The sequence below is a fragment of the Amblyomma maculatum genome, chromosome 2 (genome assembly GCF_055883805.1).
Source record: "Amblyomma maculatum isolate TAMU_Amacu chromosome 2, ASM5588380v1, whole genome shotgun sequence".
Taxonomy (NCBI): Eukaryota; Metazoa; Arthropoda; class Arachnida; order Ixodida; family Ixodidae; genus Amblyomma; species Amblyomma maculatum.
In genome coordinates this window covers 183,080,318-183,152,027 of record NC_139345.1, presented here as the reverse complement: position 1 = coordinate 183,152,027, position 71,710 = coordinate 183,080,318, and the positions used below count along the sequence as shown (strand labels likewise).

The 71,710-nt window shown below is 49.2% G+C and overlaps 6 non-coding genes and 1 pseudogene across 6 annotated transcripts; all 7 read left to right on the top strand.

Moving 5' to 3' along the window:
• The first annotated feature begins 23,519 nt into the window (after nt 1–23,519).
• On the top strand, nt 23,520–23,601 carry TRNAL-AAG (transfer RNA leucine (anticodon AAG)). Its single transcript has one exon. It is a non-coding gene; the product is annotated as a tRNA-Leu (tRNA).
• Nucleotides 23,602–23,885: 284 nt separating this feature from the next.
• Nucleotides 23,886–25,079, top strand: LOC146200572 (uncharacterized; annotated as a pseudogene).
• A 1,207-nt stretch (nt 25,080–26,286) lies between these two features.
• TRNAL-AAG (transfer RNA leucine (anticodon AAG)) lies at nt 26,287–26,368 on the top strand. Its single transcript has one exon. It is a non-coding gene; the product is annotated as a tRNA-Leu (tRNA).
• A 1,340-nt stretch (nt 26,369–27,708) lies between these two features.
• Nucleotides 27,709–27,790, top strand: TRNAL-AAG (transfer RNA leucine (anticodon AAG)). The gene has a single exon. It is a non-coding gene; the product is annotated as a tRNA-Leu (tRNA).
• A 14,163-nt stretch (nt 27,791–41,953) lies between these two features.
• Nucleotides 41,954–42,035, top strand: TRNAL-AAG (transfer RNA leucine (anticodon AAG)). Its single transcript has one exon. It is a non-coding gene; the product is annotated as a tRNA-Leu (tRNA).
• A 9,545-nt stretch (nt 42,036–51,580) lies between these two features.
• TRNAL-AAG (transfer RNA leucine (anticodon AAG)) lies at nt 51,581–51,662 on the top strand. Its single transcript has one exon. It is a non-coding gene; the product is annotated as a tRNA-Leu (tRNA).
• Nucleotides 51,663–59,037: 7,375 nt separating this feature from the next.
• Nucleotides 59,038–59,119, top strand: TRNAL-AAG (transfer RNA leucine (anticodon AAG)). The gene has a single exon. It is a non-coding gene; the product is annotated as a tRNA-Leu (tRNA).
• Nucleotides 59,120–71,710: the final 12,591 nt, after the last annotated feature.

Genomic DNA, 71,710 nt, shown 5'->3' with positions numbered 1-71,710 from the left:
AGTGAATTGTTCTGACGTAGAGGATGTGACGTCACGCTACCGAAAGTAGAGCCGAAAAGAGCATATGAAGGGGATTGGCGCGCAATTTGAATGTACCAAAGAATAAAATTGGTAAGCAAGAAGTTAATTAAGCAACTAGAAACAACTAGAAGCAACCAGAAGCAACTAACAGCAGCATCCGTGCTTTCGCGTTACTCGAGTGCAGATTCTGCATTGCTCTTTAATTTATTTCCAACATGTTAGGCGGTGTTCCCCCTTTCCTGCGTCTCAAATTTCAAACCTTTAAAACCGAAACTGAAGCGATGTAACCGGTCTTGAGAAAGACCGGACCACGGTTGAAACGTCGACGATGGATAACTGAAGTGTTACGTATCACCGCTATATATATATATATATATATATATATATATATATATATATATTGTTACGCCGCGTAGCGGCGCAGTGGGAAGCAGCAGAAGCAGAGGAAGCGAGGCGCGCGCAGACTGATCCGGGTTTTCTGAGCCGTGTGCGTTCGTCCTTCACACGAAGTTCACCTGTATTAAAACCATTTCATCCGTTACATTTGGTGGAGGTGCTGGGTAAAAGCGTACCTCTCAATGGCTACCACCCGCACGACGCAGACTCATGAACAGCGACCTGAAGAGACGGCGACCTTTCCCCAACAGCGAGAGCCGCGTACGTTCCACGGTGAGCCCGCAGATGACTTTGAAGAATGGCTCCGACATTACGAAAGATGCAGTAAGTACAACCGCTGGAACACAATCGCAGCTCTGTACAATGTTGTTTTCTTTCTCGCTGGCACGGCGCTGACTTGGTTCGACAACCACGAAGAAATGCTGACGACCTGGGACCAATTCGTTGAAGAAATTACGAAGTCCTTTGGTGATACCCTTGCGAAGAAGGAACGCGCTGAGCATCAGCTTTCACAGAGAGCCCAGGCTATTGGCAAATTCCTCTGCATCCATCCGACCGTGAGAAGACTGCTTTTGTAACACCAGATGGTTTATACGAATTTAATTTCCTTTGGATTATGCAACGCTCCCGCGACGTTCGAGTGATTTATGGACACTATCCTTCGTGGCCTCAAATGGGAAATATGCATGTGTTATCTTGATGATGTTATCATTTTTCGAAAGACCTTTCAAGAGCACAATGAGAGGCTCCACAAACTTCTTGAATGCATTGGCAAAGCGGGCCTCATTTTGAATTCGAAGAAGTGCCATTTTGGAGAGCGACAAACTTTAGTTCTTGGGTTCCTCGTCAATGAGGATGGTATCAGACCGGATCCGCAGAAGATTGCTGCAGTACGTGCCTTCGAAACTCCACGCAACTTGAAAAGTCTTCGGAGCTTTCTTGGCCTCTCTTCTTATTTTCGTCGCTTCATTGCTGGTTTTGCGCAACTTGCCCACCCCCTTACTTCTCTACTGCACAAGGATTCGCAATATGTGTGGACCCCAGAGGGCGAATCCTCTTTCAATCTGCTCAAGTCTTCTATAACTTCAGCACCCCTGCTGCGCCACTTCGACCCTTCTGCTGTGACGGAGGTTCACATTGACGCCAGTGGCGTCGGTCTTGGGGCGGTGCTTGTGCAGCTGCATAGTGGAGCTGAGCACGTTGTTGCATATGCCAGCCGCACGTTGACAAAATGTGAACGGAACTACACAGGTACCTTATAGGAGTGCCTCGCAGTTGTGTTCGCTGTGCACAAGTTCCGACCTACCTATATGGACACTACTTCACCATAGTTACTGACCACCATTCGCTATGCTGGCTCATAGGACTTCGCGATCCATCTGGTCGTCTGGCGCGCTGGTCATTACGCCTGCAAGAATACAACTTTGGGGTCGCGTACAAGAGTGGACGACATCACAGTGATGCAGACTGCTTGTCACGGCACCCATTGCCGACTTCCGTTAACGACGAAGACGGCTTCGACGGGTGTTTAGCCACAATCGCGTCGACGTTTCCTAGTATGGCGACCTTTAGGCGAGAACAACGCTACGACCGGTCACTACAGCCTCTTATACAAGAGGCAGAAGGAAGAGCAGAGTCAACGCAGTTTACAATTGAAGACGGTGTTTTGTTCAAGAAGAACTACTCAGTTGACGGTGCTGCCCTCCTCTTGGTCGTCCCAAAAAGTCTCCGTGCACAAGTTTTGCATGCCATGCACGATGACATTACCTCTGGACATCTAGGCTTCTGTCGTACCCTGCACCGAATTCGCCAGCGTTTTTATTGGCCACAAATTTATAAGACCACTAAGCAATACGTTGCGACATGTGAAAATGTCAACGCCTTAAGGCACGCACCACCACGCTGGCCGGACCTTTACAACCCGTCAAGACACCTACCTCAACTTTTGAAAAGATTGGAATTGACCTGCTCGGTCCTTTTCCAAAGACTGTAGAGGGCTGCCGCTGGGTTATCGTCTGCGTTGACTATCTTACCAGATACGCGGAGACCGCTGCTCTCGCTACCGTAGAGGCGGCTGATGTTTCGTCGTTTCTTTTGCATTCCGTTATTCTTCGCCATGGCGCACCCCGTGTTATTATAAGTGATCGTGGTCGGCAATTTACTGCTGATGTCGTGGAAGAAATGCTCCGACTTTGAGGTTCACACTACCGACACTCGACACCGTATTATCCGCCGACCAACGGTCTCACCGAGCGCACCAACCGCACCTTGACAACAATGCTCTCCATGTGCGTCTCGTCTGACCATCGCAACTGGGATGCAGTGCTACCGTATGTGACGTACACCTATAACACTGCAAATCATGAAGTTACCGGCTTTTCTCCTTTCTATTTATGCAAGAACTCCCCAAGTTTTCTTAGACACCATCTTCCCATTTTCCCCCAACGACGATGAGTCTGCTTCCCAGATACTATGCCGTGCCGAAGAAGCCCGTCGTATAGCCCGCTTACGCACACTGGCTTCTCAAAGCCGCTCGAAAGAACACTACGATCTGCATCATCGTACAGTTGCTTACTCCCCTGGAGACTACGTCTGGCTTTGGACGCCTATTCGCAAGGGAGGATTATAAGAGAAGTTTCTCTGCAAGTACGATGGCCCCTTCGTCGTGTTGGACCAACTGAAGGACGTGAATTACGTCATCGCCAAAGTCACGACGGATAACCGCCTTTCCCGCAAGACACAAGTTGTTCACGTGGCTCACCTGAAGCACTGCCATCTTCGATCTGCCTAATTGTCTCGAGGCCAAGAATCGTTTGCCCGGGGGGAATTGTTACGCCGCGTAGCGGCGCACTGAGAAGCAGCAGAGGAAGCGAGGCGCGCGTAGACTGATACGGATTTTCTGAGCCGCGTGCATTCGTACTTCATACGAAGTTCACCTGTATTAAAACCATTTCATCCGTTACAATATATATATTGGTGTGTTGTTTTTCCTTCCGCTTTGCATTTAATGTTCTTTATCCCGATAATCACCATAAGACTAATTCTTGTCAATACCAGCAATAATATACTTAAAAAATAAATAAAAAAACAATCCCGAACGTTTAACTTGCTCTCGTAGACTGTTCGCTCTTTTAAATTCTCTCTCGCTCTCTCTCTGCACACACACACACACACACACACACACACACACACACACACACACACACACACACACACACACACACACACACACACACACACACACACACACACACACACACACACACACACACACACACACACACACACACACACACACACACACACACACACACACACACACACACACACACACACACACACACACACACACACACACACACACACACACACACACACACACACATATATATATATATATATATATATATATATATATATATATATATATATATATATATATATATATATATATATATATATATATATATATATATATATATAGGGAGGGGGTGAAGCTCGAATGGGTCCGGTAGGTCATAAACTTGAAGTAGGTGACACACGGTGAAAAAACAACACTTTAATCCGACGTTTCGGCCGGGGTCCGGCCTCTGTCAAGGAATGTCAAAGGCCGGACCCCGGCCGAAACGTCGGATTAAAGTGTTGTTTTTTCACCGTGTGTCACCTACTTCAAGTTTATATATATATATGCAAACATTCAGTGTGGTACAGACTCGAGGTAATACACAGTAAAAACGTGTCTGCGGGCTAATTGGTGACACAGTTCTCTTACCTGTTGGAGCTGCATAATTGATGAACTATGCTGCGCCAGCAGTCCATAGAAAGAGAATACAGCTCGCAATATTGAACCTTTTCATCTGGTTATGCCACAAGAGGTCCCGATGCCTTAACTCTGTTGACTTTTAATGCCAAAGCCATTGTTTTCAAATATTCTTTCTTGCCTCGCGCTATAGTGGATTGGAATAAATTAGGTAACCACATGTAGTCCATGAAAGTGACATCGATAAATTTTTATTTTTGACTGAGGTGTGAACTTTCGAATAATGCTTTACAATAACTCTCTCTAAACTGTGATCGGTTTGTCCCTATTTGTATCATTTAAGTTTGTTTATTTCGCACAAGTTGTATAACTGAGTAGGGTAGAAAGGTACGCCAGTTGGTGAGACACTGAAATATTAAAAACTGCTACAGACACAGGACAGAGGGAGGCGACTACACAGGACGGTACTTGCAACTGAAATCTTATTTAAAACATTTATTTACCTTCAAGTGCAGCGGATATAAAAGGCAGCCTATCCAAATTTTCTTTTAATTGCGGTAGGGGAATCGGTTGGAAAGAAGCTCCGCAAGACGAAACAAAAGTCCCCTTCCTAGGAACAGGTGAGCAAAAAAAATAAATAAATAAAATAACTGGAAATAATTACTTATAAACACAGGATTTCACATAACCTTAAAAAGATCTCAGGTAAATAGGGCAATAATGTTGCTTATTTCTGTGTCTTGTAAACGTTCTAGATTGTGAAATCTGGTGGAAAAGAGTGACTGAAAAGTACGCACGTTCGGCAAGGATCAGAACGAGCGTGTTACTTGCGCAACAAGGGTCATCTAGAAGATTTCAATCAGTTGTGGATGTTTTTATATTGGACAAACTGGGAGGTGCTTAAATGATTGTCCTTAGAGAGCACGCTCTTTTCTCGGTGGAGCTGGGGGGTTCCAATCTTCCTGTTCATTGTCGACGTGGCCGGGTTTGTTTCCCTGCGTTCAGCCTGGCTAAGATCATCAGAAAAGGAAGGGGCAGCTTGAAAGAGATTTTGTAGTAGCAGTTTCTGTCATACGCGCACAACAGCATGAATGCTTTAGCTCGCCTTCCATTTCCCTCCTCCAAAAAGATTGGATTACCTTGCGATGTGACCTATGGGTACTTTGTTTACTCTCTTTTTATTTGCTTTCGGCTCCTTTTTGCAGTAGTTTCAATGCCTTCCTTCCATGTGCTGCGTAATCTTTCAGGTTTTTAACACCTTGGTAACTTTTGCCACCTGTAGCTTGTATCCTATGTGACGCGCCTTCTGATGGCTTTCACTTTCTCGTGGTTTTCTTTTGGTTCGCCAAAGGTCTTGTTTCGATTTTTCGTTCGTCATCTTTTCTTCCCTTATTGTAAGATCACGTGTTCAACTTGGTTATAAAAGCCATTATGTTTTATATAAAATTTCAGTTCGAAGCACCGCCTTGTGTCGTCGCCTCCCTCGGTTCTGTGTCCGCTGCTGTTCTTAATATTCCAAAAGCTGTATACTATATAGTTATGATTGCTTGACTCCGTAATTTTGTTATGGTTTTAGTATCAAGTTTTTCCCGCGTATCAGCCTGAACGTCTTGCGTCTATATTTTCGTTTTGTTCTCCTGTCTCTTGAATGTCTGTGTTCTTGTCTTTTATACCCGGCAACAGCCTCTCTGTTGGGGTTAGCGTTATTGTAAATATTGAATTATTTGAAAATAAATAAATAAATAAAATGGCGCGAGGCTTGGGAAGGTTTTAGAAAAGCGCGTTCAAATTAAAGCTACTGAGTGCTCAAGGCAAATAAAATATGAAGGAAAGAGCAAATAGGACTGCGTGAGCTGTTAGCCAACCTAGCAGAGAGCAAATTCCAGGCACTCTCCTGAATGACGTAAAAGGAATAAAAGTCAAGTTGTACCGTTTAGAAGCCTGCAAATATAAGGGTGAAGCGATAAGAGCGCGCTCTGAGATGTTGCAGGATGGCGGAGTGCCCGCGAGAAGGGCACTCACAGATGAAAAGCAGCACGCGCGGAAGAATGAAATCGAGGCTATCGAGTACACGGGAAAGTTACGTCAAGAACAGAGAGAAATAGAAAAAGCCTTTGTAGAGCATTATCGATCGCTGTTTGGGTACAAATCACCAATTGAAGAGGGCCTTAAAAATGATATATTTGCCCCTTATCACACCACTTGAAAATGCAGTGCTTGAAAGGCTACGCAATAAAATAAGTGTTCAGGAAATACTCACTGCTATAGACGCAATGAACGCTGGCAAATCACCAGGGCCTCATGGCGTGAATGCTGCTTTATGCATATTTTTCACGAATGCGTTGGCTCTGACGCTTCGAGATTGTTTATCGAATTTTTTGCTCTGAGTTATTTTCAACTTTCGTTGAGCAGTCTTTATACCGTTTCAATACCGAAAGTTGGATGCCGCGAGAATCTTCTTCGAGTAGGAAGATACAGGCCAATCTCGGTAACTAACGCGAATTATAAAGCGTCCTGAAGGTGCTAGAAAAAAGAATACAAAGCCTTAATAAAGCTATTTTAAAGCCTCGCCAAACTTCTTTAATAAAACGCGGTAGTATAATAATATTCACGTAGCCCAGCGTTTTAGAGTGCTGCGATCTTTTATTGTTAAGTTGCAATGATTGAAAGTAACTTTGGAAACGCATTCCATAGGATTTCGCATGATACATTGCACTGGTTGTTGTAGTATGCGGCCTGGGCTAAATTAGCGTTAATTGTGTTAAAATAAAATTGGTTCACAGGAAGGGAAAGGCGGAGTAACTGTCACACTTGCTCTGTGGACACTCGAACCGCGCCGTAAGGGAAGGGAGGAAGGTGGGAATGAAAGTGGAAAGAGAGAAAGAGGAGCCGTAGTGGAGGGCTACGGAGTAATTTCGACCACCTGGGGATCTTTAACGTGCGCTGACATCGCACAGCACACGGACGCCACTTCGTTTCGCCTCAAAGATATCGTAAATTACTACCAATCTAGCCACAGCCTTTACCTCCGCCCATGTAAAGGCCTTTCAAAGGCGGATGAGCGGCTCTTACTCCGCCTCTATACAAACACACTGCTGTGCCCGGCAGCTCTAAAACACTTCGACCCTGCTTTCTCTGGCAGCTGCCCGCACTGTGGGGTGGTGTCTTCGGACATCTACCACACGGTGTGGGCCTGCGCCTCAAATCCGGCTATCCCCCTCACCCCAACCCAACCCGGGAGGACTGGGAGGCGACCCTGCTCGGCTGCTCCGACCTGAAGGCCCAACGGGCCTTAGTCGGGCGAGCCCGAGCGGCGGCAGACGCCACTGGGGTCCCGAACTAGGGACCTCCACCTAGTGTTTGTGAGGGTTGGCCCCTTCAGGGTCAGCTCACGCATAACCTTCTGTATTTGTCCTAAATAAATGTTTTCTACCACCACCATCGAAACGCAGCCGCTGCGGTCGGGTTCGAACCCGGGAGCTCCGACACATTCACATTTGGTTTGGATTGACTTGTGGGGTTTCATGTTTCTTGTCTCAGGGTTTCATGTCTACGACTGTTAAAGTAGACGACGTAGGCCCAGTTTTGTCTCCCACTTGCAGCTTCGCGCTTTTGTCGCTGGTAGATGTGCAGGGCTGCATTTCCTTGGCACTGAGGACACTGTGAAGAACTGAAGGTAGCGTGGCCGAGGGGCAGAAAGACGAAGACGCTGTTCCAAGCGGTTGCGTTTCTCGATGTTCTCCCCGTTTCAATCGGCCTCTGGCCGAGGTACTGCTCAGACTAATGCCAGCAGTAATGAATACCGGATTGTGTTGCCCCGTCTCCCAACTGGTAAGCTGGTCGCTGACTCCGTTTTCTTGCATGCGGACCATGCCGGACGCCCGTACCGGGCACAAGACTTCAGAGACTCCCTTCGGAATGCTGTGAACCTCAAGGAAATTAGTTCAATTGACCGATTTCAAGTGTCTCATGTATGGATGGTGACCTGCAAATCGACACAATCGAAAGAGAAATTGGTGGCTTGCGGTGATCTCGTCGTTAAGGGCCGCCGTTGTGTCGTAGTGGACCCAGAACCAAAAGTGGTGAAATTGAAGCTTCTGTGGCTTCCCGAACGCTTGGAAGATGCCTTCATGCGTGAGGCACAACAGGCCTACGGGAAGGGGACTTCGATTTCGACGGAAAATTGGAAAGTGGCGGAAATGGAAGATTTGAGAACGCTGAACCGGGATGTTGTTGTGTCTCTCGCTGAAGGAGTCGGCGTTGGCGACGTCCCACATGTACTGACTATTTGTGGTATACAGAGCCTTGTTTTAATACCAGGCAGGCCACCGCTCTGCCGCCGATGCAACCGTGTTGGCCACCTTCGTAGGCACTGCCGTACGCCGCGTTGTGACGACTGCCGACGCTTCGGTCACACCGCAGAAGAGTGCGTCGTTACCTATGCGGACAAGCTGCGGTATCGTGTGCGGCCACCAGACGACGCTCTATAAGAGCATATTATGGGCGCCACAGAAGTGCTTGACGCGGCTGGTGTCCTCTTAGCTGCTACTGTGGGCACGGCTACCACAGCTAATACAACAGTTGTTCCTCAAGGTGACTCCAAGGAATGTGAGATGCTGCTTCGATATGAGACGCCGAATCCGGCACATGATAGGCAGCCTGCCACCTGTTCTAATCCTGCCAAAGATACCGCCTCGGTTACTCCAGCCACTGAGGTCAACGCCGAGGAAGAGCTTGCAGGTCAGGCCACTTAATCTGCAGCTAAGGCCGTCCTTCCTGTTGAAGAGCATCTTCATAAGCGCCGGGGAAAATGCGCATCTGACTCGAGTGAAGATGATCTTGTAAGCGTGAAGCATCGCCGCCGCCGGCACACGTCGAAACACAAGGGGAAGGGCCAACGTTCGCGTTTTCGCAGTCGTGGTGGAGGTCCGGAGGCGATGTCGTCGTCTCCGGAGAGACAAATGCAAGCCTAATTAGCACTTGTGGGGTCATCATGGCGACCCTTGAGGAGCTAGTGTTTGCAACGCTGAATGTGAGAGGCCTTAGGTCTCATCAGAAGCAGGTGCAACTTCGTCGACTTTTCAGCAGCAGGCGGCTTGATTTTATCGCCGTCCAGGAAACAAAGATTGAGAGTGAGCAGGATACAGAGAGGGCACTAGGACGCTTTTTGTCTGATTACAGTGTTATTGTTGTAAGGTGTTTATTGGACCACCAAGACCGTAGGCGACGTCCGCAGACCAAAGCGACGGGGGTAGCGTTCGAACCAACAGTGCACAGCCAACAAGGCTCCGGCTCCACTTCGTCTACCTCTTCGGGTTGGCGTGCGAGCTGATGGCGATCGGGATTACTACAATATCCCCCGGCGGAAAAGGAGCCTTCCTGGCGACTCATGGTGAGGAAAGGGTAGGGGGATCATATACGGCTTGAGGCGGTCGACATGTAAAGTTTCTCGGCCGCGGCGGCGATGATCTGGAGATGGGTTCAAGGGCTCTACTACGTAATTGACGGGAGCAGATTGTTCGAGAATGCGGTAAGGTCGATGATAGCGCGATAGGAGTTTGGATGAGAGGCCGGGTGCAGAGGAAGGCACCTAGAGCCAAACGAGGGCTCCTGAGGGATATGAAGGCGCTGGATTTGTAGGGTCCCGGTTATGCTTTTGTTCAGCCTGGTTCTCCGTTGTGAAGGAGCGCGCCGATTGTCGGCATTCTTCGGCAAATGTGTGCGCTTCAGACAGTAGAGTGGTCTCTGAAGCGTCTGGGTGGTAGGGCAGGAATGTATTCATGGTGGACGTGGGTTCACGACCATATAAAAGAAAGAAGGGGGAGAATCCAGTCGTAGTCTGCGTAGCCGTATTGTAGGCGTACGTTACGAAAGGCAGTACTTGGTCCCAATTAGAGTGAGCGCTATCAACGTACATGGCTAGCATGTCACTAAGAGTGCGATTAAATCGCTCAGTCATGTCGTTCGTTTGGGGATGATACGCTGTGGTGCTCCGGTGAATGATCTGGCACTGTTTGAGGAGGGCTTCGACAGTGTCGGAAAGAAACGCACGTCCGCGGTCACTGATCAATTCTTTCGGTGCGCCGTGACGAACAACGAGGCAATGAAGAATGAACGAAGCAACATCTCGTGCGGTGGCAGACTGCAAGGCCGATGTTTCCACGTAACGGGTTAGGTGGTCAGCGGCTACGATGACTCAGTGGTTGTTAGCCGAAGTGGTCGGAAGCGGGCCATACAGATCGATACCGACACGGTCAATAAGGCGGCTGGGGCAAGGCAATGGTTGCAACGGAGCGGCTGGCTGAGGGGGCGGATTCTTGCGACGTTGGCAGGCGGTACATGATCGGATGTATTGACGAATGAAGCGGTACATGCCGCGCCAGTAATATCTCATACACAGTCGAGAATAGGTTTTCATGGCACCTGCATGGCCACATTGGGGATCTGCGTGGAAAGAGGCGCAGATTTCAGCACGGAGATGTCGCGGAATCATGAGAAGCCGCTTTCGCCCTGTAGGATGGTAATTGCGGCGGTATAAAAGTCCATCACGAGTGGCGAAGTGGTGGGCCTGACGACGAAGTGCACGTGACGGAGACAGCTCTGCGGGCGTAGACAGGAATGTTAAGAGGGAGGATATCCATGGATCCTTCTGCTGCTCGCATTTCATGTTGGTAATGTTGAGCGGCGACATATCGTAGGCACAAACGAAGCCAGCCGTCGAGTTGTTAGGAAGCGGGGAACGGGAAAGGGCATCAACGTCGGTGTGCTTGCGTCCAGATCGATAGATGGCTTGGATATCGTACTCCTGAAGACGTAACGCCCAGCAGGCGAGGCGGCCGGAGGGGTCTTTGAGGGAGGATAGCCAACAGAGCGCGTGGTGGTCGGTAACAACGTAGAATGGGCGACCGTAAATATAAGGACGAAACTTGGTAATAGCCCATATGATGGCCAGACACTCCTTTTCGGTCACAGAATAGTTCGATTCCGCTTCCGTGAGGGTACGACTAGCGTACGCGACGACATACTCGGAATATCCAGGTTTTCGTTGAGCAAGAACAGCGCCCAGACCTACACCGCTTGCATCAGTGTGTATTTCGGTCGAGCAGGCAGGGTCGAAATGGCGGAGTATATGGGGAGAGACCAGTGGACGGCGTAGTGTACTGAACGCAGCATCACAGGCTGGTGACCAAGAGGAGAGGTTCGGGCCTCAGGCGAGAAGTTGCGTTAAAGGGGCGATGATACTGGTGAAGTTGCGGATAAAACGGTGGAAATACGAACATAGACCGACAAAACTGCGAAGTTCTTTCAAGGTTGTGGGCTTGGGGAAGTCTGCGACGGCACGAAGTTTGGTAGGATCCGGTAGAACGCCATCCTTGAATATGACATGACCAAGTATTGTGACCTTGGTACCGGCAAAGTGACATTTCTTCAAGTTGAGCTGTAGGCCGGCTTCAGTAAGGCACGTAAGGACACGCTGAAGGCGCAGAAGGTGGGAAGGGAAATATTTCGAGAAAACGATCATCTAGATAACAGACACGTTTCCCAGTTGAGCCCACTGAGAATGTCATCCATCATTATCTCGAAGGTGGCGGGGGCGTTGCACAGTCCGAACGGCATCACATTGAATTCATACAAGCCATCGGGAGTGATGAAGGCTGTTTTCGGGCGGTCAGCGGAAGCCATCGGTACTTGCCAATAGCCAGAGCGCAAATCTGGCGACGGAAAGAACTCCGCTCCTTGCAAACAATCTAGCGCGTCGTCAATTTGTGGTAGTGAGTAAACATCTTTGCGGGTTATCTTATTCAGATGCCGGTAGTCAACACAGAAGCGGATCGTGCCATCTTTCTTCGTCACCAACACTACGGGGGAGGCCCGAGGGCTATGAGATGGTCGTATGATGCCCCGTTGAAGCATATCGGCGACATTGACACGAATGACGCGGCGCTCAGTGGGCGACACGCGATATGGTCGCTGCCGCAGGGGAGCATGAGGACCAGTGTCGATTGCATGAGAAACGGTCAAGGCGCGGCCCAAGGAAGGATGGGAAACGTCAAAAGATGCACTGAAGCGCTGAAGGAGGGCGACTATTTGGTCCCGTTGGGCGGACGGAAGGTCGGTCGCGATAGCTCGATGAAGGGCGTCGACAGGAAGCTCATCACTCGTAGCAGCACAAGACGTCAGGGCAGCTACGTGAGGAAAAACTTCAGGTTCGAAGAACATGTAAGTGCGATCAGGGTCCAGCTCTTCAATGTAGCCGAGGCACTCCCCGCGAAGAACAACCGTCGAGCAGGGAAAAGGGTTGGAAGCATAGATGACACAGCTGCCATCAGAAATCGTTAGAACGGCGAAAGGAAGAAGGAGGCGGTTATGGTGGGCGGAGGCGAGCTTGGGCGTAAAGAGAACAGGACTAGGGAGGGCAGATGTCGAAATAAGGGGAACGAGAACAGAAGAAAAGGGAGGAATGTCGGTGTCTGCAGTTACAAGGAGTTTAGCAGGGCGCACAGGCGGGTCACACAGGGAAACATTACACACAGGGGAAAGCTAAACTTCAGCACGGGCACAATCAATCACAGCACTGTGAGTCGACAGAAAGTCGTAGCCGAGGATGATGTCGTGGGAGCAGGCGTAAAGCACCACCCTCTCGACGAGATACGTAATGTCTTTGGTGCAAACTCGTACCGTGCACGCTGCCACAGGGGTGATGCGCTCTGAACTGGCCGTACGAAGCGAAAAGGCAGGAAGCGGCGTCGTGACCTTGCGAAGTTCGCGGCGAAGGGCATCACTAATTACGGAAACGGCAGCACCTGCATTCACCAGCGCAAGAACGGGAAAACCTTCTACGAACACTACAATGACGTTGGCGGGAGAAGGCGGAGGACTTAACGAGTTCGTCAAACGCGCAGTTCTTGCCTCCGGAACTGCGGCATTTAGTTTTCCCCTTGCGTAGGGCCCTGTCGCCGGAGCATCGGCGAAATGGAACGTCGGCGAGGCGAAGGCGAACGGCGTGTCGAGTACTGAGCCCGAGGTGGAGACTATCCAGAAGAGACGTTGCTCAAGGGCGGCTCGGGATCGTAGTGGTACTGACGGATTGCGTTCTCGGGATGAAGCACGCGCTGACGGCAAAGGCGAGCGACGTGACCCGGGAGCCCGCAAGCATAGCAAATTGGGCGAGATTCGGCGGTTCGCCATGGGTTCGTAATACGGCGTCGCGGCCATGAAACGAAGTGGATCATAAAACGTAGGGCCGTTCTGGTAAGACGATGTAGGAAGCGGACCGCGCGTTCCAGCGGTTACTTGAGCGTAAGTGAGTGGGGCTTGCACAGGAGCGATGCGAACACTAGAAGGCAGCGCTTCGGCGACTTTCTCCTCGATAACTTGGCGGATAGCCGGCGAGATGGATGGCGCGTTGGCCGGCGCTAATTGCGAAGTGCAGACGGTCGGCTGAACTGGATGGAGGAGGGACAGCTGGCGTGCAACTTCTTCGCGGATGAAGTCTTGGATATTCTGCATAAATTGAGACTGTTCCGCAGACGACGTAGCCAGTGCCAAGCCAGCAATGCCGGCAGGTGCGGCAGCCCGCCGCGTAGAAGCGCGTTGCTTTCGTAGCTCGTCAAACCTCTGGCACAGGGTTATAATGTCGGATACGGAAGTAGGGTCCCTGGCCGACATCATATAGTACGCATCATCAGTGAGACCTTTTAGAACACGTGTGACTCTTTCGGGCTCGGGCATGGACGGATTGACCCGTTTGCAGAGGTCAACCACGTCCTCAATGTAGCTGGTAAACTTTTCCTCGGGAAGTTGAAGCCGTGCATGGAGGCGTTGGTCGGCGCGGAGTTTGCGTACCGCAGGAAGGCCGAAGACATCCGCGAAGTTCTTGAAGACAGACCACGTCTAAAGACCGGCTTCGTGGTTTCGAAACCACAGGTTTGCCACGTCCGTGAGGTAGAAGAGGACGTTGCTCAGTTTTATGGAATCGTCCCAGCGGTTGTAAGTGCTGACGCGCTCGAAAGAGGCCAGCCAGTCATCAACGTCATGGTCGTCGGTACCACTGAAGAAAGGTGGGTCACGGGGGCGTTGCGCCCCGGGACAGAAGATGGCGGCAGGAGTGGCAGGTATGGGCACCGATGGTTGACTGGGAGCGTCCTGCATGGTTGTGACCGAAGGCGGTAGCGTGCTGTTCCGAAGTTCCAGGGTGAAGTTTGCGAGGAGGACTGGGGCGACGACCGAGACACCTCCACCAAGTCTAAGGTGTTTATTGGAGCACCAAGATCGTAGGCAACGTCCGCAAACCAAAGCGACGGGGGTAGATGTTCGAACCAACAGTGAAGTGCCAACAAGGCTCCTGCTCCACTTCGTCTACCTCTTCGGGTTGGCGCGCGAGCTGTTGGCGATCGGGATTTCTACATTGTGACGCACGCATGACGCATGCTACATTGTGACGCATGGGTTTTCGGCGGGTTGCTTCTTGTATCTGCGAACTCCCTTATTCTGCGTTATCATACTATACTGACTCTGAAGGGCGGCTAATAAGCTGTGATTTTTTGCTCCACGGGAAGCCATGGAGACTTATCAATATTTACGCGTTTAGTAGTGCAGCTGGGCATGTTGATATGTTTGAAGCTATGGCTATTCTCCTAGAGTGTGATAAGAATGTTGTGCTAATGGGAGACTTTAATTGTGTATGTTACCTGAATGATCGTGCTGAACCTAGTGTACACAGAGACAGAAGTGGTGAAGTGTTGCGTGTTATAGATGACTCAGGACTCATTGATACAGGGGCCTCATGTCCTGCAACTACACATAATCACGCATATCCAGGGGAGGTCCCACGCGCGCCTAGTTAGGATGTATGTTTCTTCCAGGCTGTTTTCCCGTGATTTGTTGTGTGAAACTGTACCGGCTTCCTTTTCAGATCATTTTATGGTGGTTGCTCGGCTCGGGAGAACTTACTGTTCAAAATTTAGGCCGCAATGGGAGGTTTGGAAGCTAAATTCTTCACTTTTAAATGATCAGGTGTTTGCCTTTCGGATACGCTCTCAGCTACAAGTGTGTTTGACAGGTGGCATGCCAATATTTGCTGCATGGAAGCTGTTTAAACAGGAGGCGCGAGCGATAACTATTGAAATTGGGTCTGTTAGGTCATTTTACAGGAAATTTCAAGAGAGGACATTGCATAAGAGTTTGTATAACCTCTATGAATTAGAATGTGAGGCACCTGGAGTATATTTAGACGAAATTGCTAGGGTAAAGTGTGACCTACAAAAACAGGACGCTGAAAGATACAAGGGTGTCCGAGTGTGATCTCATACAAATCGTGCTTTGCTCTCTGAAACCCCTACGCGACAAGCTCTACTTGATGAGCACCGTAATGCTATGGCCAAAATAATACCGGGAATGATGTCCAATGACACCCTAGTAACGAAAACGTGTGACATCATCTCTGTGTTTGTGAGCTATTACACGACACTGTTCAGTGACGCTTCTGCTTCTTCTAATTCGGATCTACTAGCTAACTTTAAAGCTCTTATAACGCTTTTATCAGATGAACACTGTGCTCTTATCAATGGTCCTTTCACGTTGGAAGAAATAGAACACGCAATTGACCAATTACCCCTCTCTAAAACACCTGGCCTTGATAGCATATCGTGCGAGTTTTAAAAAAAAACTTTTAAACCTTTGCTGAGCCTCGTCTTGCTGCAGATATTCGCTTTAAGTCTTGATATGGGGGTCATTCCTCAGTCCTTTACTAGGAATCACACAGTCTTAATTCCAAAGAGTACGGATAAAGAAAAATTGCTCTCAGGGGATGGCTACAGGCCAATCACGTTGGCGAATGTAACTACAAAATTTTTGCGAAAATACTATCAAATTGTTTACAGTATGCCATGACGGTTCTCATTGACCCTCATCAGACGTGTGGCTTGAGGGGACGCTCCATACAAAATAACATTGATATTGCACGTACAATTCTCGAATCTTGCTCTGGCTCTCATGAGCAGCTTGCTCTACTCCAGATTGACCTTGCGAAGGCATTTGATCGTGTCCGGCATTCGTTTCTATTTTCTCTTCTCGAGCGTGCAAATGTTGGATCAACTGTACTGAAAGGGGTGCAACTTTGTTACGACTACTGTTACACTCGCTTGATTGTTAACGGTCACCTCTCAGAGCCTGTGCCAATTCGATCATCCGTGAAGCAGGGCTATCCTATATCACCGCTACTCTTTGCCCTCTACCTGGAGCCACTTTGTTTGAGTGTACTGCAAAACCACAGTATCCGTGGTTATGTTGCGTTCAGTAATGAAGTTAAAGTGCTTGCGCATGCCGATGACTTGGCGTTTTTCTGCACAGACAAACCCAGCATTGACAAAATTATAACCACCATTGAGCAGTTTGGCGTTGTATCTGGCGCTCAAATGAATAAGCCTAAAAGTTCGGGTCTGTGCATGGTTCGGTTCATGGGGAGCAATGCCGACTCATTATGCTGGAATTGAATGGTCTCATGTTCCCCCTAAATACCTTGGAGCTCCCCTTCATGCTTTCAAGTTTAGTGGGCGTTACTGGAAAGAGCGGGTCACGGCACTTAAAAGCTATGCTCAGACATTTGTTCCGCACCGCCTATCAATTTTTGGCCGAGCACAGGCATGTAACATGTTTCTGGCTACAAAACTTTATTATGTATTACAGGTACTCCATTGCGCGAGGATTTAAATCCACAGTTTTCACCGAACGTTTGCGACGTTCATATGGTCGTCCAGTTTTGAGCCTATGCGGCGCGATAACTTATTCAGGCCTGTTTCTGCTGGCGGACTAGGTTTGACACATCTCTATGTCAGACAGTAAGTTGCTCGTTTCTTCTTTTTCCGTAATAACTCCCATCCAATTACCAGAGCATCCCTGCAAACTAACCTAGTGAACCTTCTTCTAAACTTAGTGGTTTCTTCCAATTTTACCGATCGGCCTTTATTATTTGGTTTTATGAAAGAAGTTTACGATTCAGTGCGTTTTCTGGCAGTTCGCTTCTCTTATGAGTACTTATTCTCTGTTTCACGGAAAAATTTATACAAAGGTTTGATATGTTGTTCCCGTCTCCCTTATATCGTTCACTCTATTCCAATTTTATAGGGCATGATGTGTTAAAAAGGGTGCGCAAAATGCCGATCTCGCCTTCTACTAAAACGTTTTTCTTTAAACTTCATGCCCAGGCTTTGCCTGTTAAAGTGTGGCTTCAGAAAAAAGATGTTTTCGTTTCTTCTCTTAATTGACGGTTATGTGATACACCTGAAACCATCGAACACTGTTTTATTGCCTGCAATATTATTTCGGGACGTTCTGCAAAGAACATTGAAGAAATAATTTATTTTAAATTCCCACAGTGTGCGTTACTTGATAACCACCGAACATGACCACAAACTCTTTGACATGATTTTCATCCTTGGACTGCACAGCCTGTGAAAAACGCGTATGTTGGACCGGAATGCTGAACCTCCAGTCTCCTCCGTTACTCATTTCGGCTAGATGGTACACCAGCTTAGAGAGCTTACGAAGATAATGACTATCAACCGGACTGGCTGTCATTGTTGATGTGTTGTCTTTCCTTTCCACCGTTTTAGTGAAGTTGTGCTAAGTCGTATTCTAGTAGTGTGGTGTTGTGTTGTATGTTCCAATTGGACTTTTCGCCTACAGGCTGGTTACTCTGTAAATAATGTTTATAACTCCACGCTGAATTCAAAAGCATCTAATAAATACCATGCTGAAGAAAAGAAAAGTAGCGTGGCCGAGCGGTCTAAGGAGGTGGTTTAAGGCAACAGTCTCTTCGGAGGCGTGGGTTCGAATCCCACCGCTGCCAGAAGTTTTGCTTTTTTCTCTCCGGCTGTTAAGTTGTTAAAGTGCATAACCTCACCCCTCTGGTCCTTGGGCTCTATCACTGCATAACATCGTATCAAATAACGCTACTAGAACTGTTAAAGCTGCCGTCGGCACAGTTTTGTCTCCCACTTAAAGCTTCGCGCTTTTGTCGCTGGTAGATGTGCAGGGCTGCATTTCCTTGGCACTGAGGACACTGTGAAGAACTGAAGGTAGCGTGGCCGAGGATTCTGCTTCCGGCCACGCCAGTGAACGGACGCAGGATGCAGGGCTCCTCAGGAGCGGCTTCAGCGGCCATGTCAGGCCGCGGTAACAGGACTACTGAACAGGACAGTACTTACCAGGTCGTTTTGCCTACACTGCCAACAGGTCGGTTTGTTTTGAATACCGTTTTTTTGCACGCCGATATCAGGGCCCGCCCGTACCGGGTGGAAGATTTCCGCGATGCATTAGCACAGCACTCGCTTATCCCCCATGTTATCGCAATGGCGGTGTATCGGGTGAGCCACGTCTTGGCCGTCACTCTCAAGGATACTGAAGCGGTGACCAAGGTTGTGAGTTTAGGTGAGCTTTGTGTGAAAAGCGGTCGCTGCTTGGTGATAGACCCGGCGAACCAGGGCGTGCGGCTGAAACTTCACTGGCTGCTACACAACGTGCCAGACGGGGATGTTCGTGCTGCCTTTACACCATACGGAAAGGTGTCTGAAGTTACCCGGGAGCATGGCGTGTTAAAGGTATGTTAGAAAAGGGCTCTACTACTAGACTCGCCACGCTAAAGCTGAAAGATGGCATAAAGCTTGACGACCTGCCGCATCGGTTGAATGTTAGCGGTGAGCTCGCGCTCGTCATTGTGCCAGGAAGACCCCCGTTGTGCCTACGCTGCCGGAGTACGGGTCACATCCACAAAGAGTGCCGGGTTCCTCGCTGCGAAACCTGTCGACGGTTCGGGCATGAAGACAGCCAGTGTGCTCGTAACTACGCTAGCATTGCCGGACCTAGAACCAGCGAAGACTCGTCCGAGTTAATTATGGACGAGGCGGATGCGGAGGAGGCTGCTGACATTAGAGGTCAGTCAACGAAACAGGACGCGCCTTCCATGACGGTTTTAACAAAGAATAAGGTGATGGTCTCAAATGAAAAGAATGAAACTCGGCATGTCTTGAACGTTCCATCCCAGGACCATGAAATTGCGCCAAAGGAAGCGTCAGAAGACGTAATCAAAGTTTCTGACGCTGAGGACCATCTCAGTACTGAGCCTTCCTGTACTGATGCCATGGAGGTTGGGCCGGAGACAGCCAGCCGCCTTAATTGTCGCGAAACGTCCGCATGAGGAAAGCGTCGAGGAGACTCAGCTGCCAGGCGGTATTTGTGGTGAGCCGCCGCCGAAAACTTCTGGCATCCGAAGAGCCACGTTAAGACCGAAGCCGAACTTCTCGGCCGACACGCGGCAGGCGGGGAAACCGCCTGCGTAGTTTTGTGCTGTCCTGAACAATTTGTGGGTCGGCTGCTTACCGACCAGCGTCAGGAACCTTCTGCAACCAAGCAGGGCACGTGTGAAAAAAAAAAATGAAAGACGGGGCTTGTACTTCGTTTGAATGTAGCCCGACGTTCTGCTGGGAGGATATTACATGCACACATACGCCACTGTTCTTCAGAAGCGGAGGCCACGCAACCATGAAGGTAGGCACCATGCGGGTACGGGCATCTCTTTCTAATACATGACTCTCAAGCTTAATTCGCCGTTACACGTAGCTACTTTGAATGTCAGAGGGCTGGGAGCGAGAAGGCGACAATGCCAGCTCAGTCGCCTCCTTTTGGATAATGATATAGATATAGCAGCTGTGCAGGAGTCAAACATTGAGAGCCAAGAAAGCACTGACCGTATGGTGGCTTCTTTTCAAGCCAACTTTTATGTGTGTGTATGCCATTCTGTTGGTGTATCGGGTGGAGGCCTTTTATTTATACGTAACACGCTGGGAGTAAGCGTAGAGTCCGTTTTTGCCTGTCCAAGTGGTCGGCTTTTGGTTACTGATTTTACCTACTGTGATTTATGCTGGCGAGTTGTGTGTGTGTACCCAGTCGGAAAAAACTGCAGAAAATTTTATGATGTTACGACAGACTTTCTGAGCGGTTTTTGACCGGAAACCTGTTGTGACAACAGAACATTCTGTAGTAACATCAGAAATTTCTGTAGTTACAATAGAAAAGTGCAGCAGAACTACAGCCAACAGAAATATACTACAGAAAAACTACAGAAAACACTACAGAACTACAGAAAAATCTGATAGTTACGACAGAACTACATGATATTTTGTCGTATTTTTGACACAGTTCTGTAGTTTTTTTCGACTGGGTATGTTCCCAATTCAAAATGCGAACGTGAATCGTTTTTTCAGTCTATTGAATTGTGGTTGAAGACTGACAAAATCTTGCTTGTACTTGGTGACTACAACTGTGTGTGCGCAGCTGTGGACCGAGCGGCGAAGTGTAAACCTCGAAGAGACAGAAGCTCCGAGCTGTTGAATACACTTGTGCATGAGTATGGCCTTGAGGATGTTGGTAGTGTGCTCTCCACTGGAAACCAGTTCACGCACTTTCAGCGAGATAGCCATGCTAGATTGGACAGGGTGTATCCCTCGGTTGATCTTATTTCTCTATGTACTGCATATGAGGTCAAGCCTGAGTCTTTCAGTGATCATTGTCTCGTGAGTGCAGTGTTTGGTAGGAAAGGAAAGATATCGCGCTTTAACTGGCACCTATGGAAACTGTATGCCAAGCTTCTCGCCGGTGAAGAGTTCCTTACGGAAGTAAGACCGAGTTTGAAAATCGTCTTGCTATGCGACCAGTAAGTTTTGCAGCGGAATGGGACAGCTTCAAAGAGTGGGTCAAATTGAAATCCATAGAAAAGAGCAGTAAGGTGCGGCATAAAGAGAAAGAAAAAGAAAAAGAACTGAATGAACAACTCGTTTTTTTTTGAGCATGGAAAGTTCTGTGCAAGGGCATTTCGCCAGTAAAATACGAGAGAATAAAAGTGAGCTGGAAACAATCGACAGCGAAAGATACACAGCGGCTGTCATACGTGCAAGGGCTGAAAAACTTTGGGCAAGAGAAGTGCCAAAAAACGAGCGCTAGCAGACGAGAAAAGATATGCCTGCCAGAAACAAATAAGGAGTATAAGGTATGCCGGCATCACTGAAGATGCTAAAGATATTCAGCGTGCTGTAGCAGAGCACTTCGAAGAACTGCTTAGCGCTAAGCATCAGACTGTAGGCGGCTTTCAAACATATATTTTAAGACTGATGCCTGCACTGGATGACGAAAGTAGAGCGCGCCTGGAAAAATCGATAACGTTGCAGGAGATAGAATCTGCAATAGATGACCTGACACCTGGGAAGGCCCCTGGGACGGATGGGCTAAGCGCTTCCTTCTTTAAAACTTTTCAGCAGTATGCGGCTCAGTTTATGCTCTGTGTAATCACTGAAGCTTATGAACGTAATACTGTTCCATTGTCTCTCTCTACATCGCACACTGTTCTACTACCCAAGAAACATGATCCGGAGAAACGACTGTTGGTGGGGTAATATCGACCGATTAACCTCACCAATGTTGACTACAAGGCGTACATGAAGGTATTAGCAAAACGACTGCAAAGCGTAATAAAGAAATTGGTTGGGTCTCATCAAACGTGTGGCATCAAGGGTCGATCCATTGCCACGAATATACATGTCGCAAGAACCGTACTAGAATGTGTTGATGCACTCGGGGGTCAGATAGCCATGAGGCAGTTAGATTTGGCGAAACCCTTTGACCGTGTTTCTCACCAAATTCTTTTTTCCATTTTGGAGCATTCTAACCTAGGTGAAGTCATAGTGGAGGGTGTTAAAATGGCTTATGGGAACTGCGCGACCCGCATTATAGTGAATGGTGAACTGACTGACAGCATCGCAGTACGTTCATCGGTAAGGCAGGGCTGCCCGATCCCACCCCTGCTTTTTGCACTGTATTTAGAGCCACTTTGCTTGGCTATCATTGATAGCGATCGCATTTTAGGGTTGAAGCTGCAATCAGCACACGTGAAAATGCTAGTATAGGCTTATCACATAGCAGGGTTTTGTGCAACCAGAAAGAGCATCTGTAAAGTCACTGGTGTCGTTCAAACATTTTGTGATCTAACCGGATGTAAGATCAGTTGGGAGAAAAGCTCTGCGTTTTGGCACGTTGATTGGGACGGGACATCTGCTTTCTTCTGTAAGCTGCGATGGTTTGCTCTCCCAACGCGTTATCTAGGCGTGCGTTTAGATTGTTATCAAGATCCCAACCTGCACTGGATATAAGAAACGTCCAGAGCGAAAGAAAAAGCGGATGCGTGGCAAGGAAGGCAACTATCAATGTTTTCGCGCGCTTCTATTTGCAATGTTTTTCTTATTTCGAGGCTGTGGTACCTCATAAATGTGTTGTGTATCTCACGAACCTCAATTCAGAAAATGCACCGCGTTTTTGCTGTTTTTATTTGGGCATCCACATGGGAAAAAACCGCCCGGACGAATTTGTTTATTTCTGTTAAAAGGGGCGGGCTTGGCCTTGCACATCTGTTCTTGCGTCAGGTGGTTTCGAGATTTATATTCCTCCGTGATCAAAAAGATATCTTTCTAAGAACTTTGATGCAAGTGCGATTGCAGAGGCTGCTCCCTGAATGGATTGTGTCATGTGAAAATATACCTGATGCTGTGACTGGCTACCTGCGCGAGGTTGTTTTTTCGTGCAAGTTGCTGGAAGTGCGGTTTTCTTTTGATTACCTTTACAGTGTTACCCCCCAAAAGCTGTATAAAGATCTCATTGACGTGATGCTGCCGGTGCCTTTTTACCGGGCATTACACTATGGAGGCCCAGGGCAGGACGTTTTGAAAAGAGTTAAGAAGATGCCCGTGAGGCCATCTGCTAAAACGTTCCTTTTCAAACTTCACTCTAATACGCTCCCTGTTAAAACCTGGCTGAATGATAAAAGTATCTTCGTCCCATTGACAACAAATTGCCTGTTGTGCAAAAAACCGGAAACAGTTGAACACGTTTTCTTACAGTGTTGGGATGCTGTCTTTCTGTGGGACGTCCTCCAAAGGACAATTAAAAAGGAACTTCCATTAACTCCTTACGGTATAAGATTCCTACCAGTGCAGAACGATGATGCACCTTATGATTTAATTATGCTTCTTGGCCGCCATAGTTTGTGGAAAACACGAATGCAGGTGCGTCATGCAGATATAGACACACGATTTGCGCGTGAAAACTTTATTGAAATCTGTGTATATACGCGAAACTTTGAGGAGGCAGCAGGATGCGCCACAATGGCAGTGTCTATTTGATGAGTTGGTGCGCTGGAAAAGATTTTAACCGCGTACGCGCTAGCTCAAGTGTAGTTGACGTTTTCTATCATGTGTATTTTTGTTTTGTGTTTCACGGCAATAAAGAGAAAAAAAAAGGTAGCGTGGCCGAGCGGTCTAAGGCGCTGGTTTAAGGCACCAGTCTCTTCGGAGCCGTGGGTTCGAATCCCACCGCTGCCAGAATTTTTGCTTTTTTTTCTCCGTCTGTTAAGTTGATGAAGTGCATAACCTCGCCCTTCTAGTCATTGGACGCTATCACTGCATAACATCGTTTCAAATCACGCTACTAGAACTGTTAAAGATGACGTCGGCTCAGGTTTGTCTCCCTCTTGAAGCTTCGTTCTTTTGTCGCTGATAGATGTGCAGGGCTGCATTTCCTTGGCACCGATGACACTGAGAACTGAAGGTAGCGTGGCCGAGCGGGAATCCACTTCCGGCCACCGAGCGTGACGGACGTGATTATCATGGGCTCCCAAGGAGCGGACTCAGCGGCCCAGCTTGGCCGTGGTATCAGGAACACGAAAAGGCCTGCCAAGGATTATGAACTGGTTCTACCGCATCTGCCTACAGGTTCGAGTGTTTTGCACACTGTTTTTTTTTTGCACGGCGACATAAAAGCCAGGCCGTACCGGGTGGAGCACTTTCGAGACTCTCTCGCTCGTCTTTCACTGCTGCCGGAAGTGGTTGCCTTCGGGGCATATCAAAAGAATCACGTGTGGGCGGTAACGTTTAAAGGTGAAGAGGCGAAAGCGAAGATTTTGCAAGCCCAAGCTTTTGAAGTGAAGGAACACCGATGCGTGGTCATTGACCCCTGTAATTAAGGCATCAGGTTGAAACTTTTCTGGCTGCTTCACGGCATGCAAGACGATGATGTGCGAGCGTCGTTGGCGGCTTTTGGAAAAGTGACTGAAATTTCAAGAGACAAGTGGAAAGTGCGAGGGTGGGTCGACAAGGCTTCAACGAATCGAACGGTCACGCTGAAGCTTCAACTAGGCGTTACCATTGAAGACCAGCCGCATCAGCTTCGGGTCGCCGAGGACGTCGCACTCGGCCACGTCCCAGGCAGAGCCCCGCTTTGCCTCCGGTGTCGCGGGAAAGGTCATATACGGCGTGAGTGTCGTGTGCCGCGCTGCGGGCTGTGTCGTCGCTACGGCCATGACGAGTCCCAGTGTGTGCGCACGTATGCCAACGTTGCAGGCCCCGTGCCGAGTGAAGTGGCAGCCGAGCACTTGATGGACGCAGTGGACGCCGAGGAAGCGAGCAGTGGAATCACTGAGGAGGCAGAACAGAAAGAACAATCCTCTGCGAAGACCCCTGCCCTTAAAGAACATTGTGAATCAGATTTGATAGTTCTGTTGTCGATTGTTGCTGGGACCGAGACACCCACGAAAGAAAACGGCAATGCCAGTGCTGCAAGCCCAGCTTCGTCTACGCAGCACAGTGAGGAACAGGGAGACACTGAAGCTGAGATGCCAGCTGCTTCTACCTTGCCTGTGAAGCGTGTGCACGAAGACAGTGTCAACGAGGGATCAACGCAAGGAGGAGCGGAAAATGGACAGCCTCCACTCAAGGCGGCCCCCCTTCGCCGGTCGGCCTTCAAGCCAAGGCCAAACGTGCCTCCAGACCGCGGAACTGTGTCACCTGTGCCTCCGCCATAGCGGGGGTACCCTTTTCGGTCGAGACGTCACAAGCCCGGTCCATGATCGGGAGCAGCGCTTGGAACGACGGACAGACTCGCCAAAACGGAAGAATGGTCATCCCATGCAACAGTTCAACGGCAATGCTGTCTTTCTGCAGAAGAGATGTGAGTGAAATGTTTCGCGATTTATAATTTCTTGAGATGGCGACCAATTTATCTACTAGCTTGCGCGTTGCCACGCTAAATGTGAGAGGGCTGTCAACGCGTCGGAGACAACAGCAGCCGAACCGCCTTCTGCTGGAAAATCTAGCAGCAGTTCAAGAGAGCAAAATGGAAAGCGAACAACAAACAGATAAAATGGCTGAAATATGTCGTTCTAGATATAGTGTTTGCGTTTGTCATGCGGTTGGAAGATCGGGGGGATGTGTCATTTTCATTCGAAATTGCATAGAGTGTGTACAGTCTCGTGTGAGAGTGGTCGGCTTTTGATATGTGATTTCAGTTTTTCTGGATTGGACTGGAGAGTGATCTGCCTTTATGCGCCGACTAGAGCGTTTGAGCGCGAAGAGTTTTTTCACTATATGAAATCCTTCCTAATACATGAGAGGCGGGTTCTCCTGCTTGGAGACACACCGTCTTCTCTCCTTCGTTCGCTCCTGCTTGGAGAACAACACACCGTGTCCTTCGTGACAAGAGTGCAGAGTTACTTAACCTCTCTCCTGCTTGGAGACTTCAATTGTGTCTGTAGACCGGAAGATAGAACAACACACCGTGTCCTTCGTGACAAGAGTGCAGAGTTACTTAACGACATTGTTAATGAGCCAGAGCTTGAAGATGCTCGCTGTGTACTGACGCATGAAGGCCAAGCAAAGTTCACGCACTTTCAAGGTGGCTGTCATGCAAGGTTGGACCGAATATATGTTCACATTGATTGGGTGCCCTTGTGCTCGGAATATCAAACACTTCCCATGAGCTTTAGCGACCACCCCTTCGTAATGATTACTGTAGGCATGAAAAGTAAGGCAACAAAGTTCATTTGGGAGCTTTGAAAATTTAATGAAAAACTGCTGCTGGATGAAGAGTTTACCACTAAACTGAAAGAATATATTACGCATATGTTACAAAATGACTCTAATTTTATACAAGCATGGGAGCAGTTTAAGTGCGATATAAAGATAGCTGCTATTGGGCGAGCATGCACTCTCCGACGTAAAGAAAGACGTAGAGGTAGCGTGGCCGAGCGGTCTAAGGCGCTGGTTTAAGGCACCAGTCTCTTCCGAGGCGTGGGTTCGAATCCCACCGCTGCCATAATTTTCGCTTTTTTTTCTCCGTCTGTTAAGTTGATAAAGTGCATAACCTCGCCCTTCTGGTCATTGGACTCATCACTGCACAAAATCGTTTCAAATCACGCTACTAGAACTGTTAAAGATGACGTCGGCTCAGTTTTGTCTCCCACTTGAAGCTGCGCGCTTTTGTCGCTGATAGATGTGCAGGGCTGCATTTTCTTGGCACTGAGGACACTGAGAAGAACTGAAGGATTATTTTGTTGAACAAGTGTATAAACTAAAAGAAATTTTGAAGCAGCAAGACGTTGCGGAGGAGGTCTTGAGTCTGATGGGCGAACTTGTGGTAATGAAAGTCCATTAGACACAGTTGTCAGCCAAGGGGCATGGCAACCACGATCTTTTACTATGTATTTGTACCAATTCATGCAATAAAGAAAAAAAAAAAGAAGCGTGGCCGAGCGGTCTAAGGCGCTGGGTTAAGGCACCAGTCTCTTTGGAGGCGTGGGTTCAAATCTCACCGCTGCCAGTAGTTTTGCTTTTTTCTCTCCGTCTGTTAAGTTGATAAAGTGCATAACCTCGCCGTTCTGGTCATTGGACTCTAGCACTGCATAAAATCGTTTCAAATCACGCTACTAGAACTGTTAAAGATGACGTTGGCTCAGTTTTGTCTCCCACTTGAGAGAGAGAGAGAAAACATTTATTGCTCTAAAAAGCTTCTGGTTTTAGCGGCGGGCCGATGTCTTCATATCTTTGGCCTCTTCACAAGGTCGGCGCCCCAATTCCAGGGCACCGCTGAGTCTTGCTGCTTCGCAGGCATGCCGAACCAGTGCCCTTTGGGCCGCGAGCTCGCTGCTGGTCAGCACACCCTCCCATTGTTCCGCACTCGGGCTATTTAGTTTGTGGAAGGCTCTGTTTCGTTCACATTCCCACGTGATGTGGTATAGTGTGGGGGTTGCCCCACACCACGGACATGTGTTCCTGTATTGTGTAGGGAACAACTTGTTTAGTATGTATAGATTGTGGAAAGTCCCTACTTGCAGTATCCGCCAGCAGACCCCCTCGTGCTGTGTTAATGATGTGTGGGGTGGTGGGTATTTGAATCTCCGCCCTCTGTGGCAGTCTAGTATTTCTGTATACGTTGGTTCCACCGTTATAGGGTCCTCCAGGGCTTCTGACTGCCCTGCTCGGTTCGTGATCTCGCGAACTAGGCTGTCTACCCTCGAGTTACCCTCTATCCCGGTGTGTGCCGGTATCCAGAAAATCCTGTGTCTTAAGGTCTTATTTGGAAGCTTCGCGCTTTTGTCGCTGATAGATGTGCAGGGCTGCATTTTCTTGGCACTGAGGACACTGAGAAGAACTGAAGGTAGCGTGGCCAAGCGGTCGAAGGCGCTGGTTTAAGGCACCAGTCTCTTCGGAGGCGTGGGTTCGAATCCCACCGCTGCCAGAAGTTTAGCTTTTTTCTCTCCGGCTGTTAAGTTGATAAAGTGCATAACCTCACCCCTCTGTGGTCATTGGACTTTATCACTGCATAACATCGTTTCAAATCACCCTACTAGAACTGTTAAAGATGACGTCGGCACAGTTTTGTCTCCCACTTGAAGCTTCGCGCTTTTGTCGCTGATAGATGTGCAGGGCTGCACTTTTTTGGCACTGAGGACACTGCGAAGAATTGAAGGTAGCGTGGCCGAGCGGGATTCTGCTTCCGGCCACGCTAGTGAACGGACGCAGGATGCAGGGCTCCTCAGGAGCGGCTTCAGCGGTCCAGCAGGGCCGCGGTAACAGGAATATGGCCTCGGAAAACGAGTACCAAGTTGTTTTGCCTAGTTTGCCAACAGGACGTTTAGTTTTGAATACAGATTTTCTACACTGTGATGTTGGGGCCCACCCGTACAGGGCGGAAGAATTCCGCGACTCGCTCGCGGAGTTATCGCTCTTGCCGGATGTGATTGCCCTCAGAGCCTACCGGATGAGTCATGTGTGGGCGGTGACTTTCAAGGACGAAGAAGAGGTGAAAAAGATAGTCGGCAAGGGTGAGCTTCCAGTGAAAAAGTGCCGATGTATCATGATTGATCCTAACAACCAGGACGTTTGCATGAAAGTACATTGGCTGCTGCAGATCATTCCCGACGACGACGTACAGTCGAGCGCGATTTGAAGGTTATCGCGCGAGCGTCGACCAGCCTAGCACTTCAGGCACCTGGCGGCCGGTTTTGGAACAGGAAAAATCATGATTTCGCACTCTTCTCTCCTTCGTTCGCTGTTCCATACAACAACCATCACCCCCGCGACAAATTCACCGCCCTTTCTCTCTATTTTAAGCTTTACATTTGTTGATATAAAGTGTCCATTTTCAGATAATACCGAAGAATACGTCGTACGCGCTACGATCCCTGCCTGTTTGCAGAAGCAAGAAAAAAAAAGAAAACTGATAGCCCAGCAGGGAGTGACGGCTGCTGAAGGAACAGCAAAAAGAGTGAGGGAAGCTGGCTTGATGCCTCCCTGGCCTCGGCAGAGAATTCTGGGCCATGGCGCTTTTCACGTTTTCGGTCGACGCTCGCGCGATAACCTTGAAATCACGCTCGACTACGGCTTGCCTTCGCGCCATTCGGGAAGATGACAGACGTCGGCCGAGAGCGTTGGCGTGTGCATGGCCTGGCTGATAAAGGCTCAACTACAAGAGTGGTCACCTTGAAGTTGAAGTCGGGCGTAAAGCTCGACGACCTGCCACACCAGGCGAGCGTCCCCGGCGAGTTGGCCCTCGTGGTCGTGCCAGGTAGGGCTCCACTCTGCCTGCGGTGCCATGGCACGGGCCACATTCGTCGCGAATGTCGCATTCCCAAGTGCAGTGCGTACCGACGATTTGGTCATGAGAGTAGCCAATGCCAGCGGACGTGCCAATGTAACAGGAGCGACAACCAGCGAAGACGCCTCAAACCATGTCATGGACGAGGTGGACATGGAGGAGACAGCACCGGCGGCTAGTGTAACAGCGGAGGTCGCCGAAAAAGCTGCGGTACCATTGTCTCAGCAGGAGCCGCCCGGAGCTGAAGTGGTCGCGGCAGAGCACCAACGACCTCCTTCACAGGGCTCTTCGACCGCTACGAGTGCCGAGTCGAAAACCTCAGTTGATTCTGAGCCGCCTCCCGGCACTTCAGAACCTGAGGTTATTACCACCATTACCACCAGTTCAGTCTGCCCGGCGGCTGGGAAACGACCGCACGACATGACCCTCAGCGTGGAGACGCAGGAGGACGGTGGGGGCGGAGACGAGCCACCGACCAAAGCCACAGGTATTCGGAGGCATACCTTGAAGCAAACCGCCTCCGTAAACGTGTTCTGTATAGCTCAGGTGGTTGGGGGGTTTCCGCAAACGCCATGGCTGTCATCCTAAACGGTTCGTTGTTTTTATTTGTACCAGGTAGCAGGCGCCAAGGTTACTTTGTCGTTTTTGTACGGTCGGGTTAATTTTTTTTTTGTTTTTTTGCTGCCCGTCGACGTGCTTATCACTACAGTATCAGGAGCATACACCCTCGGTCTGTTGTAACGGGCACCATTCTATCGTGTAGCCATGGCGGTTAGTATCGAAAGAGCGCTACGGGTAGCGACGTTAAACATACGGGGCCTCGGAGCAAGAAGACGGCAATGCCAGCTGAGTCGCTTTCTGTTAGATAATGGCTTGCATATACTGGGATTTCAAGAGACAAAAATTGAGAGCCAGGAGCTCACGGACCAAATGGTGTCCAATTTTCAAGCTCATTTTGATGTGTGTATTTCTTACGCGATTGGTGGATCAGCTGGTTGCGCCATATTTACACGGAAAAGCTTTGGCATCACAGTGCTGTCAGTGTTTCCATGTGGCAGCGGGCGCCTCTCTGTGGCTGATGTAGTCTTTGGCGAATTGGAGTGCCGCGTTATCTGTGTGTATGCGCCGAATATTGACATGGAGCGGCGATCCCACTTTGAACGCTTTGAGGCATATATAAACTGTCAGAAAGTGGTTATACTGCTAGGCGACTTTAACTGTGTGTGCAATGTTGACGACCGCGCAAAATGTTTGCGTGTTCCTTGAAAACATTGGTAGCGTTTTTGCCAGCAGTACTCGTCCGCAGTTTACCCACTTCCAGCGAGACAGCCACGCAAGGCTAGACAGATTGTATGTCTCTGCGGAATTGGTGCTCTGGTGTAGTGAGTACGAAGTAAAACCCGTCGCATATAGTGATCACTGCTTGGTAACTGCCACCTTTGGTAAGACGCAGAGCAAACGAACCTTTAGCTGGGACTTGTGGAAAATGAATGCGCAGCTTTTGGATCATGAAGCTTTCGTCGACAAAGTAACGAAAGAACTGAAAAATGTGACTACAGGCGAGCCAGTAAGCCACGCCATTCGTTGGGAAGAGGTTAAGCAGAAAGTAAAAACAAGGGCTATTGAAAGGAGTAGTGTCATCCGACGCGAGCAGAAAGAAGCTGAAACAAAGCTTCGCCATCAACTGAAGTTTTTTGTTACCATGGAGAATGCCGAACCTGGTCTGTATATTAGCGAAATCAAGGAAGTGAAAACTGAACTTGAAAGGATAGATACGGGGATATACAAGGCGGCAGTAGTGAGATCAAGGTCAGATAAGCTTTGGGCGGATGAATTGCCAACCAAACGCGCTCTTTCAGACGAAAAGAGATACGCATGTCAAAAGGAAATCCGCCAGCTAGCTATGGGTGACAACATTACGTCGGACAGAAATGAAATTAAGCAAGGGATTGCCGAGCACTTTAACGTAATTCTAAGTCATCCACAGGACCTTAAAGATGGGTTCCAAAAGAATTCCTCCCATTGATGCCAAAGCTAGACGAAGATGTGAAGACACAAGTAGAACAATCAATTACACCAAGTGAGATAGAATGTGCAATAGATGACCTAGCTGCCGGGAAAGCACCTGGGCCTGATGGCTTAGGGGCCATTTTCTATAAAACATTCTGCTCTGAGCTAGCCCATTTTCTTTCTCATGTCATTAACGAAGCGTATGACCGGAAAAGACTGTCTTTGTCCTTCACAACGTCAGATATTGTCCTAATCCCAAAGAGCGATGATGCTCAGAAACGTTTGCTGCTAGGGTCATATCGTCCAATAACTCTTGTTAATGTGGATTATAAAATATTCACCAAAGTTCTTTCAAGGCGACTGCAAGGCGTTATTAAAATGTTGGTTGGACCATACCAGACTTGTGGCATTAAAGGCCGCAGTATCACGACAAATGTTCACGTGGCTCGAAGCGTGCTCGAGTGTTATGACGCGCTTGGTGGTCACGTCGCGATGATACAGTTTGACCTTGCAAAAGCCTTCGATCGTGTCTCACACAAGGCATTGCAGTGCATACTTGAACACACGAACGTGGGCAGTGTCATTACGGAAGGTGTCAAGATGGCTTACAAAAATTGCACAACGAGAATGATTGTTAACGGCGAGCTCACTGATAGCTTGTGCGTGCTGTTGTCGGTGAGACAGGGATGCCCGCTATCACCACTGCTGGGGCCGAATTAAAGACTGCTCACAATCACACTCACAATCTTCCTATTGGCCAGCGGCAACACGGCGGGAGCGGCCTTTCTTTAAGTCATCGAAGTCTGCTGTTTACGTCATGAAGACACTTGAAGTGATGACGTTGGCTACGGGCGAATTTTGAGCGGGGGTGGTGAGCGACGCGAGCCGCTCACAAAGGAAAAATGGCGGCGATCTATGCGGCGGCCGGCGTTCTCGTGAGGTGGTAGCGGCAGCGCCCTGACGCGATCATTGGCGAAGGACGGTGTACGAAGACTGTTTGACGTGCCGGACGAGATGTTTCGACGCATGTTGCTACTCGGGAAGGATATAGGACAGTGACTGTGCGACGCGATGAACTGAGATGGGTGTGTGCGGCCGAGTGCGCTGTCTGTGCGGCGGCAGATAATGGGTGCACTGCGCTTTTTTCGAGCTGCTAGTGGCTCCAAGCCGCTACTGGGAGCGAGGCGAACAACGGCTTCGCGCAGCCGACAGTTCGAAAACGTTTGCGGCGTGCAGCTAGGGCGGCGACGAAGAAAGGCTTCCTTCGTCACGGCAGCATACCGGGCGTCGTTGGGTTTGTCGACGGCCCATCGGGCGTCTACGAGTAGCCTTGTGATGTCCCTGTTTTCAGATATCAGATGCCAACATGATTTGGGTCATGAACCTCCCTACGTGGGATCTTGGGATGATGCTTTCTTCTAGCGTACTTCTCGGCTGCACACAGGCATGACACAGGCCGAGGCAGGCCTTCTGCGAGACGTCGAATTCACGACAGTGAGCCGCGCTGCTCTTTGCAAGATAAGTTATGATAGGCTCCACACGCCTCACATGTATTGCCGTTCTTGGGCTTTTATAAAAGCTGAAACGTAAGACGCGTCGTACATTGTTGAAATGCCTACGTAAGAAACGAAGATGGGAATGCGTGTGTTTGATGCCTGTATTGAGTAGGAATGGGGCACCATTTGTACCGATATGAAGTGCTAGGTTGTCCTTACAGCAGTGTTGCTTGAAACGTTCAATCATTCGTTGTCTGCACGCCCATTAATGTCGTCAGCAAAACCTGGCAATGAGTTACTTGATGCGACTCTTCCATTGTGTCAGCAAGGCTGTCAAAGTTTATGAGGCTGTTGAGGTCGGCAACGACGAAGAATGTGCTTAACAGCGTGCCATTTTCGGTCATGCTGGTAAAAGGGGCACCTGTTGGAGACATGGCTGCCAGTGCCATGGAATCCCGGTCCGGACAATACACCTCCACAAGATTAATGGTGGATAAATGCATAGACGTGCTGAAGAGCCGCTTCCAATGTGTGCAAAAATACTAGACGCTCCTCTACCAGCCAGAGCGTGTAGCATGTGCTGTGTTGCATAACTTCTTTGGATGTCTTCCTGCCTGCAGACGAGGAGGATGCTGCTGGCTTGGACAGGAAAGGATCACAGCTGTCTACCGGCTACTTGGAAGTGGGGTCGCTATTGCCATGCATACCTCTAGGGAAAAGCCATATAGAATCAATTTTAGCCTGTTCTACAGAACCTGCCACCAGAGCTGGCTGGCACAGCTGCCCATGGTGCTGCAACAGCTGTGGCATCAATCCCAGCACAACTATCGGCTGTGATATACCCCACGTGGCTGACCAACTCATCACAGGCAGCCAAGTGCAGCGCCTTCTCGTTTCATGTCTGTGCCAGAAACTTGTTGTGATAAAGATGAATTTTCTCGAACCATGCGTTCTCGAACCTCATCTGTCAAGTCAAATTTGTCTTCGTACCCCCCCCCCCCCATATAAACTGTTGCTTGCAACCGTGCATGTGGGTGTTTGTGTGTGCGCATGTGTTTGAGTACGTAATTAGTGTTTCACAACGAGTCAGCAATTGTGATGCCTATCGGAATGGGAAAGTCCCACAGAAGTTTTTTAGAAGCACGTGTATCCACTGTGCACCTTTATTTTCCTGCAGCGTTTCACACGCTTGAATATGCAGCAGCGAAACCAACTGCCTGCAATAGCACAGGCAGTTATTTGCACGTGCTGCACAATTGTGCTACACTGAGAAGACGCACACGAATAATGTTTTAGAGCCTGTAAGCTGGCACAGTACTCATCGCAGGTCTGTCTGACACACTTCAGAAACAAGAAATGAAAGTATTGTGCATAAAACACAAAAGAATAGTTGCTTAATGATTACAGGCTTGCATAGTAGTTGTCATAGGTTTGGCCCATTTCAGAAGCAGGAAACAAAGTATGGCACTTAACACGGTGCAGAAACATGACACAAGTAGTGCTATGCTATGTACAATGTTTGCAATGTTTCCATTAGTGAGCTTTTCAGGACTACAGGCCTGCATATACTGTTGGAATGCATAGAACGCATTTGTTTAATGCTAAACAGTGTAAAGCTGTCAAATTGAATGCATAATATTGCGAGTTTTAGTGCTCACAGTGATTGTAGCATAAGCAGAAAATCTCATAGGTATACAAACTTGTGCAAAAACATCACATGCATCAAGCAAATGGTGTGTGGGAAGAAGGTATCGCTCAAAAACGAAGCAACTCAGTCATGAGAACAAAGAAAAAAAATACAGAGCACACTACAATAAAAGCTACATCGAAAGCCCTGTTACGATGGCACTGCAGTGAATGAAGGCTTCGGGTTCAGTCACGGCAGGGGTGGAAGCATTCCCATGATCATGTTCTTTCCTAAACTATCCAGCTACATACAAACAGATGATAATGCAAGGACAGAGCTTCATTTTGGCCTACACTACATGCTTCACAGTCGTTTTGTATTTCCTAAAGAGAAACCGATAGAATCACGGAGCCTGCACGTTGCACTTTCAGCACTTTTCTCATCGATACTAGTAGGCGCCGACCGAAAACACCTTCGCAAGTTGTCTTTGTCCATTTCCGTGTCAAGCGCTCCATGAAATTTTATCGCTGCAGGCCCTGAACTTCGACCCCATTCCATTAGATTTTCAGCATGCTCACGGCACTCGCACGGTACTTCGATTACCGACTACGTTAAAAAAAGCAGCACCTTCTAGGGGAATCAGCTGTTTGCTTGCAGGCCGCCATGTGCACGCCATGACGGCGCCGGCGCACCCTCGCGACAACAAAAGTTACCTAATGGCAAGTACAGCTACAAAACTAAGAACGCTTCTACTTGAGCTCAGTGTTAATCAATACTAAAAATAGTATCTTGCCAAAATAAATCTTTGTTTGTTTTATTTATTGCGTATTAGTTGCGTCGTGTTATAAAAAGTTAGGAGACGGTCCCTGCTCAGTTTTGTGCCACACTGTGGCATCAACGTTTGCCGAGGTTTCGGAACTATTAGGGCGGAGCCACGCTAAAAGTCGCTGGAAATTGGACGATTTCGTACTTCGTCACGATTGACGTCTCAAGGCTGCGTCACGGCTTCGTAATTTTGACGTCGCGCTCACAAACTTGTGAGCGGAGTCCGTAATTCGGCCCCTGTTTGCCGCTTATCTTGAACCACTCTGTTTGCCCATTGAACATAATGCGTGCATTACAGGATATAAGCTGCAAGAAGCAGAGGTTAAAATTCTGGCGTATGCGGATGACATCGCGGTGTTTTGAGCAGACAAAGCGAGTATTACCGAGACAACTAATGTGGTCGAAAAGTTTTGTGATACGACTGGAGCCCAGATAAACTGGGATAAGAGTCGCGGTTTCTGGCACAGTGATTGGGTAGACACACCAGAAACTTTTTGCCGGCTGACTTGGTAAACCCTACCAACACAGTACCTAGGGGTGCCTCTCGGAAATTACCTCCAGCCTGAACCATACTGGGCAGATCAGGCATTGAGAGCAAAGGAAAAGGCCGACGGGTGGCAAGGCAAGCAACTTTCCGTGTTTTCAAGAGCCACTGTCGCAACCTTCGTCTGGTATCAAAAATTTGGTACGTCATGAATGTGTTGTGTGCTGCAAGGGTGAGCATACAAAAGATACACCGGGTTTTTGCTATTTTTATCTGGGCCTCGACTTGGGAGCGGTCCAGTCTAACTAATTTGTTTTCGCCTGTCAAGAAAGGTGGCCTTGGCTTAGCTCACTTGTTTTTGCGACAAATCGTGTCACGCTTTGTTTTTTTACGCGATCAAAATGATAACCTTTCTTCGCACAGTTATGCAACTAAGGCTGGGTAGATTTCTCCCTGGATACATTGTTTCGACTGTTGAAATATATGCGGAGGTATGACTGGGTACCTGCGTGAAGTAGTGTTGGCGTACAGGCTTTTGAACGTACGTTTTTCCCAGCAGTACCTGTCCACTGTTACAAGGAAAAACCTCTATAGAGACCTTGTAGACGCCATGTTGCCTGTACCTTTGTACCGTTCCACACATCGCGGAGGACCCGGACAGGACGTCCTAAAAAGAGTGAAGAAAATGCTTATACTACCATCAGCCAAATCGTTCTTTTTCAAACTCCATACCAACACCCTCCCAGTTAAGAAGTGGCTTCAAGATAAAGGATTCTTCATTCCCTGGAACATCGACTGCCTTTTATGCAAGAAACGGGAAACAATAGAACACGTATTCCTAGACTGCTGGGACCCGATCTTTTTTTGGGATGTCCTTCAAAGAACCTTAAAAAAAACAGTTACTCCTGGATACATACGGCATCCGTTTCTTGCCTGTGAATAACTCAGAGGAAATACCGTATGACGTGATTATGCTCCTGGGCCTCCACGCTGTGTGGAAAACTCGAATGCAGTTTGAACACGCGGATTTGGTTGTTCGCCCGGATCGCGAACACTTCATTGAGGGCATTGTGCGCTTGAGAAATGTGTACAACGCACTGCCTGATCCAACACAATGGGTATCTGCACTTGAAAAACTGATGTCACTCAAAAAATTTTAAAGTCGTGTTAGCCAAAGTGTGGCCAGCATGTTTTATTTCTTGTAACCTCTTGATTTGAACGTCTGAATCGGCAATAAAGAAAAAAAAGCGTGGCCAAGCGGTCGAAGGCGCTGGTTTAAGGCACCAGTCTCTTCCGAGGCGTGGGTTCGAATCCCACCGCTGCCAGAAGTTTTGCTTTTTCTCTCTGCGGCTGTTAAGTTGATAAAGTTCATAACCTCGTCCTTCTGGTCATTGGACTCTATCACTGCATAAAATCGTTTCAAATCACGCTACTAGAACTGTTAAAGATGACGTCGGCTCAGTTTTGTCTCCCACTTGAAGCTGCGCGCTTTTGTCGCTGATAGATGTGCAGGGCTGCATTTCCTTGGCACTGAGGACACTGAGAAGAACTGAAGGATTATTTTGTTGAACAAGTGTATAAACTAAAAGAAATTTTGAAGCAGCAAGACGTTGCGGAGGAGGTCTTGAGTCTGATGGGCGAACTTGTGGTAATAAAAGTCCATTAGACACGGTTGTCAGCCAAGGGGCATGGCAACCACGATCTTTTACTATGTATTTGTACCAATTCATGCAATAAAGAAAAAAAAAAGTAGCGTGGCCGAGCGGTCTAAGGCGCTGGGTTAAGGCACCAGTCTTTTTGGAGGCGTGGGTTCAAATCTCACCGCTGCCAGTAGTTTTGCTTTTTTCTCTCCGTCTGTTAAGTTGATAAAGTGCATAACGTCGCCCTTCTGGTCATTGGACTCTAGCACTGCATAAAATCGTTTCAAATCACGCTACTAGAACTGTTAAAGATGACGTTGGCTCAGTTTTGTCTCCCACTTGAGAGAGAGAGAGAAAACATTTATTGCTCTAAAAAGTTTCTGGTTTTAGCGGCGGGCCGATGTCTTCATATCTTTGGCCTCTTCACAAGGTCGGCGCCCCAATTCCAGGGCACCGCTGAGTCTTGCTGCTTCGCAGGCATGCCGAACCAGTGCCCTTTGGGCCGCGAGCTCGCTGCTGGTCAGCACACCCTCCCATTGTTCCGCACTCGGGCTATTTAGTTTGTGGAAGGCTCTGTTTCGTTCACATTCCCACGTGATGTGGTATAGTGTGGGGGTTGCCCCACACCACGGACATGTGTTCCTGTATTGTGTAGGGAACAACTTGTTTAGTATGTATAGATTGTGGAAAGTCCCTACTTGCAGTATCCGCCAGCAGACCCCCTCGTGCTGTGTTAATGATGCGTGGGGTGGTGGGTATTTGAATCTCCGCCCTCTGTGGCAGTCTAGTATTTCTGTATACGTTGGTTCCACCGTTATGGGGTCCTCCAGGGCTTCTGACTGCCCTGCTCGGTTCGTGATCTCGCGAACTAGGCTGTCTACCCTCGAGTTACCCTCTATCCCGGTGTGTGCCGGTATCCAGAAAATCCTGTGTCTTACGGTCTTTGTGATGATGGTGATTGTAGCGAGCGTGCGGGTGGCTCGAAAGGAAGTGAAGTGTGGCCGCGTGCGGGGCGGGCCAGTGCGCGTGAGTTTGTTCCGGCAAGCGAACGGGTCGGACGCTCCTGGGCGTCGCTGGCGGCGGAGTTCATCGTCCTGGGCCTGGCGTTCAAGGCCGGCTCGCCAGCACCTGTCGGGCACCTGGTCCGAGGTCTGGTACTGCCCAGCGCTTCGCCATCCGGCGAACAGCTTGCGGAGACAGCTCAACCGCTCCAGCGTGCCTGGCCGCCGCACTTGTGCTGTCGCACTGGTGCCGCACTTTGCAGTACCCGGGCGTGACGCGGTACCCCGCGGTACACCGCAGTACCCCGGACTGTGAAGCAGACGCCGGATACAGACGCCGGAGCGTGGCCTGCCGCGCTACCGAGTCCTCGGGCGACTGGAAGTCCCAAACCAGAAGTAGGACGGTTTTGTGTTGGGACATATCCTATTGGGATAAGCTAGGCTGTTCGCATGTCTGTTGTCAGTTACGTTAATTGGTCAAGAAAAGAAAAGCGTCCGTGTGTCTGTGAACCTGCTCTGCTACCTGCCCAGAGCTCCTGAACGGACCTGGGCCCGTATATAACATCACAATTTGGCGAGCCTGCCAGGATCCTAGAAATTAGTAGATTCAAGGAACTAATCATTCAGAGAGAGGGCAGAGAGTCGAGGACGGGTTCACACGCATCGCGACGTTTGAGCAAAGATGGAGCTCGAGGCGTTGGTGCTGATGAGCGAGCAGCTAGGTATGACGCTTAAAGAATTTCTCGGCTGGTACGAAGAACAGCTTAGCATTGACAAAGAGGAATTAGAAGCGGACTGGGCAGAAACGCGAATGGATGGGCGGCTTACGCCTAATGCCGAACCCAAGCATTTGCATGAGGTTACAGAACTCCGTGAAAGAGAACAGTGGTTGAAGGCGACCGAAAAAACACTATTAGAGCTTCGAAAACGCGTGACAGCGGAGGAGAAAAACGCCTCGTTTCATGGTGTTGGACGTTACATAGATAGAGCTACTGAGTTGGATCAGAGCAGCCCTGACAAAGTGACCCTACTGTTTAATGAAGCACATGGGGCATTACAGGCCGCAGCACCTGCTAGTAGTGTAAGATCACATCTAGAGCATGAGTACAAAGCTGTGAAAGACCTTACGAAGCCTTCAGCGCTACATGTGCTCTGTTTTGACATAGATACAGTTGGACACCGTCCTAATATGTTCACCTCTGTTCTTAACGAGGTTAAGAGCTCCATAAGGACATATGTCTGCATGGAAAGGTGCCTTACTGACTGTCACAGTAATACTGAAAACGTAAGCACCTTGATAAAGGATCACAGGGAAGGACTATGCACCCATGAGAAGGTTGAGAATAAAGTCGTTGTGAGCAGAAATGTGAGCATGCGTGAAGATGAGAAAATGCATAACGAGAGTTTAAGAGTCAAGACTGTGGCTGGCCTAGGTTATATAAGGCTGCTACGAAATGTTGAGCGTGAGAAGCTCGCAAATGGACTGTTGAGCAGCACTGGAAATTCTCCGGAACGTCGAGATGGCTATCTTACTTTAGATACAGCTGCAGCGACTCACACGCCTGGTGAGGATCGCCGCCGGAAAGGTGGGCGACCGAGGCATACCAAGAAAAGTACATATTCTGATGTTTCTAGACTATCTGGAGAACAGGCGGAGGCGAAAGACTGGCCGCAGATCTTCCATGTTCCCAAAGCCGTAAAATCAGTGATGGTTCATCTCAAGAAGAATGTTGGTGGCCGGAAAGAACACCCCCTACGAGAAGCAAGCTGTGCGAGAAAGGGCAGAAGTGCGCGAAGAACCTCGACGTGCAAAGCTCATTTCCGCAAGCACATTCGGTTTAAGCCAAGGACGGAAATGAAACCACATGCCATAAAACAGTGGCATCGTACTCACTGCCGGAAAAAAGCAGCTTGTGAAATAACGGAGGATGTTGCGTCTTAGAATTATCGAGAAGTCGAAATCTCTCTACCATGCGCCAATTGTGTTTGTTAAGATGTCAGACAACGCATACGATTGTACAGTAACTTCCGCGAGTTCAATAACGTCCTGAAGTCTGACTGTGGGTTCATTCCGCGCATTGATGCCGTCTTCATCCTTGCAGGACAGAAAACGTTTTTCTCCAAGTTCAATTTTACGAAGGGTACGTCATTGGAAGGTCACTATGGTTGCTGGAAGCAGGAAAAAAAAACGGATTTTTCCAGTATTTCTGGACTGTACCACTTTCGATATTATGCCTTTTGGCATCAAAACACCACCACCACCTAGAAAGGGCTCGCACAAAACAAGACATACTACGACCGCAAGAGTCGGCCGGGGAAGCTACAGCCTGGAGAGAAAGTGCTCATCTTCCTGCTGGCCTATTCAAACAAACTATTCATGTAATGGCGAGGTCCATTTGAAGTTGTGGGCGTGAGAAACGAGGTTAACTACCTCACTGACTTGGGAGGTGCAAAGGAACAATTCCACATCAACATGCTGAAAAAATATGAGAAACTGCGTACCAGTTTCCCCACCGTGGCTGTCGCCGCTGTAGAAGGAAACATGTTAAACACACATCCCATCTGTCGCAAGAAATGTGACTACAGTGACTGTATCCCGCTATTAAGTTTGTGCCACGCAAGGACTACCATTGATGCTTAGGTGTCGCAAACTATGGGAACTTGCTTCCATATGAAGTGCGAAAGAGTATGTCAAGGAAACTGACAATGTGGGCGCTGACTACGTAAGCCGTGTGTGAACTTGAGCCTGCATTCTGCAGCCTTGTATTTCTTGTGTTAGTGTTTAAGTCCTGTGTCTATGTTACATGAGCAGCGTGTGAAAGGTGTGGGAGTGTGTTTCTGGTGTCCGAACAAAAATTAAAAAAAAAGAACTCGTGTGTTGCATTGTGAAGTTTTGTGTGCTTCTGATTTGGGTTTATTATTGTTGTAGTTTGTTCTCTCCCCGCCACGTTGTCCCCCTCCCCGGCGCCCGAACAGTTGCAAGAAACTGTCTTGAAACGGGGGGAGGTTGTGATGATGGTGATTGTGGCGAGCGTGCGGGTGGCTCGAAAGGAAGTGAAGTGTGGCCGCGTGCGGGGCGGGCCAGTGCGCGTGAGTTTGTTCCGGCAAGCGAACGGGTCGGACGCTCCTGGGCGTCGCTGGCGGCGGAGTTCATCGTCCTGGGCCTGGCGTTCAAGGCCGGCTCGCCAGCACCTGTCGGGCACCTGGTCCGAGGTCTGGTACTGCCCAGCGCTTCGCCATCCGGCGAACAGCTTGCGGAGACAGCTCAACCGCTCCAGCGTGCCTGGCCGCCGCACTTGTGCTGTCGCACTGGTGCCGCACTTTGCAGTACCCGGGCGTGACGCGGTACCCCGCGGTACACCGCAGTACCCCGGACTGTGAAGCAGACGCCGGATACAGACGCCGGAGCGTGGCCTGCCGCGCTACCGAGTCCTCGGGCGACTGGAAGTCCCAAACCAGAAGTAGGACGGTTTTGTGTTGGGACATATCCTATTGGGATAAGCTAGGCTGTATGCATGTCTGTTGTCAGTTACGTTAATTGGTCAAGAAAAGAAAAGCGTCCGTGTGTCTGTGAACCTGCTCTGCTACCTGCCCAGAGCTCCTGAACGGACCTGGGCCCATATATAACATCACAGTCTTATTTGGAAGCTTCGCGCTTTTGTCGCTGATAGATGTGCAGGGCTGCATTTCCTTGGCACTGAGGACACTGAGAAGAACTGAAGGTAGCGTGGCCAAGCGGTCGAAGGCGCTGGTTTAAGGCACCAGTCTCTTCGGAGGCGTGGGTTCGAATCCCACCGCTGCCAGAAGTTTAGCTTTTTTCTCTCCGGCTGTTAAGTTGATAAAGTGCATAACCTCACCCCCCTGTGGTCATTGGACTTTATCACTGCATAACATCGTTTCAAATCACCCTACTAGAACTGTTAAAGATGACGTCGGCACAGTTTTGTCTCCCACTTGAAGCTTCGCGCTTTTGTCGCTGATAGATGTGCAGGGCTGCACTTTTTTTGGCACTGAGGACACTGAGAAGAATTGAAGGTAGCGTGGCCGAGCGGGATTCTGCTTCCGGCCACGCTAGTGAACGGACGCAGGATGCAGGGCTCCTCAGGAGCGGCTTCAGCGGTCCAGCAGGGCCGCGGTAACAGGAATATGGCCTCGGAAAACGAGTACCAAGTTGTTTTGCCTAGTTTGCCAACAGGACGTTTAGTTTTGAATACAGATTTTCTACACTGTGATGTTAGGGCCCACCCGTACAGGGCGGAAGAATTCCGCGACTCGCTCGCGGAGTTATCGCTCTTGCCGGATGTGATTGCCCTCAGAGCCTACCGGATGAGTCATGTGTGGGCGGTGACTTTCAAGGACGAAGAAGAGGTGAAAAAGATAGTCGGCAAGGGTGAGCTTCCAGTGAAAAAGTGCCGATGTATCATGATTGATCCTAACAACCAGGACGTTTGCATGAAAGTACATTGGCTGCTGCAGATCATTCCCGACGACGACGTACAGTCGAGCGCGATTTGAAGGTTATCGCGCGAGCGTCGACCAGCCTAGCACTTCAGGCACCTGGCGGCCGGTTTTGGAACAGGAAAAATCATGATTTTGCACTCTTCTCTCCTTCGTTCGCTGTTCCATACAACAACCATCACCCCCGCGACAAATTCACCGCCCTTTCTCTCTATTTTAAGCTTTACATTTGTTGATATAAAGTGTCCATTTTCAGATAATACCGAAGAATACGTCGTACGCGCTACGATCCCTGCCTGTTTGCAGAAGCAAGAAAAAAAAAAGAAAACTGATAGCCCAGCAGGGAGTGACGGCTGCTGAAGGAACAGCAAAAAGAGTGAGGGAAGCTGGCTTGATGCCTCCCTGGCCTCGGCAGAGAATTCTGGGCCATGGCGCTTTTCACGTTTTCGGTCGACGCTCGCGCGATAACCTTCAAATCGCGCTCGACTACGGCTTGCCTTCGCGCCATTCGGGAAGATGACAGACGTCGGCCGAGAGCGTTGGCGTGTGCATGGCCTGGCTGATAAAGGCTCAACTACAAGAGTGGTCACCTTGAAGTTGAAGTCGGGCGTAAAGCTCGACGACCTGCCACACCAGGCGAGCGTCCCCGGCGAGTTGGCCCTCGTAGTCGTGCCAGGTAGGGCTCCACTCTGCCTGCGGTGCCATGGCACGGGCCACATTCGTCGCGAATGTCGCATTCCCAAGTGCAGTGCGTACCGACGATTTGTTCATGAGAGTAGCCAATGCCAGCGGACGTGCCAATGTAACAGGAGCGTTAACCAGCGAAGACGCCTCAAACCTTCTCATGGACGAGGTGGACATGGAGGAGACAGCACCGGCGGCTAGTGTAACAGCGGAGGTCGCCGAAAAAGCTGCGGTACCATTGTCGCAGCAGGAGCCGCCCGGAGCTGAAGTGGTCGCGGCAGAGCACCAACGACCTCCTTCACAGGGCTCTTCGACCGCTACGAGTGCCGAGTCGAAAACCTCAGTTGATTCTGAGCCACCTCCCGGCACTTCAGAACCTGAGGTTATTACCACCATTACCACCAGTTCAGTCTGCCCGGCGGTTGGGAAACAACCGCACGACATGACCCTCAGCGTGGAGACGCAGGAGGACGGTGGGGGCGGAGACGAGCCACCGACCAAAGCCACAGGTATTCGGAGGCATACCTTGAAGCAAACCGCCTCCGTAAACGTGTTCTGTATAGCTCAGGTGGTTGGGGGGTTTCCGCAAACGCCATGGCTGTCATCCTAAACGGTTCGTTGTTTTTATTTGTACCAGGTAGCAGGCGCCAAGGTTACTTTGTCGTTTTTGTACGGTCGGGTTTATTTTTGTTTTGTTTTTTTGCTGCCCGTCGACGTGCTTATCACTACAGTATCAGGAGCATACACCCTCGGTCTGTTGTAACGGGCACCATTCTATCGTGTAGCCATGGCGGTTAGTATCGAAAGAGCGCTACGGGTAGCGACGTTAAACATACGGGGCCTCGGAGCAAGAAGACGGCAATGCCAGCTGAGTCGCTTTCTGTTAGATAATGGCTTGCATATACTGGGATTTCAAGAGACAAAAATTGAGAGCCAGAAGCTCACGGACCAAATGGTGTCCAATTTTCAAGCTCATTTTGATGTGTGTATTTCTTACGCGATTGGTGGATCAGCTGGTTGCGCCATATTTACACGGAAAAGCTTTGGCATCACAGTGCTGTCAGTGTTTCCATGTGGCAGCGGGCGCCTCTCTATGGCTGATGTAGTCTTTGGCGAATTGGAGTGCCGCGTTATCTGTGTGTATGCGCCGAATATTGACATGGAGCGGCGATCCCACTTTGAACGCTTTGAGGCATATATAAACTGTCAGAAAGTGGTTATACTGCTAGGCGACTTAAACTGTGTGTGCAATGTTGACGACCGCGCAAAATGTTTGCGTGTTCCTTGAAAACATTGGTAGCGTTTTTGCCAGCGGTACTCGTCCGCAGTTTACCCACTTCCAGCGAGACAGCCACGCAAGGCTAGACAGATTGTATGTCTCTGCGGAATTGGTGCTCTGGTGTAGTGAGTGCGAAGTAAAACCCGTCGCATATAGTGATCACTGCTTGGTAACTGCCACCTTTGGTAAGACGCAGAGCAAACGAACCTTTAGCTGGGACTTGTGGAAAATGAATGCGCAGCTTTTGGATCATGAAGCTTTCGTCGACAAAGTAACGAAAGAACTGAAAAATGTGACTACAGGCGAGCCAGTAAGCTACGCCATTCGTTGGGAAGAGGTTAAGCAGAAAGTAAAAACAAGGGCTATTGAAAGGAGTAGTGTCATCCGACGCGAGCAGAAAGAAGCTGAAACAAAGCTTCGCCATCAACTGAAGTTTTTTGTTACCATGGAGAATGCCGAACCTGGTCTGTATATTAGCGAAATAAAGGAAGTGAAAACTGAACTTGAAAGGATAGATACGGGGATATACAAGGCGGCAGTAGTGAGATCAAGGTCAGATAAGCTTTGGGCGGATGAATTGCCAACCAAACGCGCTCTTTCAGACGAAAAGAGATACGCATGTCAAAAGGAAATCCGCCAGCTAGCTATAGGTGACAACATTACGTCGGACAGAAATGAAATTAAGCAAGGGATTGCCGAGCACTTTAACGTAATTCTAAGTCATCCACAGGACCTTAAAGATGGGTTCCAAAAGAATTCCTCCCATTGATGCCAAAGCTAGACGAAGATGTGAAGACAACTAGAACAATCAATTACACCAAGTGAGATATAATGTGCAATAGATGACCTAGCTGCCGGGAAAGCACCTGGGCCTGATGGCTTAGGGGCCATTTTCTATAAAACATTCTGCTCTGAGCTAGCCCATTTTCTTTCTCATGTCATTAACGAAGCGTATGACCGGAAAAGACTGCCTTTGTCCTTCACAACGTTAGATATTGTGCTAATCCCAAAGAGCGATGATGCTCAGAAACGTTTGCTGCTAGGGTCATATCGCCCAATAACTCTTGTTAATGTGGATTATAAAATATTCACCAAAGTTCTTTCAAGGCGACTGCAAGGCGTTATTAAAATGTTGGTTGGACCATACCAGACTTGTGGCATTAAAGGCCGCAGTATCACGACAAATGTTCACGTGGCTCGAAGCGTGCTCGAGTGTTATGACGCGCTTGGTGGTCACGTCGCGATGATACAGTTTGACCTTGCAAAAGCCTTCGATCGTGTCTCGCACAAGGCATTGCAGTGCATACTTGAACACACGAACGTGGGCAGTGTCATTACGGAAGGTGTCAAGATGGCTTACAAAAATTGCACAACGCGAATGATTGTTAACGGCGAGCTCACTGATAGCTTGTGCGTGCTGTTGTCGGTGAGACAGGGATGCCCGCTATCACCACTGCTGGGGCCGAATTAAAGACTGCTCACAATCACACTCACAATCTTCCTATTGGCCAGCGGCAACACGGCGGGAGCGGCCTTTCTTTAAGTCATCGAAGTCTGCTGTTTACGTCATGAAGACACTTGAAGTGATGACGTTGGCTACGGGCGAATTTTGAGCGGGGGTGGTGAGCGACGCGAGCCGCTCACAAAGGAAAAATGGCGGCGATCTATGCGGCGGCCGGCGTTCTCGTGAGGTGGTAGCGGCAGCGCCCTGACGCGATCATTGGCGAAGGACGGTGTACGAAGACTGTTTGACGTGCCGGACGAGATGTTTCGACGCATGTTGCTACTCGGGAAGGATATAGGACACTGACTGTGCGACGCGATGAACTGAGATGGGTGTGTGCGGCCGAGTGCGCTGTCTGTGCGGCGGCAGATAATGGGTGCACTGCGCTTTTTTCGAGCTGCTAGAGGCTCCAAGCCGCTACTGGGAGCGAGGCGAACAACGGCTTCGCGCAGCCGACAGTTCGAAAACGTTTGCGGCGTGCAGCTAGGGCGGCGACGAAGAAAGGCTTCCTTCGTCACGGCAGCATACCGGGCGTCGTTGGGTTTGTCGACGGCCCATCGGGCGTCTACGAGTAGCCTTGTGATGTCCCTGTTTTCAGATATCAGATGCCAACATGATTTGGGTCATGAACCTCCCTACGTGGGATCTTGGGATGATGCTTTCTTCTAGCGTACTTCTCGGCTGCACACAGGCATGACACAGGCCGAGGCAGGCCTTCTGTGAGACGTCGAATTCACGACAGTGAGCCGCGCTGCTCTTTGCAAGATAAGTTATGATAGGCTCCACACGCCTCACATGTATTGCCGTTCTTGGGCTTTTATAAAAGCTGAAACGTAAGACGCGTCGTACATTGTTGAAATGCCTACGTAAGAAACGAAGATGGGAATGCGTGTGTTTGATGCCTGTATTGAGTAGGAATGGGGCACCATTTGTACCGATATGAAGTGCTAGGTTGTCCTTACAGCAGTGTTGCTGAAACGTTCAATCATTCGTTGTCTGCACGCCCATTAATGTCGTCAGCAAAACCTGGCAATGAGCTACTTGATGCGACTCTTCCATTGTGTCAGCAAGGCTGTCAAAGTTTATGAGGCTGTTGAGGTCGGCAACGACGAATAATGTGCTTAACAGCGTGCCATTTTCGGTCATGCTGGTAAAAGGGGCACCTGTTGGAGACATGGCTGCCACTGCCATGGAATCCCGGTCCGGACAATACACCTCCACAAGATTAATGGTGGATAACTGCATAGACGTGCTGAAGAGCCGCTTCCAATTTTTGCAAAAATACTAGACGCTCCTCTACCAGCCAGAGCGTGTAGCATGTGCTGTGTTGCATAACTTCTTTGGATGTCTTCCTGCCTGCAGACGAGGAGGATGCTGCTGGCTTGGACAGGAAAGGATCACAGCTGTCTACCGGCTACTTGGAAGTGGGGTCGCTATTGCCATGCATACCTCTAGGGAAAAGCCATATAGAATCAATTTTAGCCTGTTCTACAGAACCTGCCACCAGAGCTGGCTGGCACAGCTGCCCATGGTGCTGCAACAGCTGTGGCATCAATCCCAGCACAACTATCGGCTGTGATATACCCCACGTGGCTGACCAACTCATCACAGGCAGCCAAGTGCAGCGCCTTCTCGTTTCATGTCTGTGCCAGAAACCTGTTGTGATAAAGATGAATTTTCTCGAACCATGCGTTCTCGAACCTCATCTGTCAAGTCAAATTTGTCTTCGTACCCCCCCCCCCCCATATAAACTGTTGCTTGCAACCGTGCATGTGGGTGTTTGTGTGTGCGCATGTGTTTGAGTACGTAATTAGTGTTTCACAACGAGTCAGCAATTGTGATGCCTATCGGAATGGGAAAGTCCCACAGAAGTTTTTTAGAAGCACGTGTTTCCACTGTGCACCTTTATTTTCCTGCAGCGTTTCACACGCTTGAATATGCAGCAGCGAAACCAACTGCCTGCAATAGCACAGGCAGTTATTTGCACGTGCTGCACAATTGTGCTACACTGAGAAGACGCACACGAATAATGTTTTAGAGCCTGTAAGCTGGCACAGTACTCATCGCAGGTCTGTCTGACACACTTCAGAAACAAGAAATGAAAGTATTGTGCATAAAACACAAAAGAATAGTTGCTTAATGATTACAGGCTTGCATAGTAGTTGTCATAGGTTTGGCCCATTTCAGAAGCAGGAAACAAAGTATGGCACTTAACACGGTGCAGAAACATGACACAAGTAGTGCTATGCTATGTACAATGTTTGCAATGTTTCCATTAGTGAGCTTTTCAGGACTACAGGCCTGCATATACTGTTGGGATGCATAGAACGCATTTGTTTAATGCTAAACAGTGTAAAGCTGTCAAATTGAATGCATAATATTGCGAGTTTTGGTGCTCACAGTGATTGTAGCATAAGCAGAAAATCTCATAGGTATACAAACTTGTGCAAAAACATCACTTGCATCAAGCAAATGGTGTGTGGGAAGAAGGTATCGCTCAAAAACAAAGCAACTCAGTCATGAGAACAAAGAAAAAAAATACAGAGCACACTACAATAAAAGCTACATCGAAAGCCCTGTTACGATGGCACTGCAGTGAATGAAGGCTTCGGGTTCAGTCACGGCAGGGGTGGAAGCATTCCCATGATCATGTTCTTTCCTAAACTATCCAGCTACATATAAACAGATGATAATGCAAGGACAGAGCTTCATTTTGGCCTACACTACATGCTTCACAGTCTTCTTGTATTTCCTAAAGAGAAACCGATAGAATCACGGAGCCTGCACGTTGCACTTTAAGCACTTTTCTCATCGATACTAGTAGGCGCCGACCGAAAACACCTTCGCAAGTTGTCTTTGTCCATTTCCGTGTCAAGCGCTCCATGAAATTTTATCGCTGCAGGCCCTGAACTTCGACCCCATTCTATTAGATTTTCAGCATGCTCACGGCACTCGCACGGTACTTCGATTACCGACTACGTTAAAAAAAGCAGCACCTTCTAGGGGAATCAGCTGTTTGCTTGCAGGCCGCCATGTGCACGCCATGACTGCGCCGGCGCACCCTCGCGACAACAAAAGTTACCTAATGGCAAGTACAGCTACAAAACTAAGAACGCTTCTACTTGAGCTCAGTGTTAATCAATACTAAAAATAGTATCTTGCCAAAATAAATCTTTGTTTGTTTTATTTATTGCGTATTAGTTGCGTCGTGTTATAAAAAGTTAGGAGACGGTCCCTGCTCAGTTTTGTGCCACACTGTGGCATCAACGTTTGCCGAGGTTTCGGAACTATTAGGGCGGAGCCACGCTAAAAGTCGCTGGAAATTGGACGATTTCGTACTTCGTCACGATTGACGTCTCAAGGCTGCGTCACGGCTTCGTAATTTTGACGTCACGCTCACAAACTTGTGAGCGGAGTCCGTAATTCGGCCCCTGTTTGCCGCTTATCTTGAACCACTCTGTTTGCCCATTGAACATAATGCGTGCATTACAGGATATAAGCTGCAAGAAGCAGAGGTTAAAATTCTGGCGCATGCGGATGACATCGCGGTGTTTTGAGCAGACAAAGCGAGTATTACCGAGACAACTAATGTGGTCGAAAAGTTTTGTGATACGACTGGAGCCCAGATAAACTGGGATAAGAGTCGCGGTTTCTGGCACAGTGATTGGGTAGACACACCAGAAACTTTTTGCCGGCTGACTTGGTAAACCCTACCAACACAGTACCTAGGGGTGCCTCTCGGAAATTACCTCGAGCCTGAACCATACTGGGCAGATCAGGCATTGAGAGCAAAGGAAAAGGCCGACGGGTGGCAAGGCAAGCAACTTTCCGTGTTTTCAAGAGCCACTGTCGCAACCTTCGTCTGGTATCAAAAATTTGGTACGTCATGAATGTGTTGTGTGCTGCAAGGGTGAGCATACAAAAGATACACCGGGTTTTTGCTATTTTTATCTGGGCCTCGACTTGGGAGCGGTCCAGTCTAACTAATTTGTTTTCGCCTGTCAAGAAAGGTGGCCTTGGCTTAGCTCACTTGTTTTTGCGACAAATCGTGTCACGCTTTGTTTTTTTACGCGATCAAAATGATAACCTTTCTTCGCACAGTTATGCAACTAAGGCTGGGTAGATTTCTCCCTGGATACATTGTTTCGACTGTTGAAATATATGCGGAGGTATGACTGGGTACCTGCGTGAAGTAGTGTTGGCGTACAGGCTTTTGAACGTACGTTTTTCCCAGCAGTACCTGTCCACTGTTACAAGGAAAAACCTCTATAGAGACCTTGTAGACGCCATGTTGCCTGTACCTTTGTACCGTTCCACACATCGCGGAGGACCCGGACAGGACGTCCTAAAAAGAGTGAAGAAAATGCTTATACTACCATCAGCCAAATCGTTCTTTTTCAAACTCCATACCAACACCCTCCCAGTTAAGAAGTGGCTTCAAGATAAAGGATTCTTCATTCCCTGGAACATCGACTGCCTTTTATGCAAGAAACGGGAAACAATAGAACACGTATTCCTAGACTGCTAGGACCCGATCTTTTTTTGGGATGTCCTTCAAAGAACCTTAAAAAAACAGTTACTCCTGGATACATACGGCATCCGTTTCTTGCCTGTGAATAACTCAGAGGAAATACCGTATGACGTGATTATGCTCCTGGGCCTCCACGCTGTGTGGAAAACTCGAATGCAGTTTGAACACGCGGATTTGGTTGTTCGCCCGGATCGCGAACACTTCATTGAGGGCATTGTGCGCTTGAGAAATGTGTACAACGCACTGCCTGATCCAACACAATGGGTATCTGCACTTGAAAAACTGATGTCACTCAAAAAATTTTAAAGTCGTGTTAGCCAAAGTGTGGCCAGCATGTTTTATTTCTTGTAACCTCTTGATTTGAACGTCTGAATCGGCAATAAAGAAAAAAAGCGTGGCCAAGCGGTCGAAGGCGCTGGTTTAAGGCACCAGTCTCTTCCGAGACGTGGGTTCGAATCCCACCGCTGCCAGAAGTTTTGCTTTTTCTCTCTGCGGCTGTTAAGTTGATAAAGTTCATAACCTCGCCGTTCTGGTCATTGGACTCTATCACTGCATAACATCGTTTCAAATCACGCTACTAGAACTGTTTAAGATGACGTCAACTCAGTTTTGTCTCCCACTTGAAGCTTCGCGCTTTTGTCGCTGATAGATGTACTGGGCTGCATTTTCTTGGCACTGAGGACACTGCGAAGAATTGAAAGTTGCGTGGCCGAGCAAGTTTCTGAATTTCTTGGCCACGCTACCTTCAAAGATTGGAGCCATTAGTGAAGAGAATTTTAGCATGACGACGCCACAACCCACCTGGCTGATTGTTGTATTAATGAATGCTCATTGTGCAATGTAAGTTTTTTTGTGTATTGTGCCGAAGTCAGGCAATGAAGAAAAAAGAAAAGGCAGCGTGGCCGAGCGGTTTAAGGCGCTGGTTTAAGGCACCAGTCTCTTCGGAGGCGTGGTATCGAATCCCACCGCTGCCAGAAGTTTTCTTTTTTCTCTCCGGCTGTTAAGTTGATAAAGTGCATAACCTCGCCCTTCTGGTCATTGCACTCTATCACTGCATAACATCGTTTCAAATCACGCAATTAGAACTGTTAAAGATGACGTCGGCTCAGTTTTGTCTCCCACTTGAAGCTTCGCGCTTTTGTCGCTGATAGATTTTCATGGCTGCATTTCCTTGGCACTGAGGACACTGCGAAGAACTGAAGGTAGCGTGGCCGAGAAGTGCACTTCCGGCTTCGCTAGCGAGCGGACGTGTGTGAAATGGGCTCCGTCGGAGCGGCCTCAGCGGCCCAGCCGGGCCGCGGTAACAGGTCTCTTGCCGCTGTTTCTTCAGCAGGATGTGATTATCAGGTAGTTTTACCAAGTTTGCCTACAGGGCGTTTTGTTGTGAACACAGTTTTTTCGCACTGTGATATCAGGGCCCGCCCTTACCGGGTGGAAGTTTTCCGCGGTGCGCTCGCGGAGTTATCGCTCCTGCCGGAAGTCATCGCCATCGGAGCCTACAGGATGAACCATGTGTGGGCGGTTACCTTCAAGGATGAAGACGCCGTGAAAAAAAATGTCAGTTCTGGTGAGCTGGTTGTGAAAAAGTGTCGGTGTCTTGTTATCGACCCAGCTAACCAAGATGTACGCATGAAAGTACACTGGCTTTTACACAGTGTACCGGACGAAGGCGTGAAGCTCGCCTTTGCGGCATATGGCAATTTAACCGATGTCGCCCGCGAGCGGTGGCGCGGGCAGGGCATGGTGGACTAAGGGTCTACCACACGGCATGTGACCCTGAATCGGAAGCCGGGTGTAAAGTTTGACGACATCCCCCACCAGGTGAGCGTCGCCGGTGAGCTGGCCCTTGTGGTCATGCCAGGGGGAGCTCCGCTCTGCCCACGCTGCCGCGGCACCGGCCACACTCGCCAAGAGTGCCGTATACCAATGTATGGTGCCTGTCGACGGTTCGGTCACGAGGAAGGCCAGTTCGAGGGGACCTACGCAAAAGTGACAGGGCCCGTGAACGCTCAGGACGCATCCGCCTTGTTCATGGACGAGACGGATATGCAAGAGACATTTTCCGCTGCGACTGAGAACGCTGCGGGTGAGAGGGAGACTGCTCTGGGGGTGCCGCCTCAGGACAAAACCGTGGTTGAGGCGGACGTCACGACACGTGAACCAGCGCCTCACCAGGACGTCGGGCCCAAGTCAGAGGGCGAGGCGAAAGTTTCAGTCGACACTGAGGCTCCTTGCATTCCTCCAGATTCTGAGGGCATGGACATTCTTCCCGGTGCGGCTACCTTGGTGGCCGGAAAACGCCCCCACGACGCCGTTGACAGCGGGACGCTTCAACAGGACCACATCGGAGGAGACGGACCGCCACCTAAAACTCCAGGTTTGAGGCGGTATACCCTGAAGCCGCGGCCGAACATTTCGGTCGATTCAAGGCAGGCGGGGAAACCGCCTCCATAGTTTTTTGTGCAAAGTGTCATTTTGGGCTAAGGGTATTGGGGTGTTAAGTGGAGAAATATGGTTAAGTGGAGAACCGGGTTAAGTGGAGAAATATGGGAGACGCCATCGCCCTGCAGTGGGTATAATCAGGCTGATGATGATGACGATGATTGGGGTGTGGCTCGAGGGCAGACACCATTTTATAAGGAGTTTTTTTTCTTTTCGATATGGCGATTACAATAAGTGAAGCACTGCGTGTAGCAGTTATTAACGTGAGAGGCCTTGGAGGAAGAAGGCGACAGTGTCAGCTCAGTCGCCTTCTTCTAGATAACGACCTACATGTAGTCGCCGTGCAAGAATCGAAAATTGAGAGTCAAGTTGCTACAGACCGAATGGTGTCCGCTTTCCGTACGCATTTTGATGCATGTGTCTGCCATTCTGTAGGTGCCTCTGGTGGCTGTGTACTTTTTCTTCGCAATAATCTTGGTATTATGGTACAGTCGATTTTCTCGTGTCAAAGCGGCCGTCTCCTTGTCGTTGATTTTTTGCACTGCGGCATTAATTTCCGAGTTATTTGTGTGTATGCACCAAACGCAGAGACTGAGCGAAAATTATTTTTTGAAGGATTGGAGTCATATTTAAACAGTGACAAAGTGATAATCCTACTGGGCGATTTCAATTGCGTTTGCCAAGCTTCAGATCACGCCAAAAAGTCAATTGTACGTGATAAAAGTGCTGATGTTTTGAATGAAATCGTCCATGGCCATGATTTAGAAGATATTGGAAGTTTATTTACTAATGGCACCTATACACAATATACCCATTTTCAGGGCAACAGCCATGCTCGATTAGACAGACTGTATGTCGCAGCTGAACTTGTACCACTTTGCACCTTGTACGAAGTTAGACCTGTGGCTTTCAGTGAAGTATAGTGATTGCAACCTTTGGAAGAAAACAAAGCAAGAATCGGTTAATTTGGCATTTATGTAAACTTAATAATTTGATCGATTCACTGGTCACTGACCATGGTCAATTTTAAAACAAATGACGTTCCGGGAGCTCTACGGCTCCCTTGTTCACAATGAACAACCGGCCGGACGTCCCGGACTTTTTGTAGCAGTTGGTACTGTTCATAGAGATTTCGCGTAGATAGGATGCAGTGTGCCATCATTCTTGTTTATTGTTTTAGATGTTGTCTGGATTATTAGTGACTCGAGATTTCGGCGGGCTGATACGTTCTTTTCCGTTGTCATTATTTCTGCTTCATCCCAGTTAATTTCATGGCCAGTCTCTTGCGCATGCTCTGCGATTGCGTTCGTTGTCACTTTTCCTTTACGTACATCGTACTGATGATCTTTCAGGCGTCTCGTGAAATCTTTCGTTTCGCCTACGTAAACTGCTGAACAGTCTGCGCAGGAAATTTTGTAAACCACTCCGGGAAACTTCGCACGTGGGAGCTGATCTTTCACATTTACAAGCTCGTTTCGTATCTTGCTTGTCGGGACATGTGCCACATTGACGCCATGCTTGCGGAACATCCGTGCCAGTGCCTCACTGATTCCTGATACGTAAGGGATAGGGGCTCGTTATGGTTTCGGTGCGTTGGCACTTTCGTCTTCCCTGGCTTCTTCGATGGAGCCAATCTTCTTTGCGTGTTTCGAATGAACGACAGCGGGTAGCAGTTTCTTTTCAAGTCACTTTCGATGGTCTTCATTTCGTGGTTTAGGACTTCATATTCACTGCGTACTTCCCTGGCGCGGTTGATTACAGACGCAACCACGGACCGCTTATGACTGACTGGGTACGCTGAATTAAAATCAAGGTACCTTCAGGAATGCGTAGGTTTCCGGTAGACGCGAAACCTGAGACCAGTCGGGGTACGGGATACCACAGTGTCGAGGAACGGAAGGCAGCCGTCGGTCTCTTCCTCAACAGTAAAGTTGATTATAAGTTAATAAGTTGTTAGAGGACGAGAGCTTTTTAACGAAACAGATCAAGAATTAAATATATTACTTACAGCGAAACCGTTGAGCTTCGCTGCAAAATGGGAGAATTTTAAGCAGGGGTGAAAATGAGAGCGATTGAAAAAAGCACGAAATTAAGATACGCAGAGAAGCAAAAAGAAGCAGAGCTTCGTAAACAGCTCGAATTTCTGACGTGTATAGAAAACGCCCAACCAGGCGCAGGCTTTAATGAGATCAGGGGTGTCAAAGCCCAGCTTGAAAAAATGGACGAAGATAAGTATAGTTTGGCAGTTATTCGGGCGCGGACGGAACAGCTGTGGGCGGGGGAAATACCAACAAAACGTGCGTTATCAGACGAAAAACGATACGCGTGTCGAAAGGAAATACGAGAAATAAGAACTAGCACAGGTATTTCGGCGGACAGTAGTGTAATCAAGAGCGCAAGCTGTGATCATTTCGCAGATATGCTCGGTCAGTCGTGAAAAACTGAACGGGGCTTTATGGTGAATTCATTCCAGTTATGCCGAAACTTGAGGAAGAAGTTAAAACACGGCTTGAGCGGCCGATTTCCGTGAACGAAATTGAGGAGGCAATAGATGCCCTGCCAGCAGGTAAAGCCCCTGGCCCTGACGGACTGGGTGCAGCTTTCTACAAAGTGTTCAAACCTTCAATAGCCTAGGCTCTGCTGAAGGTTGTTGACGAAAGCTATGAGAAAAAACGTGTTCCGCTGTCTTTCACAACATCCCACATAGTGCTTATTCCTAAAACCGATGACCCTGATAAGCGCCTGTTGGTGGGGCTTATCGCCCGATAAGCCTCACCAACGTCGACTACAAAATTTTCATGAAGGTGCTAGCGAAAAGATTGCAGGGTGTTATAACAACGCTCGTAGGCGCGCACCAAACATGCGGAATTAAAGGGCGAAGTATCGCCACTAACATACACGTGGCACGATCCATACTATAATGCTGTGACTCATTTGATGACCGAGTGGCGATGATACAACTAGACCTGGCAAAAGCCTTTGACCGCGTTTCTCACGATGTTCTGTTTGCCGTATTAGATCATGCAAATGTCGGCTGAATAATAATGGAGGGCGTGAGAATGGCATACGAAAACTGTACCACACGGATCGTTGTGAATGGAGAACTCACTGAAAGCCTCCAAGTGCGATCTTCTGTGAGGCAGGGTTGTCCATTGTCGGCATTGTTATTCGCAGCCTACCTTGAACCGTTTTGCTTGGCCATATGGAATAATGAATGCATAATGGGCTTCACGCTACAATCAGTGCATGTGAAAATACTGGCTTATGTCGACGACATCGCTGTCTTTTGTTCAAATAGAGAAAGTATTTGCGAGGCGACGAATGTAACAAAAAGTTTGCAGCTGCACAGGTGCCCAGATAAACTGGGAAACAAGCTGTGGTTTCTGGCATGGTAGCTGAGAGGTCACACCCGAACACTATTCTCGGATGCGCTGGTCAACCACTCCAGCATTGTATCTAGGAGTGCCTCTTGATTCTTACCGGGACCCAGATCCGTACTGGCATGACAAAGCATCGATGGCCAAGGAAAAAAGTGATGTGTGGCAAGGAAAGCAGTTATTCATGTTCTCGCGTGCCACTATATGTAATCTGTTCCTTAATGCTAAAGTGTGGTACGTGATGAATGTGCTGAGTGGTTCGAGGACAAACATACAAAAACTTCACCGTGTTTTTGCCGTTTTCATTTGGGCGTCGACCTGGGAAAGGACGAGCCGAACAAATTTGTTTCTTTCCGTGCAAAAAGGAGGGCTTGGTCTGGCGCATTTATTTTTGCGACAAGTTGTCTCGCGTTTCATGTACCTTCGTGACCAAAATGATGTCTTCCTCAGGACAGTAATTCATGTTCGGCTTGGTTGACTCCTTCCTAATTTTCTTGTCAGTTCGTATCTCAATGTAGGTGGTACAGTAAGAGGGTGCTTGCGAGAAGTGGTGCTCGCGTACAAATTGCTGCATGTTCGCTTTTCCATGGAGTATTTGCGGAATGTTAATCGGAAAAAAATGTATGTGGACCTAGTAGACACAATGCTTCCTGTACCGATATACCGGTTGTCGCAATGTCCAGGCCCAGGAGATGATGTACTCAAGAGAGTTAAGAAGATGCCAATATCACCACCAGTCAAATCATTTTTCTTTAAACTCCACACTAGCACATTATCAGTCAAAATATGGATGCACGTTAAAGGACTTTTCGTCCCTTGGTTAACAAACTGTTTCTTGTGTAACAGACCTGAGACTATAGAACACGTGCTTTTGGACTGTTGGGATGCCATTTTGTTCCGGGATGTGTTTTAGAGAACTTTAAAAAAAGAGCTACCTCTAGATGCATATGGTATACGATTTTTACCTTTTCCTAATACAGAGGAGTTTCCCTTTGCCATAATAATGCTCCTGGGCCTCCACAGCTTGTGGCAAACCAGAATGCAGTTTAACAATGCAGATATACAAGTCAATCGTGTACAAGAACATTTCAAACACAGTGTTGTGCGGTACAGGGAAGTGCATATGACACTGCTGGAGCAGCCACAATGAACCCATGTGCTTGAGTTTGGCAAAACTGAAAAAGATTTAACCTGCCGTGTCACGCGAAAGTGTGCTGGCACGTTTTATTATTCATCGTCTTGTTTTGAATGTCCAAGTCGGCAATAAAAAAAAGAAAGTAGCGTGGCCGAGCGGTCTAAGGCGCTGGTTTAAGGCACTAATCTCTTCGGAGGCGTGGGTTCGAATCCCACCGCTGCCAGAAGTTTTGCTTTTTTCTCTCCGGCTGTTAAGTTGATAAAGTGCATAGCCTCGTCCTTCTGGACATTGGACTGCATCACAGCATAACAGCGTTTCAAATCCCGCTATTAGAACTGTTCAAGTAGACGACGTAGTCTCAGTTTTATCTATCACTTACAGCGTTGCGTTATTATCGCTGATAGATGTGCAGGGCTGCATTTCCTTCGCACTGAGGACACTGTGAAGAACTGAAGGTAGCGTGGCCGAGCCGATTCTTTCGCGACGTTACCGACCCCTTTTTGCGCACTGTGTGCAAGTTGGGGGCGTTGCGGGTGTTGCCCAATTTCGTTGTTGCCACGGAAGGCATGCCAGGGCGTCTTTCAATTTTTTTTAAAGAGGTTGTCAGCAGTGTTCAAATTCTGTCAGCTCGCTTCTCGACAGAATCCTTAAGTTCAGTGAAAAAGAAGAACCTGTATAAAGCTGTTTGTGACGACTTCTTCTTTGTTCCTGTGTACAGAGCCTTGTATAGCGGCCGTCTAGGTCAAGACGTACTGAAGCGTGTCAAAAGAATGCCTGTTTCTCCTGGGGCAAAGACGTTTTTCTTTAATTTACATACAGGAACATTGTCGGTACAAACGTTTTTTGAAAGCAAGGCTTTTATCTGCCATGGGGTTCACTTTGCTTAATATGTAAACAGCCAGAGACAATAGACCATGTATTTCTGCACTGCTGGGAGGGCGTCTATTTTTGGGATGTGCTGTAACGAACTGTTAAAAAAGAATTACCATTAGGCTCATACGGGATTATATTGCTGCCAACTGAAAATAATGATGGGATTCCACTTGATACGGTTATGCTAATAGGCGTGCACAGTCTGTGGCGGTCCAGAATGGCTGGTTTTCACTGTGACCCTGACGCCCGCCCTGCAAGGCTCTACTTTCGCGAGAGTATACACGCATTGGTTGAAATGCACAAATTGAAGACCACTGTACCAGACTGGATTTCAAGAGTCGAACCACTATGCGAGCTGAAGGAATTTTAACTTGACAAAGGCAACTCGTCTTAGCCTGCCCGCTTCTGTAGTAACAGTGTCATGCTTGTGGTAACCGCTCTGCTGTGAGCCTTCTGTTTGTAGCGCGTTTTTGTTGGTTTTGTGTTGTGTTGGTGATGACCGGCAATAAAGAAAAAAAAAAAGGTAGCGTGGCCGAGCGGTCTAAGGCGCTGGTTTAAGGCACCAGTCTCCTCGGAGGCGTGGGTTCGAATCCCACCGCTGCCAGAATGTTCGCTTTTCTTCTTTCCGGCTGTTGAGTTCATGAAGTGCATAACCTCGTCCTTCTGGTCATTGGGCTGCATCACTGCATACATCGTTTCTAACAACGCAACTAGAACTGTTCAAGTAGACGACGTAGGCTCAGTTTTGTCTCCCACTTACATCGTTGCGTTATTGTCGCTGAGAGATGCGCAGGGCTGCATTTTCTCGCCACTGAGGACACTGTGAATAACAAAGGTAGCGTTGCCGATATTATATCAATGTCTTGTGTGTGTTTGTTTTGTCTTGGAAAAGTCAGGCAATGAAGAAAAAAAACTGTAGCGTGGCCGAGCGGTGGCATTCTGCTTCCGGCAACGCCAGTGAACGGACGCAGAATGCAGGGCTCCTCAGGAGCGGCTTTAGCGGCCATGTCAGGCCGCAGTAACAGGACTGCTGAACAGGATAATACTTATCAGGTTGTTTTGCCTGCACTGTCAACAGGTCGGTTTGTTTTCAATACGGTTTTTTTTGCACGCCGATATCAGGGCCTGCCCGTACCGGGTGCAAGATTTCCGCGACGCGTTGGCACAGCATTCGCTGATCCCCGATGTTATTTCAATGGGGCGTATCGGATGAGCCACGTCTGGGCTATCACTTTGAAAAAACGGTCGCTGCTTGGTGATTGACCCGGCCAACCAGGACGTGCGACTCAAATTTCACTGGCTGCTACACAACGTGCCAGACGAGGATGTTCGTGCTGCCTTTGCGCCGTACGGAAAGGTGTCTGAAGTTACACGGGAGCGCTGGCGTGTGAAAGGTATGGTAGAAAAGGGCTCTACTACTAACTTGTCACGCTGAAGTTGAAAGTTGGCGTGAAGCTGGACGACCTGCCACATCAGTTGAACGTTAGCGGTGAGCTGGCGCTCTTTGTTGTGCCAGGCAAACCTCCCTTGTGCCTGCGCTGTCAGTGTATGGGACATATCAGCAAAGAGTGTCATGTTCCTCGCTGCGGAATCTGTCGACGTTTAGGGCATGAAGACAGCCAGTGTTCACGTACATACCTACGCAAGCATTGCCGGACCTGGGACCAGCGAAGACTCGTCCGAGTTAATAATGGATGAGGTGGATGCGGAGGAGGCGGCTGACATTAGAGGACAGTCAACGAAACAGGACGCGCCTTCCATGACGGTTTTAACAAAGAATAAGGTGACGGTCTCAAGTGAAAAGAATGAAACTCGGCACGTCTTGAACGTTCCATCACAGGACCATGAAAGCGCGCCAAAGGAAGCGTCAGAAGACGTAATCAAGTTTTCTGACGCTGAGGAGGATCTCAGTACTGAGCCTCTTTACACTGATGCCATGGAAGTTGGGCCAGAGACAGCGGCCTTAATTGCCGCGAAACGTCCGCACGAGGAAAGCTTCGAGGAGACTCAGTTGCCAGGCGATGTTTGTGATGAGCCGCCGCCGAAAACTGCGGGCGTCCGAAGATCAACTTTGAGACCGAAGCCGAACTTCTCAACCGACACGCGGCAAGCGGGGAATCCGCCTCGGTAGTTTTTGTGGAGTCCTGAACGATTTTTGGGTCGGCTGCTTACCGACCAGCGTCAGGAACCTTCTGCAACCAAGCGGGGTGTGTGTGAGAAAAAAAAATGAGACTGTGCTTGGACTTCTTTTGAATGCAGCCAGGCGTTCTGATGGGAGGACATTACATGCATACATACGCGGCTGTTCGTCAGAAGCGGAGGCCACGCAACCATGAAGGTAGGCACCATGCGGGTACGGGCGTCTCTTTCTAATACATGACTCTCAAGCTTAATTCGCCGTTACACGTAGCTACTTTGAATGTCAGAGGGCTGGGAGCGAGAAGGCGACAATGCCAGCTCAGTGGCATCCTTTTGGATAATGATATAGATGTAGCAGCTGTGCAAGAGTCAAAGATTGAGAGCCAAAAAACCACTGACCGTATGGTTGCTTCTTTTCAAACAAACTTTTATGTGTGAGTATGTCATTCGGTTTGTGTATCGGGTGGATGCCTTTTGTTTGTACCTAACACGCTAGAGTTCGTTTTTGCCTGCCCAAGTGGTCGGCTTTTGGTTACTCATTTTACCTACTGTAATTCATGCTGGCGTGTTGTGTGTGTTTATGCTCCCAATTCAGAATGCGAACGTGAATTGTTTTTTGAGTCTATTGAATTGTGGTTGAAGGTCGACAAAATCTTGCTTGTACTTGGTGACTACAACTGTGTGTGCGCAGCTGTGGACCGAGCGGCGAAGTGTAAACCTCGAAGAGACAGAAGCTCCGAGCTGTTGAATACACTTGTGCATGAGTATGGCCTCGAGGATGTTGGTAGTGTGCTCTCCACTGGAAACCAGTTAGATGTTCACGCACTTTCAGCGAGATAGCCATGCTAGATTGGACAGGGTGTATGCCTCGGTTGATCTTGTTTCCCTATGTACTGCATTTGAAGTCAAACCTGTGTCATTCAGTGATCATTGCCTCGTGAGTGCAGTGTTCTGTAGGAAGGGAAAGAAATCGCGCTTTAACTGGTACCTATGGAAACTGAACGCCAAACTTCTCGCCGATGAAGAGTTCCTTACGGAAGGTAAGAGCCAGTTTGAAAATCGTCTGGTTATGCGACCAGTAAGTTTTGCAGCGGAATGGGAAAGCTGCAAAGAGTGGGTCAAATTGAAATCCATAGAAAAGAGCAGTAAGGTGCGGCATAAAGAGAAAGAAAAAGAACTGAATGAACAACTTCAGTTTTTTTTTAGCATGGAAAGTACTGTGCCAGGGCATTTCGTCAGTAAAATACGAGATATTAAAAGTGCGCTGGAAACAATCGACAGCGAAAGATACACAGCGGCTGTCATTCGTGCTAGGGCTGAAAAACTTTGGGCTGGAGAAGTGCCGACAAAACGAGCGCTAGCAGACGAGAAAAGATACGCCTGCCAGCAAGAAATAAGGACTATAAGGTATGCCGCCCATATCACTGAAGATGCTAAAGATATTCAGCGTGCGGTAGCCGAGCACTTCGGGGAACTGCTTTGCGCTAAGCTTGAGACTGTAGGCGGCTTTTAAACAGATTTTCTGAGACTGATGCCTGCACTGGATGACGAAAGTAAAGCGCGCCTAGAAGCACCGATAACGTTGCAGGAGAGAGAATCTTCAATAGATGACCTGACACCTGGGAAAGCCCCTGGGCCGAATGGTCTAAGGGCTGCCTTCTTTAAAACTTTTCAGCAGTATGCGGCTCAGTTTATGCTCGATGTAATCACTGACGCTTATGAACGTAATACAGTTCCATTGTCTTTCTCTACATCGCACATTGTGCTAATACCCAAGACAGATGATCCGAAGAAACGACTGTTGGTGGGGTCATATCGACCGAGTAGCCTCACCAATGTTGACTACAAGGTGTACATGAAGATTTCAGCAAAAAGACTCCAAAGCGTAGTAAAAAAATTGGTTGGGTCTCATCAAACGTGTGGCATCAAGGGTCGATCCATTGCCACGAATATACATGTCGCAAGAACCGTATTAGAATGTGTTGATGCAGTCGGTGGTCAGATAGCCATGATGCAATTAGATTTAGCGAAAGCCTTTGACTGTTTTTCTCACGAAATTCTTTTTTCCATTTTGAGGCATTCTAACCTTGGTGAAGTCATAGTGGAGGGTGTTAAAGTGGGTTATGCGAACTGCACGACCCGTATTATAGTGAATGGTGAACTGACTGACAGCATCGCAGTACGGTCATCAGTAAGGCAGGGCTGCCCGCTCTCACCCCTGCTTTTTGCACTGTATTTGAGCCACTTTGCTTGACTATCATTGATAGAGACCGCATTTTAGGGTTCACGCTGCAATCAGCACACGTGAAAATGCTAGTATAGGCTTATCACATAGCAGGGTTTTGTGCAACCAGAAAGAACATCTGTAAAGTCACTGGTGTCGTTCAAACATTTTGTGATCAAACCGGATGTAAGATCAATTGGGAGAAAAGCTCTGGATTTTGGCACGGTGATTGGGACGTGGTACCTGATTTCTTCTGTAAGCTGCGTTGGTCTGCTCTCCCGACGCGATATCTAGGCGAGCCTTTAGATTGTTATCGAGATCCCAACGTGCACTGGATGGAAGAAACATCCAGAGCGAAAGAAAAAGCAGATGCCTGGCAAGGAAGGCAACTCTCAATGTTTTCGCGCGCTTCTATTTACAATCAACAAGATACTTTGTTGGGCGAGTTGGCACTTATTCATTATTAATATAAACAGCGCGAACACGAAGGCAAGGGACAGGAAACAAGAAAGCCACAGTCCATGCGCTGACTCACAACTAAGCCTAAGCCGTTTACTCCAAGGCCCAGAAAAACAAACATGAAGAAAACGAAACAGTCACGTGAAACAACCCCTGGGTTCACCTGCTGCATAAAAAATTACTTTAAAAAATCACTTAAAAAAGACACCTCTTTGCTTGAAAGAGCAAGAGACGTCTTGCTGACACACTTATTGTCCGTTGAAGAGTTTTGAAAGACAAGTGAAGAGAATGGCAAAGGCCGGTTTCGGGAGTCAGTTATTATTGAGGCCAGTTGCCGGGTACTGAAGAACCTTAAAAGAACGCACAGACTGAAATCCCTGCCCAGCATGGGTGAGAGGAAGAGGAAGGTTGCAGTGGTACCATATGTGCACAGGATTTCGCATGGCCTCAAAAATGTAGGCAAGAGGTATAATGTGGATGTCGCACTGACCGCCACGCTCAAGATGAAGAGGATCTGCCCGGCTGTTCAAAGGGAAAGAGAAGCGAAGAAGCAAGAATGTGGGGTGAAACATAGAAACCCATATGTTGGATGCAAGACAGGCAAGATAGGCTTCCACTCTCTTGTGGAGCCAGTTATATAGGACAAACCGGACGGTGTATTAATAAGAGACTACAGGAACACTGTAACAACTTGGAAATTGGAAAGGACAAAACGTTTCTGGTATCCCATTGCCAGTCATGTGAAATAATGAAGAAGGAGAAGAAGAAGTGCACTCCTAAGTTTGACAGTGTTAAGATTTTGTATCGCCACAAAGAGAAGATAACGAGAGAGATAGTGGAATCGTATTTTATTTCAACGGACAATATGTGCGTCAGCAAGACGTCTCTTGTTCTTTCAAGCAAAGAAGTGTCTTTTTTAAGTGATTTTTAAAGTATTTTTTATGTAGAAGGTGAACCCAGGGGTTGTTTCACGTGACTGTTTCGTTTTCTTCATGTTTGTTTTTCTGGGCCTTGGAGTAAACGGCTTAGGCTTAGTTGTGAGTCAGCGCATGTACTGTGGCTTTCTTGTTTCTTGTCCCTTGTCTTCGTGTTCGCGCTGTTTATATTAATAATGTCTATTTGCAATGTTTTTCTTATTTCGAGGCTGGGGTACCTCGTAAATGTGTGGTGTGTCTCACGAACCTCAATTCAGAAAATGCACCGCGTATTTGCTGTTTTTATTTGGGCATCCACATGAGAAAAAATCGCCCGGACGAATTTGTTTATTTCTGTTAAAAGGGGCGGGCTTGGATTTGCACATTTGTTCTTGAGTCAAGTGGTTTCGCCATTTATACTCCTCCGTGATCAAAAAGATACCTTTCTAAGAACTGTGATGCAAGCGCGGTTGAAGAGGCTGCTCCCTAAATGGATTGTGTCATGTGAAAACATGCCTGATACTGTGACTGGCTACCTGCGTGAGGTTGTTTTTTCGTGCAATTTGCGGAAAGTCCGGTTTTCTTTTGATTACCTTTACAATGGTTCCAGATAAAAACTATATAAAGACCTCATTGACGTGATGCTGCCGGTGCCTTTTTACCGGTCATTACACTGTGGAGGCCCAGGGCAGGACGTTTTGAAAAGAGGTAAGAAGATTCCAGTGAGGACATCTGCTAAAACGTTCCCTTTCAAACTTCACTCTAATACGCTCCCTGTTAAAACCTGGCTGAATGAAAAAGGTATCTACGTCCCATGGACAACAAATTGCCTGTTGTGCAAAAAAAGCGAGAACAATTGAGCACGAGTTCTTAGTTTTGAGATGCCGTCTTTCTATGGGACGTCCTCCAAAGGCAAATAAAAAGAAACTGCCCTTAACTCCTTACGGTATCAGATTCGTACCAGCGCAGAACGATGATGTACCTTATGATTTAATTATGCTTCTTGGCCTCGTTAGTTTGTGGAAAACACGAATGCAGTTGCGTCATGCAGATATAGATATACGATCTGCACGTGAAAACTTCATTGAAAGTGCGGTGTATATACGCGAAACGTTCAGGATGCAGCAGGACCCACCACAATCCCTATTGCAAAAACCAGTGCCACTGGGAGCCAGAGCCCCAGCGCCATACCTGATTGTGGTCCCAGTATGACACTGGACACTGGGCGCACTGGGACGCGGCATACTGGGACGCTCCGCGCTGGCGGCATTGTTCGCCCGAAAAAAAAAAGGCGTGGGATAAAAACTAAAAAGTAAAAAGGAACGAAACAAGTTAGGCACATAACAAAACCTTAAAAAAAAGTAAAAAAAAAGAAAAAAAAAGAGGAAAAAAAATTAGCGCACCAACCGTGCCTCGAACTAAGTCCCTAGGTACATACCAATCACTAGCTCGGCACACTAACCACTCGGCCACGCCGAGAACTGGGGAGGCGCGAGACGCTGAGCACCTACAGACGCTCTCTCGCGGTGCTCCGATGTTTTCTAACAATGTGACATCCTCATCCGTTCACCCACCTCGAATTTTATCCCCATTTCACGCATCTAGCTTCAGAGCATCTTTTGACACCACCTTCGTAGACAGACGCCACCAGTGAGTGCTCTACCACTGTCTTGTTTATCTCTGATCTTCTGCCCCGAAACTTTTCGTTTTCTCGCGTCTCCGGGCGGGGCACGCCTCGCCAGGACGCTCCGTCTGAGCAGCGACCCTCCGCTTCTTCCTCCTCGCTCACTGCCCCTCCCCACTCTCCCCGTCTGGCTGTGTCTGCAACTGCGTCTGGTGCGTCTAGCCAGCGCACCCCGCCGGTGCACCGCCCCATCCACGCTCCCCGCCGCCGTTTCTGCGGCGCCGTTTTCTACGACGGCCGCCGCTGCGGCGCTCCACCGCCAAGAAATCCATCTACCCTGTTCCTCATGATGAGCATACCTGAAGGCCAACCGCTTCCGCGGTCCTCTACCACCATTGCGGCCCTCGCTCAGAACAATCCCGAATGTCAATCTCCAGGCTGGGTCACGGCTTATTACAGCCGCGGCCGCCTGCGCCCGCAGGCCGAGTCAGCTGCTCATGCTCCACTCCCACCCCCTCCTCGCCGCACTCCGAATCTCCCCCCGCTGCCCCGCGACGAGGTAAAGGTTGTGATGCGCCCGCGCGGGGGCCTTGACCTCACCAAATACAAACCATATGAGATTTCGCAGCATCTCAGCGCATCTACAGGCATTCCACTCCCCTCCTTCCAGTCGCGGGTTACGCTGCGTATAGCCCACGACAAAAACATCATAGTGGCGAGCACCGCCTCTCTCAACATCGCGCAGGCCATGGAAAAAATCGAGAACATAATCCTCAACGGCAAATCCTACCCCACATGCAGCTACATCGCCTCCCCCGATAACTCGATCAAGGGCTTTGTCCGAGACGTTCAACCAGGCTCCACCCCTGAGACCCTTATGCGGCATCTCACCGCCCCCCCAGGTTTCAACATCCTGCATGCCCGCCTTATTGGCGCAAGTGATACTGCGCTGGTCACTTTCGAGGGCCGCACTGTACCAACCTACGTGCTGTATCAGGGCGTCATGCAGCCCTGCAGACCCCACCGCGCCCTCCGCCAGATCTGCTCGCGCTGCCTCACCGCCGGTCACCGTGCAGATGTGTGCCCAATGCCGGAAGTGAACTTGTGTACTGTGTGTGCCGCCCATAATCCACCTCAACATCACCTGTGCATCCCACGTTGCACCCAGTGCCATGGAGCCCATCCCACGACGGACCGCTCCTGTCCCCTACGGTTTGCCCGGGCGCTCCCTCCTCCCACCTTCAACCGCCCTTTTCAAGGTAACCCCCCCTATCCTGACTACTCCCAACCCTGGTCCCCAGTGTCGATCCCCGCGAACTCCTCTTCCATCCCAGTCTGGAAACCTTTACCGACAGCCCCGAATGCGCCACCCCCACCCCCTCCTCGCAACCTGATCACGTGGTGTCCATGGACACTTCATCGCCCCCCAGCACCACCAACACCTCCCAATCATCCACCCCGCCTATGCTCACTCCAGTGCCCCTAGTAAGCCTGCCGAAAGCGGCCGCTACTCAGGTCACCCCTCCCATCATCGAGCCCCCTACCACCACCCCCACTCCAACCGAGCAGCTTCTTCTCCAGATTGCCGATCGCCTTGCAGGCCTCGACAGTCGGATAACTACACTTGAAACTCGAGTCCCCACCCCCCAACCTACCCCTCCATCACCGGCCATCACTCGCGACACAATCACCGAGGCAGTTGCGACGGCCATGAGTGAAGTGATGGATCACCTGCGCACCTTCGACCTCCGGCTCAACAGACTCACCGCCAAGGTCCAAGCCGGCCCTAACATTGCCCGGGAGCCCAAACGCCCCAAGCTCCTGCCCAAGGTAACCAAACGTCTGCGTCCCGCATCTCGCTCCATTCCACGCGACTTGGGTCGCTCGTCACCCACCCAAGCTTCCGTTACACACTGCCTGCCATCCCAAATCACACCAGTACCGCGTCCTGTCAATCACACTGAAGATGCCGCGCCCACCAACAACTCGTGAATACTTGCGCGTCTGGCAGTGGAACTGTAACAGCCTTAACCGCCGCCGCCACCAACTTTCTCTGTTCATTAACACATGTTCCCCTCCCCCCCTGGTAATTGCGCTCCAAGAACCAGGCCCCCGTGTCTCTCTCCCTAGCTATCAAACTTTCACCAACCAACGTTTCCCACAACTTGCATTTCTCGTTGCCCGCCACCAAGTTGCTCGAGTCTACACATTTGCGGGTGTCAACGTCCCTCACTTACTACTTGAACTCCTCCCGGCACAACAGGGACAGCCCAGCCTTTTCATTCTAAACGTCTACTCCCCACCGCGTGACAACCATGCCGATTTTAACCTCCTTTTCCAGCTGGCACTACACCGCTCTCACCGTAATCTACTCATTGCTGGAGATTTTAACGCCCAACACCCCGCTTGGGGCTACCGCCTTCGTAACAGGAAAGGCCGCCTACTATATGAGGCTGTCTGTAATCACCGCCTCACCCTCTACAATGAACCCCAATCATTTACCTGCGTAGGTAATAGTGTCAGCCGGGACACAACCCCAGATTTGACCTTCGGCCATTTTCTCCCCCACATAGCTTGGGTCAACCTAGAGGAAAACCTGGGAAGCGGCCACTTCATACTTCAAATTGACGTGTTCGCCCGTCTCCCCCACCGTCGCGTCCGTACACAGCCCTTAACGGATTGGTCCGCTTTTCGCAAAGCTCGTCCGCCCAATCCGCCCCCCCCTTACTCTAGATACATATCAAGAGTGGACGAATACATTAAAAACCGACGTCCACTCCTTCACCAAAGAACTATCCGTCACCCTTGCACAACCGGACGTAGATACCCACCTTCTCCACATCTGGGAAGCCCGCCGCAGCCTCGTCCGCCGCTGGCGCAAACAGCGGCATAACCGCAAGTTGCGCCTTCGCATCGCGCATCTCACCGCCCAAGCTGCTGAATACGCTACACAGCTTGCCCGCTCAAATTGGCATGACACATGTTCCAGGCTCCAAGGCACACTCGGCACCGCGGCCACTTGGCGCTTGCTTCGCCACTTAATTGACCCCACTTGTACTCGGACCCATTCCAATCGAGTCCTTCGGCTTCTGCTTCATGACCATTCTGACGACCCCGCTGCCCTGAAAGACCAACTCATCCAGCGTTTCCTCCCCCCCCCTTTACGGCTTCCCCACAGCCCCCATACACAGGGGAACCCAACCCTGAGTTAGACAGAGATTTCACCGACACAGAGATACGCGCCGCTGCCCTGGCTCTTAGCAAAAACACTGCACCGGGTCGCGACGACATAACCAATCGCATTCTCCGAAACCTCGATGACTCCTCCTACGACTCGATCACCGACCTCTTCAACCAGGTGTGGGCTACGGAACAGCTCCCGTCTGACTGGAAGCACGCCACTATCATCCTCATCCCTAAACCGAACAAACCAACGGCAATTGACAATCTTCGACCTATTTCCCTCACATCCTGCGTCGGCAAGCTTTTCGAACATGTTGTACTCAACCGCCTCAACCCCTATCTTGAATCCATAGACTTTTTCCCTCACACTCTTTTTGGATTCCGCCCCAAGCTCTCCGCCCAAGACGTCCTCCTCCAGCTCAAAGAGGAAGTCCTCGATAACCTGTCTACTCAGATCCCCCTCCTCGTGGCCAGTTTGGACATAAAGGGTGCATTTGACAATGTCAGCCACAACTTGATCCTCTCCAACCTTGCTCTTACCAACTGCGGCTCCCGCCTTTACTCCTACGTCCAAAGTTTCCTCTCTGCCCGCACAGCAACCATTGGATTCGATTCCCTCCGCTCTACCGAAGTCCCTGTCCCAGATCGAGGCACCCCTCAGGGCTCAGTCCTGTCTCCCATACTGTTTAACATCGCTCTCAGCCAACTCCCCTCCCAGCTCTCAACCATCCCCCATCTTCACCACGCTTTTTACGCCGACGACATAACACTATGGACTGTTTCAGGCTCATTGGGTGCACAGCAAGACTCCCTTCAAACTGCCCTAGATTTTACCGCCCAATACCTCAAAGCCGGTGACTTAATCTGTTCCCCGTCCAAATCCGCCGTGATGACCATCATTCGAAAACACGGACGCGTTCGCCCTCCTCCACCGGTGTCGATTTTCATCGACTCTCAGCTGCTGCCCCAAGTCACGGAGATGCGTATCCTCGGCTTCTACCTCCATCACCGCAGCTCGGCCGCCACGCAAATGCAGCGACTGACCAAATCCGCGCACCAAGTTCTTCGCATGATAAGCCGTATCACAAATCGTCGTCATGGCCTCAAAGAATCCGACGCTATCGTCCTTGTCCAATCCCTGATCATATCTCGAATTCTCTATGCTCTTCCCTACCATCTTCTCACTCTTCAGCAACTTGACTGCCTAAATATCATCCTCCGCAAGGCCTACAAGCAAGCCCTGGGCATTCCATTGTACGCGGCTACCTCACGTTTGCTCGCCATGGGCGTTCACAATACAATCCAAGAGCACATTGAGGCACACCTGCTCTCGCAACGCGAACGACTTGGACAGACCCCGCAGGGCCGCCACCTACTCCAAGCACTCCGGTACCCTCTGCCCAAATCATACTTAACAACTGTCCCGCTCCCCCCTGAGCTACGCCAACGCATCGTGCTTGCTCCCATCCCCCGCGCCATGAACCCTACGCTCAACAAGGGCCGCCGCCAAGCTCGCGCCAGATACATTCAACGCCACTACTCTCGTAATGATGAAGTCCGCTATACTGATGCCACTCCGCATCCCGACCACCATGCTTACACCGTTGCCGTGGTAAATGCCGCCCTACAGCCGCAGGCCCTTGCCAGTGTGCGCACATCAGACACTGCAACTGCTGAAGAGGTTGCCATTGCCCTCGCCATAGCCACTTCCGCCTCGGAGCACTCCGTCATTCTCTCGGACTCGCAGGTTGCCCTTCGTCGCTTCCGTGATGGCCGAATCTCCCCACTCTCACTCCGTATCCTGACCACTATCCCTCCTGACCACATGGTCGACCTCGTGTGGACCCCGGGACACGAGTTGGTGGCCGGCAACAACAGAGCTCACGCTCTAGCCCGCGAGCATACTTACCGGGCAACGCCGACCTCCTCCTCCTCTGAACCGGATCTCACCCCAATCCCGGTCCCACCCACATACTCCGACACACTCGCCTACTTCCGAGCCTCTCGGCTTCTGTACCCCCCTCCGCATTCTCGCCTCACGCGCCAAGATTCTACTGACTGGCGAAACCTCCAGGCAAATACATTCCCATGCCTTGCGCGTCTTCACCTTTTTTACCCCACTCGCTACACTCGCACCTGCCCTTTCTGCACCAGCCCCGCCACCCTCGCACATGTCACATGGGCCTGCACCTCGAACCCCAACCTCCCTCCTCTTCCCCCCGACATCAGCGGAACCTGGGAAGAGCAGCTCTGCAACTCCAGCCTGCCCGCCCAGCAGAGGCTCATAGTGCGGGCACGGCTGGCTGCACGCTCAACTGGTGCCCTGGACTGAGGGCGCCACCCAGGACTGCCGTCATATCTACTCCCCCTTTTGAATAAATAAATGTGTTGAACGAACGAGAACTGGGTCTTCTGTAAACATTTTTGCCTTTTATGTCATGACCCGCATTTATAAGGTTGGGACTTCATGTTTCGCAGTCTACAGGCCATTGCTACCGCTCTAACAGTTGCAACTTCTTGATCATTTTAGCTTGTTGTCTGCTCTCACGACTTGCAACTAATGTTCTGGGTGCATATGCGTGCTATTTTGTGCACTGGAATCATTTTAACATGTGGAGTTTGACATCGCTGGCAAATTTACCAACGCCGGCT